Source organism: Protopterus annectens, chromosome 15.part0 (assembly GCF_019279795.1).
Source record: "Protopterus annectens isolate FY-2018-M chromosome 15.part0, PAN1.0, whole genome shotgun sequence".
In the NCBI taxonomy this organism is placed as follows: domain Eukaryota; kingdom Metazoa; phylum Chordata; order Ceratodontiformes; family Protopteridae; genus Protopterus; species Protopterus annectens.
The window spans coordinates 819,996,806-820,068,894 of record NC_056749.1 but is presented as its reverse complement, the minus strand read 5'-3'; positions in this window follow the sequence as shown (position 1 = coordinate 820,068,894).

Below are 72,089 nucleotides of genomic sequence, written 5' to 3'. Positions count from 1 at the left end.
AGTACGCTCCTGCTGGTCCTGGCTGGTTCGTGAGAACATGAGATGGTAGTGCTGAATCATACTGCTAGTAATGATAATATCTTCAGCACTATTATAACTCGGGTTCCTGCGATGGGCCATGATCCCTGAAAGACATAAATACAAAAATATGTCTGAGCAAGTCATATGCCACATTTAACATTATACAGTACAGATATCACTGACCTGCCATATATAGCAACCTATAAGCTAACCGAGAGTGAAACACTGTAACTGCCACATATCATTGCTCACCCCACAACTGGTTGAAAGTGCCTTGCTCACTCTCTATCTAATGAACCATGTTCATGCTCAGCGACAAAATAAAATCACTATATAAGACTATACAAGAGTACCTGGCACACTGTATGGAACACGATGCACCACCTAGCCACAGCAAATATACATCAAGCTGATGTGTAAAGAAATATATCATCCATCACAATCAGTGTAAGGTCCAGTAAATGTATTACTATTATACCACACAACTTGTTAATGCCAAACCCGTGGCCCTAAATATGTGCACAATTGGGAATATAGGTCACATACTGCTGTAGTACACTATGCATGTTGCTAGATACGCAGTTATATGTTTTACCACACATATGTCAAAGGACATGTTACAGACATACCCACACACACATCAGACATAATTACAGGACACAAAGGTATGACAACCCAGATAAGCTTTCAGTGTGTACTATACAGTACTGTGTGTCAGTATTTACACAACCTTAATCTTGAGAAATGTAATCTGTGATTAATACAGGGACCACGCAAAACAGTGGATGCAAGCAATGAGGACATACACCATACTTTGCTGTACAGGCCCAGAGCTTCAAGTAGTACTACAGTACACAGGATTTGCATTCAACATCGGTACCAATCAATAATCATAGATGTAGTGCTTTAGCCTCCAATGACACACCCTAGTTAAAACCAAGGGACTTAATCACACTGTATGCAATAGCACTTTTTCTACCTAGCAACAGAATACACAGCTTTTGTTAGGATCAAAGCAAGGACCCATAATACCATAACATAAACAGTTTCCCACTAAGCTATCCCACAGATACATATCTCTGATGTATTCACAAACATACTGACCATCACAGTCAGTCAACAGTACAGAGAATCTATTGCAACAAGTAGATGTAGGTGTGTATGAGTATATATAAATACACACCTACATCTATATATATATATATATATATATGTAGGCACATATACATTTCACCTTTTATAGTGGGAATATCAATTATACAAAGGATGTAAGGTGTACAGTAATGTAATAAAATCGCACAGTCTTGGGATAAATGCATTGAAGGTGTTCACAGCCCAGGTAGCTTTAGCAGGCCTTACTGGCTTCAACATTGCAAACTGAACAAACCACCCACAGTGTTTAACCACCACATGTCATATACCAGCACTGTATGCTGTCTTGTTTGTCACACACTAAAACCTACATACTAATATGCACATACTAACCTTCACCAACATATATATCTCCCCTCTTCACAAACAGTTACAATATGTCCCCTGCTCTATGCACATATACAGATGTGAATATATATGACACATATATATTTCTCCATATGTGTGTGGCATACACACACAAGGTCCACACTGTTGTAAGTCCCTGGACCTCACAGCTGAACTGTTGGGCCTTGCTGCAACACAAACATGTGTCACATATGAACACACACTAACATTAGGGGGGTATATATGGCAACAGATGCTAGATAAGCATACTAGACTGCTACAGCAGTTGCCAATACTAAGCTACACTGTAATATGACTATCATGCATGTGTTGTTCTGTCACACCCATGTTTATATAATGTTAGCAATAATCCCCCCAACAGCCATTGGCCACACTACTGTACAGAACACAGATAACATGGATCAGATCTTTGACATTTAATGCTGAGCTACACATTTCACAGGTATGTCCCACTGCCCACAGGTACACACAGTATTGTCCATAGCAGTAGTTAAGCTGAACATCTGTGCATAAAGAAGTACTGCTGCCACATATGAATGGTTCACATTATGTAGACTATTCTTCAATAACATCTACTACATGCCAGTAAATACATATGTGTCACATACCTTTCCTTTGTATGATTTGGTAATATTTCTTTTTACTTTTCTCTGTCTCTGTCTCTCTCTCTCTCTCTCTCTCTCTCTGTCAGTCTCTGCAATAGAGTGATTGAGATTGTTGGCAGAGATTGCAGCCTGCTTTTGTAGGAATTTGTACATGAGCATGTGATGGCCTCTGCACCAATTAGTGGCCACCGTTTGCTAATTGCATGCAGCCTGCTGTGTAGTAATTGCAGTAATCACTGTCATAGCAACTCAGTACTATAAATTGCTGACTCATGTAAGTGTGGCCCTTTCAGCTTTCCGAGATGGAGATCATCCTTGTTTGCTGTGGACATCATTGTTTAAGACAGAAGGTTGGTATAGTTCTTATATCAGAAGCCAGGGGTGTAGCCAGAGATTTACATTTTGTGCTCAGACCTAATGTTGCTGCTTCCAGTACCCACTTGTCAGTGTAGAAGTGTACTCACCCCTCAAAATGCTACCCCAGGATACATGGAAAGATGTACTTTCTTTTCAACTGTTACAATTAACTGCCATACAAAGCTAGTTGTAGAGATGTATTCCTTTGGCACAATAATTGTTTGTGAACTGCTATACTGTGAATATTCATTTACTCAGTTCTAAACAGTTTGTGCTTTTTTAGTGTTGACATTAGCACGAGCTGCTCAGAAAAACTGGACACATTTCAGTACTGTGAGTATGCTTACCTACATCCTTGGTAGACCCTGCACACATGGGTATATTCTACATTTGGGTAGGGGTGCAGAAGTACAGAGAGCGTAAGTAGTATTGTGTGGATTTTATCTTGCTGGACTTGCAGGGTTGCTGTGTACATGTTAGTTTATCAAGGCAAGTAGTCTGTCTGCATAACTCCCAACTGTGGACCTATCCACATGATAGCCAGAGAATACCCTGTTATTTTTTGTCTGTGCACCATACAGGTCTTTTCAGCAATAGAGCAATGGCATTCTTACAGTTGGTTGCTACCAGTACATGGCTACATCCATTTGTATTTCAGTGTTGTATCCCTATATAAGGGTATGCTTCCGAAACGCCTTCCAAAGCTATTTGCACAGTGTGTAACAGCAGAAAGGCTGATATGCCTCTGTGTTTCTGCCTCTGCCAGACCTCTCAACCAATCAGGTACATACTTGAACAGACTCAGGGAAAAGTCAAGAAAAAGTCAGGGACAATCAGGGACACCTTTAAAATATTAGTGCCATTAAGTTGAGACATTGAGAGAACCAGAGCATATGAATTAATACACCTTTTCCGAAGTAAAAGAAGTGTCTAACTCTTAATTATTGTCATTATTCATTAAGTGTAATTCACCACCTTTCTGGCCAAAGTCAGTAGTTTTAGAAGGGATTCAGAGGGATAGAGCTAAAATTTGTGTCAAAATCAGGGACATCCCTGAAAATTAGGGACAGTTGGGAGGTATGGCCTCTGCCCTAAACAGATATGACAGTGTTTGTCCTGTTGTGATACTGTGTGGGGTTGTAAAGTGATGGTGTAACATTATTTCTTGCTAGAATTACTGCTTTTCTTATCACAGTCATGTAATGTAATTCCACAACAACTGTTGGTCAACATCCACAGAACAAGTTGTGCGGTATGGTATTCCTAATTTTCCTTTACATTCCCTCATTCTGATGCATGATATAATTATTTAAGCACCAACTTGATGTATATGTACTGTGGCTTAATGGTACTTCATGCTGTGTAGTGTGTGCAAGGTCCAGGGTTCAAGACTTACACAGGTGTTTTATTTTGCTCCTGAGCAGAGCAAGGGCCCTCACATACAGAGTGAATAAGGCACTTTTAAGCAGTTGTAAACAGGTTTGCATGGGTTTGTGTATTGCTGTGCATTGCTTAGCTAAGCGCAAACAAGGGCAAACCCACACAAACCTGCTAACTACTGCTTAATAGTGCTTACTCTCGCTCTCCCCCGTGCTCATTTCTTTGAAAGAAAAAAAAATGGGGAGATAGGAAAGTGGTGAAAAAGGAGCACAAAGAGGGAAAGACAGTATGGAAAATAGCTCAGGATGTGCAGGATGAGTGTAGGGAATGTCCATAGCTGCCCATTTCTTCAACAGCAACAGCTGTGCATATGCAATAAATTTGGAGGTAGATATGAACCCTTCAACCCCTGAGAGAGGGGTGAGGACAACAAAGTATGTTTTAATGCCAATTAAATAACATTTAATGTGTCCAGTGGACATGTGTGCAAAATGGGCAGCTATGTATGGGGCATAATTTTTTTTGGGAGCAGATTGCCCTTTTTTTTTCAGGTGAGAGTGGAATGTGGGGTAGGGGAAGTAGGTATATTTGGGGAGGTAGGTTGGGGAGGTAAACAGACAAGACAAACAAGATGCATACAGGGGTGGTATATGACACATGTGGTGGGTGAACACTTTGACGGGGAGGGATGATTGGAAATTGCAAGCCCATGAGCCCCCAGATGAAAACAGTGGGACTGAGGTCCCCACAAATGGGCAGTCACCTCTGCACCTTCATGGCCCAGAGGGTGGTTGTGCTAGGGGCTGTGTAGGAGGGGCAGGCTGACCTGGGAGTTGCACCACTCAGGCCTCAAGCTGGCATAGAGGTTCTGCAACAGAACGTTCAATCTCTCTATACACCACAGCCCGGACCGTTCAAAGGATGATAGGTGCCCCTCCTCCACCCACGCTTTCACAGGGGAGGGCGAGCCCCATCCCCTGCAGCGCTTTCACCCGAAGGTGGCACAGGCCCAATGGAGGAGGAGGTCCCAGGCTGGGCACCAGATTGCTGGTGCCAGATGCAATGGCCAGCTGAGGTGGGACAGGTGGGTCTGCTGGGACCGGTCTTCCCGTACGAACTATGTTTTGGAGAGTTTAATAAAGATATGGGTTAGTAACAGTCAACAGCATTCCCAATTAGTTATAACAGCATGCAGAAGTATTCTCATTAACCCAACACACCAGATTTTCAACAGTTGAAAAGCAAGCATAACACATGCATATATAGAACAATAGTGGACATTACAACAGCATGCAGGTTGAATTGATGGCAACAGGCCACCAATATTGTGGTATTTTAACAGGGCACATGCATCGAAATTAATGCAAAAATTTATGAACCAATAGGACATATGTCCCAACAAATGTTTTGAGATTAGACATACCGATTGAGGTGTGGAATTGCATTTTTTATGCACATACAGTAGGGTGGGAAAATATAGCTCAATTAACAACTTATATATCCTTCTAGTTTTCACTACATTCCTATTAACTGCAGTTATATGTCCCTTACATGTATTATTACACTACCCAATGTCCTTATATTGTGCAAGTGGATTTTGCTAGATCATTATATACATGAGCTGTGTCTTACATACAAACTGTCCAAGATGCAGATGTTACTGCAACATATTTTGAGAGTTGCTCACACACACTACTGCTAAGATGGTACACTGACAGATCTACTTTCATATAATTATCTAGATATGTTCAGGTGAAAGTATCAGTTATATGTTAACAGCTCCCTACATTTCTGGCAGCACACTGACATTTCTGGGGAACACAGTACCAAGCTACTCATGTGCCAGATTAACCTGTACATGCTGGCCATGAACCAACAGTTGAGGGCTGTAAATATGCATAAAATCTACTGGCACTCCCTTCATCCATGTTATATGGGCCTACCTAAGTGTGGGTTTACACTGCTTAATACAACACTATTATTTGTAGAATGCAACAGTACAACAACATATTAAAGAAAATGACACAGACGTACTCCATGAATCATACATTTATTAAAGGATTATTACACCTTTATTTATTGGGTTAAAAGACTTTTTGAAGGCTCTCTCATTTATTTTATATATCAATAGTAATAAATACGAGTAGATACCACCACGATCATCCAATAAACTAAACTGTAGAATTCTACGACATTTATTTAGAGAACAAATAAAACAAGTAAAAAAGATGAGCGCTCTTTTACTTTTTACTTGTTTTATTTTACTTGTTTTTACTTTTTACTTGTTTTATTTGTTCTCTAAATAAATGTCGTAGAATTCTACAGTTTAGTTTATTGGATGATCATGGTGGTATCTACTCGTATTTATTACTATTGATATTAACACAGCTTGCTTGGTTTGAGTTTATGAGTGAACCTTTAGATTTTTAGCGGCACCTATTTTTCCCAGCATTTATTTTATATAACAATACATGCATAATAATTACTAACCTGCCTGATGATGCAGCCTTTGCAGCCTATCTTCATGGGCTTGCTGGTTCATAGCCCGGACACCTGCAACTGTGAAGTAAATGCAGTTATATTGAGACATACCTATCCATAGTATAGACAAGCATAGCAATTATTAACTACTTAATACAATGGCTATTTACTCAGTACTGGGGCATTAGACATTGTATGGGATTCCTGGACCACTGGTCCAGTTGATCCTCCCTATGTCACTTCAGGTCAGAATAATGGTGTCTGACCTGCTCACCAGTCCGAGGAACACCAGTGGCACTGGTGAGATCATGGGCAAGACTGTTCCAGGCCTCCGTTTTATATTGGGTACCCTGGTACTAGCCCTGCAGGAGTCTTTCCTTATGATTGTGGACAAGGAGCCAAACCATTACTTTGGACTCCTCGAAGCCCCAGCGTTGCGCTCTAAATCAAGTGCCTTCTCCAACACCGGCCATGCTGACTGCAGAAGGAAGCTACAACCAGTTATAGCAAGTATTCCCACCTGTGGAGCTTAAATATGCATCATTTCCGGCACTTATTTGTGATTGGCCAGTTTTGGAAAAACTCAGCTGTAGGCATGCCTGCTTAGCTGATGATGGTAATGTTTAAATTTCCTTTGATAGAAATGTGTCTGTTGAAAGTGCATGTTTATGAAATGCTGTCATGGCTTACTAGTTAAGTACTGTGTCTATAGTGCACAGTATCCTGAGTTCGAGCCCTGTCACTACTTTTTATTTTCCTACTGGGCAGACCTGACTGGTTAAGATACGGTAAAGGAGGTGTGGCCATGTTTAACTGACTTTACTCAACTTTGCCCGACTTTGCCCAACGTTGCTCAACATTGCTCAACGTTGCTCAACATTGCTCAATGTTGCCCGACGTTGCTCAATGTTGCTTGATGTTGCTCGACTTTGCTCAACGTTGCCCGATGTTGCTTGATGTTGCCTGAAATTGCGCTGGTTAGCGTGGTGCGCAGCTATACACAAATACACTGTGGTTGTGCTGGTTAGTGCGGAGCACAGCTTCGCTCAAAGACATTGCGCTGGTTAACGCGGTGTGCAGCTATGCACAATTGGATTCAAATATGCTCAATACTGGTAAAATGTGCTTAGCAGTGCTTTATATTGCTTAAAATAGGGTATTCATGCCTCAGAATGCATAACCATTTCACCTTCATATATATATATATATATATATATATAATTCATTCACTATTACATTTAACATTTCAATGCTTTTTACAAAACTTATACATAAAAAATGTCAGGAAATATTTTTGTATACAGATTTCCAACAGAAAATGGAATATGCAGTAGTGGGACTAGAACTGGGAATGCCTCCTCTTTGTGCGAAGGTTCTAACCACTATGCTATCTCTATTTTGCTTAATTTGCATATATTTTTCTTACTATCCTCTTCTGGTGTCTAAGCTGCTAACTGTAGCTAAGCAATGGGCAAACCAGCGCAAACACGTGCAAATACGGGCAGCTATATCGGATGAAAAAAAAAAAAAAAAAACTCTTTTTATTTTTAATTTTGTCATTTTTTTTTAACATATGGGAGAGTGTAGAGTTACGTTGTGCTCATATGAGCGGCCTCACTCATGTAACTCGAAATTGCGGCGTTTCTTCATTGCAGGGGCCTGGATTTTTGGACTACTCGGCAGTCTGACATGCCCCCTACACTTGTCCATGCTCCGTGTAAGCTTTAGAGTTGAGGCAGCATGCCCTCATTAATATGCATGGTGCGCTGCCCTCATACTCTTAGACTGGCACTTCCATGTAAGACTAATCTAGTCTTACATGGAAGATTAGTAAATCCGGGGGCTAGTGTATATAGTGTTTCTATATTTCTTGTGTTATTAGTTTTTTGAATGTTTCCTTTTTGCATGTACTGTTTGTTTTGTATATTTGATTGGATGTATCGCTGTTAATATCTGAAAATTCAAATAAAGAGATTTTAGGGGGAAAAAAAAGAGATAATACATTTTGACACTGCAGATGTTGCTCTGCAAAACTGATAAGCCACATTGCCAAAAATTGTTATATCCTTTGGATGGCAACCTGTTTTTGTTGAATGTCTGTCATTTTTATAGGTACATCGTGGATGTCTGTTGTTTTCTACCACTTTCACTTACAGTTTTCAGGACTGATTCACTGTATAAGAATAACAGAGGTCTATTACTTTGGATTCATCAGTTTTCTGATCCTCTGCCCTCTTTGTCTTTTTCTGACTTGCTACTTTGAGAGATATATACCCTAGATAATTAAACCACTGGCATTTAGTGACAAGGTTAGGGTTGTGAGCTGTAGTTCCTGTTGTAAAGGGTTTGATTCTCTTAACCCTCATTTGTCTTCACCGTAATATTGAGCGAGTCACTTAATTGGACATTGCTTTAAGGTCACCCCCTGAAAACAATCTGCCTGTCCAGTGGGCCTACATGGTTAACCAACAGGATTATTATCTGCATTTTGGCCAAAATATGCAAGCTTATTTAGAACCCTACTGCTATCTCTTACAGCAGGCTCACTTGCTCTCCGCACCAAATCACTTTGTAACCATACTCTCAACTCTCCAGATTTTTGCAGAATGTCCATATTTTTATCTCATATTTTGTCTGTTCCTCATAAAATCTGTGGTTTTCTGCCAACTCACTGGGACGCTCTCAGGATTAAAGTCACTAAATAATGACATACATTTGAGTTTAAGATTTATTATCTTTCAGAAAACGCATGCTATTGCAAATCCTGTTATTCTAGCAAATGTTTTAGTATATAGTAGCAACATTTAAATTTGTCCCTATTTTTGGGCCTTTGTCCCCTCACTATATCAGGCTTTGTCCAGTTCTCTTGTGCTAAAATGTTGAGAGGTATGTTTGTAACTAAAAAATGAGTAATATGTAGGATGACTTAACCCAGCTTCTTCTTGTACAAATGTCTATGTATGTTAGCCTTGCTTTGTTCAAAGTGCCACCTTTCTACTCTGCTATCTTAAATGTTAACTGGCTTACCTAAAGTTCAGCCAACTCTGGAATTTCTTCATAGTCATCCTCTCATGAGATAAAGGCTACTGTCTCTTTACTTATCAGTGGAGGCACTAAGTATCCTTATCTATCACTTCTCCTTGAAAAGGCAACTCACAATAGTATTCTTTAGTGTCAGTTGCTGTCTCTATTTTTGCTTTTTTTGCTCTATTTCATTATGTATTGGATATATTTTACATTGGTATAGTGTTCCTGTGTTTTGACCGAAATGGAATATCATTAGGGCTGTGTTCAATATTATTTTGTCTCTTATTATCTAGTATTTCTTGTCTTCTCTATGCTGCTGTCCTTCTGTCACTGAGAGAACAAATACCATCATTTCATTGTATGCTTCTTCTCTGAATTGCTTTCCATCTAAAAACAGTAACTTCAAATGCATTGAGTGTTCTCTTTTACTTTTTTCTTACTTATAAATATGTGCTGTCAACATGTTTTTTTTCTTTTGTTAAAAGAAGTGGGTTTTGTACTCTGACCAGAAGTTATTTTTCCCTCTTAAGTTAACTTTGTGAACTAATGTCTTACTATTATATGTCTCCTTCTTAAAACTTAATTAGTGCTTAGAAGTTTCAATTTCTGGGGCTTTCTGTTTTAGCTTGACAGAAAGTTTAGAATTTGGCTCAAGCTATGCATCTGCCATACTTTTTAACTTCACTCTTAGAACATGCCATCTAAATGGTTGATGTCTTCTATTTGGTTCTACTCATCACTTGCATTCCCTGCTTTGGAACATTTGCACTCTGTAGTAATGCGTTTGTTGTCTAATTTGTAATATTTTTATGCAGCAATGACACTTCAAATCTCTGCTTTGGCCTACTTTCATGCTATTAGGGTATATCTGTTTAAGCTGTGTTAAGTTCTTTTCTTTGTGCAGCTAGCCAAATGTATGTCCCATATAACTTGATCTTTATTGGAGTCATACATTCTATTGACTCTGTTGGGTGGTAGGCCCTCCCCCTTTTGTAAGATAGGCAGAGCTGCAGCTTTCTGGTTTCTCTCCCCCAACACTGAAGTGTATCAAAAGGGCTAGCTTCTTTTTATTGCTCCCACAGATTTTTTAATGGGGTAAATGTCTTTCATGTGTCAATGAGCTACATTCCAAACACCAGTTGTATCTCTGTCTGAGTAATGGATACTGTTTCTTATCTCCGTGATTGCATATTAGTTCCATTGCTTTGTTAGTAAGCATATCCTTTCAACACATATGCTGTCCCTTTAGAAGTATGTACTATCTGAGACTAACATTATTTCTAGCTCCCTGCCATCAAGAAATTGCATTTACTTATCAAAGAAGATATATCATCTTATGTTTCTAACTCTATATAATATAGAATTTCAATGTTATTTGCATAGACACCAATGTAAATAGTTATATAATGGTTTGAAGTTAGTAATGTTTTAGAATTGTAAATATGTTATTTATCTTTATTTCATGTAATGTTTAAGACATCTTATTTGAAATAATAAAAAAATATTTAGTGAAAAAAAGAAATTGCATTTACTAATTGTGCAGTATGACAGTAACTGAATGCAGCTTCAGCCTTCCTGATTGATACATTTATTTCATTCCAGTGGTATAACATCATGAATGACACGCTTTTTAGAGGTTCTAATTTTCACAAGTTTAACAATGTTGTTATCAGTAGTATACATTTAGCTCTGTGAAATTTTTACCATATATAAAGCAAGGTACGTCTACAGCTGTTACCATTTACTTTATATTTAATAATATCTGACACCAGATTTACTAATCTGGACTGATTCCTTCTTTGCATAATGTCATGCAATAGTGTTTCTGCTACAGCAGCACAACTTTCAGAGTCTTGAGGATCAGTTTGATACTCTTACATTCTTAAAGCAACATGTAAGGATAGTTTAAATTCATCACTTGTTATCATGCCTGTCATTTTATTATTATCATGTGATCCTCGGGATATAACCATAAAATAGTTATATCCTTTTAGTCATGTAATAGAGACCTTATATTTTCTTATAAGAAAATGTCCAGATATGAAACATTAGCACTTGTGTCTCTGATATAACACCTGCTCTCACAACAAAACCAATGTTGACTTTATTATAGTTCTTATCAATCACATTGCTGCCCATGTAGTATCTTATTGGTTCTCCAGTTAACAGGTCTTATAACACCCTAGACAGTCAGCCCAGTCCCGTCCCTCCTGAGGAACATAACTATCAAAGGTAGTAATATATACCTTGAGGTCCTCCTTCCAGGTAAGTTAGTTTATTGTTGTCCATCACTTTGACTGCAGATTCTATGGTCTGTAGTAACTGCTTTACTATTGTCATATTGGCACATGGGCCCAGCTAGAGATGCACTTAGAATGAAATTCTCTGCACATCACAAGACCTTTTCTCTTTATATTAATCTTTGGGGAATAAGAGTAGTAAGTGTATTCTTAAGATTTTCATATAAAATCTTGTGCCAAAATGCAAATCACAATCTCATACTTTGGAAGACTATAGTAGCTAAGTTCACCAGTTTTATAAAATAAAACAGTTTATTAAATGCAAAAATAAACTAAATACAGATTTATCAAGGAAACGCAAAGTCTTGTAGTTTAATCAAAGCCACAGCAAGCATCTTTAACTAAGTCTTATTCTCAGCCTTATATTGTTGGGAAAAACTTTCTTTTCGTAGGCCCCTTTACATTCCTTTGTCAGGAACAATTTCCATTTAGGCTTTTTCAGGTCTTTCATCAATGTGATTGATTCCTTCTCCTAGAGTTATTGCTCTGGGCACCAAGCACCTTTTTATACAGGGGCAAAAGCTCTTTGGTCAGGCATTTCTCACTTCACAAAATGACAGATATTCACTCTTTGGAATTCTTTCAACCTACGTTTTATATTACATTCATAATTCATTAAACAAATCTGCTCTCATTAATACAGTTATGTATCATCTCTTTTCAACAAAGCAAGTATGGCTTAACAGCAGCATTATACGTTTAAAGATACATCACCCTGCTACAATGAACAATCTCTATATTTGAAAACTCATAAAGATGAACCTAAATTGATCTATTTAAAAATAATGAAAGTCAAATTATAGAAAAAACAAAACAAAGTATTTTTTGTAGGGGCAATCCACCTCCTCCCCCACATCCCCTCCTGTTTATATATACCAATTCCAAGATAAAAAACAGCGGGTAAAGTACAAATTATCATCCCCAATGTACTGCAACCTCCCACTAAGTAATGGTAACACTCTGCCATCAGGATTTTGTCTTTCAGATGAGATGTTAAACCAAGGCGCTATCTGCCTGAACTGGTGGTAGCTCAAATGGATGTAAAATATCCTATGACACCTCTCAAAAAGAGTAGGGGGAGTTTTACCATTGCCATGGATAAATTTCCCATAGTAGTGTAAATACAACCTTGAGTCTCTCCTGAAAAGAGACTAACCTATAGGGCTTAGTGGGACCAGCCTGGACAACAAAGGATACATACATACATACATACATACATACATATATACATACGTACATACATACATTAATAAATAAATAACAAAAACTATTTGAATGCTTGTGCCTGGATTACAAATGCTTGATATTCCAAACTTTCAACCAAAGAGACGATTCACACAGATAGGTTAGATAGATACGCAGGACATATATCGATACTGCAGGGTATAGTAATGCAGCTAGAGAAGGAACAGAAAGGGGCAACCTACTTGTAGGAGGTTTTCAGTTATGCATAAGGTGGCGCCTGTGCAGCTAAAAACCCACAGAGCTTAAAGATCTGCAGGTCATTACTGCTGAGCAGTACAAATCCTGTGAATAGCCCAGTGGTGGACAACTGTTTTTGAGATGTATGAAGAAGGGGGAACTCATGACTGTCTTTTAGAAGCAATCTTAGCTGAGAATTATGAAGAGGCATAAAGTGCCAGGGGTAAGAGGCTTAGAGTGGAACCAAAGTCCACTGTGACTGCATATTGAACTGGAAAAGAACTCATCAATATGAGTTAGTCCAGACCTCAGTGATTAACAAAATTCAACTGTGAAAAAAAATGCTGAAGTGTGTTTAACCAGTACAGATAACTAACGCTGGAGTCACCTGTAAGCTCTTTGGATATTGCAGTCAGTAAACAGTTATTAGGACTGACTTAAATCTGTGTTCCAGGTATTCTGAATTCTAAAATTGCTTGATTTGTGAATGTTTTGGGCTGCAAGAGTTTGAAAAATGTATTCCTGAAATGTGAAAAAAAAGTAGTGAATTATTGTTAAAATGCACAGTCTGCTTAAGTTAAAGACCTAAGATAATGCACATGTTGAAGAATTTTGGAAAATTTGAATTTATAATACTAGCAATATCAGCACTGAGCTGCTACATTTTTGAAATTGGGAGAGATATAAAGGAAAGAGAAAGAGAGAGAGTGAAATTTTGCCCCAAGTTTTGCTGGACTTGCTATGTTTGTAATCAGCAGTAGTGATCATATTTGCCATTGGAAAGGCAATGTTTGTAGACCTAAAGAAAAGCAGTGTCATGTTATCTACCCCCACTGAAAAAAACATCTGATAATTGGTAACTTTTGGCAAGGAAAAGTGAATGTAAAAGTGATTGCACAGGCATTTGCAAAAGGATGTCTTAAGATATGTTGTAGCTGAACCATAACTAGGTCATGTGGTGCCATGTACATTCTCACAAGTGAGCACTCCCCTCAACTCAAATATGACTATAAAAAAACAAACAAACAAAAAGCCTTCTCTAGCTTTATCCATAACCACAAATCCAGTCTTGGTATTAATTTCTTAAACAGCAATATCCTTGCAACATTGGTACAGAAGTCCCACTTCTTTGGAATGGCAAATGGCGATTGCACCCCATAAGAGTTTTTTCACAGGAAAGCCATCACCCTCCCTTTCCTTCTCCTAGTTATGGCTTGATATCACAATAATATAAGCACTAAACTGTTGTAGGAGAAACAGATGCATTTTGACAGACTCAGGTGAACATTGCCAAATGGTCATGGAATTACTGAAGGATTGCCTGTTAGAGTTGTACCTACTGAAATTACTTACTGGGTTTGCTGAAATGCCTTCAAGGAAATAATACATAAAAAATGTTATTGTAACATAAGCTTTATGAACCCTTTTTTGTAAAAGTAACACAAGGAATTGTGAACATTAACAATATAAGAATGGTTAATAAAAGTTAAGTCAAAGCTGACAGCATCACATTGTGTTCTTTTTTTTTTCAAAACAGGTTTATTGTTTTAACATATAAGAGAAATATCATAACAATTTTATACAAGTAATTAAAAATAGGTATTATTATAATATTCAACAAAACAACTAAAGTATTTACAAAGACATCCACTACAATCAGATCAATTAATTAAACTAAAATACTGTGCTATTGAAATTAGAATTTTTTTAACAAATTTTGTAAATTATCCCATACAATATAATATGATGTTTTTCTAGTTGTTCTCATTCTAATTGTGCTTATTTCCATATGGCACATTATATTCATAACATTTTTAAATTCATTGAATGAAGGAGGTGTATCTGAAATCCAATTTCTAGTTATTATTTTCCTGGCCACTGCTAGGATAGACCATAACAAGGGAATCTTAATCTTTTTAACACATTGAGGTACAGGTGTGTTGAATAATATAAGAGACTTAGAAATAATGAAATTATCTGTAAAAAGAGCCTGCAAAAATTCATTAATTGACTTCCAGTATTCTTTCAACTTCATACAGTCATAAAACATATGAGCCCAGTCAGCATTAATTTCTACATTACATCTCTTACATAGATTATCTTTATTATTTATTTTATTCATCATCAAAGGTGTATAAAAAGATCTATGTAAAAATTTCCATGTATAAAGTCTCCAGACAATGGAAGATGTAGTTCTATAAGCAGATTCCAATATATATTGTTTATCTTGTTGAGTTGGTGGGTCCCCATTAATAGAGGTGAAATAATTCCAGTATGAATCTACACTGTAAAAAGTTTCTTGTCTGATAATTTTATGTATATATGAAAGTTTACCTTTATCAGAAACTTTATGCTGTAAATTTAATATCAAGTAATCAATCAGTTTTGGAATAGATTCTTTAACTGTTATAGACATTAGATCTATTCTATCAATGAGATGTTGTCTAAAGATCTGAACCTCTAACCAGCAAGTTTCTCTTAGATCAAATTCTTGTTTTAATAAATCTAGATTTTTAACTTTATTATCAGATATCAGCTGATACCAGTACTTTAGATCATTATCTATAGCTAAATGAGCTCCTTCAGAAGTAGATGACATAAGCATACCCTGAGTATACATTATAGGGAATACAATAAAATTCCATTCCCTATACTTAGGGTGCATGAATATAAAGTTACGATAACTAACAATAATATTTAATGGGTATCAAACCATATGTTTAGGTGTAATAGGTGAAGTACAAAATTCCTTTAGCAACCACAACATGGAGTTATTTACAATCATATTTTTATGTGTTAAGGAGATTTTCATGAAGTGCATACTAATTAGCTCCCAATAATCTTTCCATTTTGCGATATATGACTGATCTATTAATAAAGTAATAACTTTTATAATAGAAGAGATAATATATAAATTAAAGTCTGGAAAAGAAATACCCCTTGAGACCAGCTATTAGTATGTTTCTTTAATGCAATCCTAAGTCTATTAGGTGCCCATAAGAAATTTAACATTAGTGTATTCAGTTTCTTGATAATTATTTTTGTAGGTGAAAGTATTATTGATTGTATTAAGTATAAAATCTTGGGGAATATTATCATTTTAATAATTGTAAGTCTCTCCTCCATAGTAAAAAACATATTATTCCAGGTATTAAAAAGATTTTGTATATTAAGAAAACAGGTATTATAGTTATTATATATAATAGATTTAATATCTTTAGATAGTATTATACCTAAATAAGTTATCTGACCTGAATTGGGTACATATTTAGTAAAATCACTAATGAGAATATTTTTTCGTGTATATATAGGTAGCATTTTAGTTTTTTCTTCATTGAATATTAAACCAGAAATACTTTTAAAATTCATAATTTTATCAAATAAAGACTGCATAGAAGAATTAGATCCTGCTGATGTAATTAGAACATCATTGGCAAACAGTTGAATTTTTGATGTTGTATTTTCGTCTATTTCAAAACCCTCTATGTCAGTAGTGTTTCTAATCAAATTAGCCCAAGGCTCCATTACTAAAGTGAATAATAGTGGAGAAAGTGGACATCCTTGCTTTGTACCTTTAAGAATGGGTATTTTTTGTGAAACATGTGTTCCTACCTTAATATAAGCCAGCGTTCCTTTGTATAAATGCTCAATTAAATTTACAAATGCATCAGAGAAGTTTGTGCATTTCAGTAAGGTAAACAGATAGTCCCAACTTACTGAATCAAATGCTGAACCTATATCAAGACTAATAAGTATTAAATCTTTCTTTTTCCTATTTGCAAAATCAATTAATGTTAAAGTTCTTCTTATATTATCAAAAGTATTTCTATTTACAATGAAGCCCGTCTGATCTATATCTATAATGCCGGGGATGATTGTCTTCAATCTATCAGCAAAAATACTCATAAACATTTTATAATCAACATTAAGTAATGAGATGGGTCAATATGAAGAACATCTAGTTGGATCTTTATTAGGTTTTAAAATTGGTGAAATAAATGTATATTGCCAAGATGGGGGTTATTAACTCAGTTTGGGCCAAAATAAAACCTTATGTATTAATGAATATGTAGTTTTAGAAAGGATTTTATATATCTCTGGTATAATACCATCATTACCCGGTGCTTTGTTTGATTTAAGCTTATTTATTTGTGTAATAACTTCTGTATATGAAATACTCTTGTCCAATAGTTTAATCTGTTGTTTATTAAGCTTTTTATTCATGTTTGTGGTTATAAACTCCTTTATTTTATCTTTAGGTTCCATGTTAATGTTGTTATGGTTAATCTTGTGAAAGTGATTTCTAAATTCATCCAGTATTTCTGGTATACTAGAAACATTCTTCTTTTTCCTTAGAGAAAAGATTTCTTTGATATGGTTTTGTTTATTCAATCTTTTTGTTTTATTTTTAAGTCTATGTAAGTATTTGGGGCTTATTGAATAAGACAAAAACTTGTATTTCTCTAAAGTTATTTTAACTTTATGAGTTAAAATTTCTTTGTATTTCTCATTTAGTTTGTTTATTTCTTCAATAGCTTTCTTGTCCATAATATTTTCTTTATTATTATGTTTATAAGAGTCTAATTTACTCTGAATATCTAACAATTCCTTATCCCAAGATTTCCTTTTATTATTATACCATCTGATACTTTGTCCATATAGATATGATTTTAAGGCATCCCAAACATAGACAATGGAGACTTCAGGAGTATTATTTATGTCTAGAAAATGTTGTACTTCTGAAAGTATATATTCTTTATAGTCTTTTAGCTGAGTTAAGTATGCTGGTATCCTTTTGATCTGAACATTATGAGTATTTTTATCATGAATTCAAAAACAATTGAGTTATGATCAGATATAGGACATGAAATGATTTTGGAATTAATTAAATCTGTTACCATCTGGTTAGAAATAAAGACCCTATCTATTTTTGAATAAGTTTTGTATCTGTTAAAAAAAAGGTGTATGGTAATGATTTTGAATCTATCTGATTATTAATATCATTCAAATGATAAGAATTAGCAAAATCATTTAAATGTTTTGCATTAGATGTAATTCTTCTTTTCCTTATAGTGGTAGTATCACTTTCATGTAGTATACAATTAAAATCACCAGCTAAATTAATATCCCCTATAGAGAATGATATGATCTTATCAATATGATGTTTCACTGTATTAATACCAATTCCAGGTATCCAATATACATTAATTAAAGTGTAAGTCTTCCCATTAATTTGTATTGTAACCATACAAAACATTCCTTTGTCATCCTGAAAAGACTTAATGGTTTTAGGAATGGGCATACTTTTATTCCATAAAATAGCCACTCCTCTTTTTTTCTGAGTGTGCTCTGAACTAACCAATACTGTATACTTATTAGTGGCTAGTTTATCAATATCTTTTTTTCAAGAGATGGGTTTCTTGCAGGAAGACTAGATTGGCCTTGTGTAAATTAATGTATCTTATTAGGCTTGCCCTTTTACACGGATTATTCAATCCATTAATGTTTAAAGAAATTCCTTTTAAAGATGTCATTTGGCATTTTTAAAACTCAAGAATCTTATGATCGAAATAACAAATAACAAGATAAATAATGTTACATCTCCTCTTTTAGGTGTACCTTTAAATATAGCTGTATTTATTAAATCTCTTATGGGATTTTGTATAGGATTCAATTTTGTTTGTAGTGACAATGAGTGTACAAAATATATTGTGGATGTCAAAACTATATACATATAACAATGAACAAGTGAAAATAATGTAAGGATTAAACCTTGCATCCAGCCTGGAGTTGAAAACTCCAACTTAGAGTAGTATTTACTACTCAAGTTAACCCCCTACCCTAAGCAGCAGTACCTCAGCTACCACCTTATCAGTTTAATACTAGTTATATTTAACTGAGGTTAACAGTTTTCAATTCAATTATCTATCAAGACAAAACTACACATTTGGTAAAACAGCATCATATAAACTAAAATAAACTTTTTTTTTAAACTGTTCATACTACTATATAGATCTATGTAATATATAACACTTGTATTCAAATAGCATTCAAATAATCTTGATATTAGAAATCAAGAGGAGAGAAAATTAGGTTCTAGCATTCATTTAAATCAAAAACTTTGGCTAATATGATTCAGACATTACATATATTAAGATGCATCTATTTTCTGTCATGTGAATACTATTAACAGCTTCCAAAAAAAAATCTTGAATTGTTTGTATATGAGCATTTACTTAAAACTCATTATTGTCAATAGAGTAAAATATTGTATTCATAAAAATTATTATAAATCATATTGCATTGTTATGCAAATTCTCAGAAACACTTGCATTATTAAAAAAAAAAAAAACCATCACACACATACACACAGACACACACACACATACATACACACACACATACACATACACACACACACACACACACACATATATATATATATATATATATATATATATATATATATATATATATATATATGATCTCACTGAGTTATGTCCTTGTTGAGCACTATCCTACTTGCTGTCCCTAGAATAAATCTGTCTGCTTTATAGAAAATAATGCACAGCAAACACATTTTAGTAACCAGATTTTACAATCATGCTAACCTACTGCTTTAAAATATATCACATGACATTTCTTCCAGAATAGAATTATAAAATTGTTTATGCTTGTCAATCAGATGAAATAAATGAATTATAATAAAGTATATGTTTGGAACAGAAGTTTTTAACACAGATTATTATGCTGCTGTTAAGTAGATTTTCAAAAACATTTAAATAAATGTTTCATTTTCTATGCCTTCTAAAATAAGACATTTACTTACTACAAGAAACTACATACATCATTTAAACTCATTATAACTGACATTTTATGAATAGTGTATTTTTCCTGAATCTGTGGTGTGTCAGTATGATAACTAGGTCAGAGGTTATACTAACTGCTTTCAGTTTCTCTGTGAGAATTCTGTGAGTTGAAGCTTTTGAAGTAGTTCATGGACACTGTGCATGAGACAGCCCACATCCCAGATTGTCTCCGTTAACATTTTGGTGGGAAACTTATTAAAACTTGTGGCAAACATTCATTTTGTCAATAGAGTAAAATATTGTATTCATAGAAATTATTATAAATCATATTGGATAGTTATGCAGATTCTCAGAAACACTTGCATTATTATATAAAAAAAAAGCCATCACACTCACACACACACATACACATACATACACACACACACACACACACACACACACACACACACACACATATATATATATATATATATATATATATGATCTCACTGAGTTGTGTCTTTGTTGAGCACTATCCTACTTGCTGTCCCTAGAATAAATGTCTGCTTTATACAAAATAATGCACAGCAAACACATTTTAGTAACCAGATTTTACAATCATGCTAACCTACTACTTTAAAATATATCACATGACATTTCTTCCAGAATAGAGTTATAAGATTATTTATGCTTGTCAATCAGATGAATTAAATGAGTTATAATAAAGTATATGTTTGGAACACAAATTTTTAACACAGATTATTATGCTGCTGTTAAATAGATTTTCAAAAACATTTAAATAAATGTTTCATTTTCTATGCCTTCTAAAATAAGACATTTACTTACTACAAGAAACTACATCATTTAGACTCATTATAACTGGCATATTTTATGAATAGAGTATTTTTCCTGAATCTGTGGTGTGTCAGTGTGATATCTATGTCAAAGGTTATACTAACTGCTTTCAGTTTCTCTGTGAGAATTCTGTGAGTTGAAGCTTTTGAAGTAGTTCATGGACACTGTGCATGAGACAGCCCACATCTCAGATTGTCTCTCTTAACATTTTGGCGGAAACTTATTAAAAACTAGTGACAAACATTAATTTAGTAGTGTAAATGCATGTAAACATGACAAAACCTTCACAATGTATTCCACAGACCATTACAGCCTCTTACTTCTTTTCAGAAAGAGAAACAAATTGAATCACAGCTTGCCATTAAATCTTCAGATATTTTGACTGGTTATGAAACAAAACATTATAACTGACATATTTTATGAATAGAGTATTTTCCTGAATCTGTGGTGTGTCAGTGTGATAACTATGTCAAAGGTTATACTAACTGCTTTCAGTTTCTCTGTGAGAATTCTGTGAGCTGAAGCTTCTGAAGTAACTCATGAACACTGTGCATGAGACAGCCCACATCTCAGATTGTCTCTCTTAACATTTTGGCGGAAACGATTAAAACTAGTGACAAACATTCATTTAGCAGTGTAAATGCATCTAAACATGACAAAACCTTCACAATGTATTCCACAGATCATTACAGCCTCTATGTAAGTGAAATTAAGCCCAAAATTACCAACAAGCAATAAAACTCAACATTCTTCTCCCAACTCAATTTTCATACAAATCCTATTATTCACTGTGCCCACACAATCAAAAGCATTTCTATATATTAATAAAGAAAAGAAAAAGAGAGTAGAAAATAAAAGGGAGTGAGGCAGAAATAAAAATGTAAGAGAAAGCTGTAAGAAGTATATACAATGGAATGTTACTTACTGTTTATATTAATAGAGTTAAAAATAAAACATATTATTTACTCTTACTTAGTTCTGATTATTATTAGTTAAAGCATAACAGATTATTTACAAACAGGCATAAGCAGTATAATCAAGAAAGTATAATTAGAAATAGCATTTGAAGAACTTATAAAAACTTTTACAAGGAATAAATATGTTATTATTCTATTAATGATATTTTCATTACTGTTCTCTCCTGCCCTCCCCACCCTTTACCCATTACATAATCTAAATAGAATGTCATTGTTTAAACAAAGAAAATAATAAAAGGAGAAGGAAAAAAAAGGTAAAGATAAAAAATGTATCAAATTACTAACCTTACTTCTTTTCAGAAAGAGAAACAAATTGAATCACAGCTTGCCATTAAATCTTCAGGTATTTTGACTGGTTATGAAACAAAACATTTCTTTGCACATAGAGAATAACTTTGGTTAAATCTTTTCCAAAATATTTGTGGCTTTCTGGAAATGCAGGAACTATATTCAAAAAGATTAATAATGAACTAAAATGACGAGAGAGAAAACATATAAGAAATCATTTGTTTTTAGTCTCTTCTTCTTCTCTGAAGTCTTCCACGAAGCTTCAGTTGCCAATCTCTTTAATGAAGAACTAGCCCATTCCATTTCTTCTATTTTATCCAAAATCCTTTTTTCTTTGACAAACAGTAAAGCAGAGTCTAAATCATCGAAAACCTTAGGACCATCAGGAAGGAAAATTTTAAGCTTGGCAGGAAACACAAGGTATGTTTTAAACTGTGCTTTTTTAAGCTCCTTTATTAGTGGCAGAAAAACTTTTCTTTTAGCTATTACCATGGAAGAATAGTCATTGTCAAAACGCACAGTTGTCTCATTAATCTTAACAGGAGCTTTAGCCCAAGCAGATTTAAGAACCATCTCTTTATCAAAAGATGATAGAAATCTAACTATAACTGATCTAGGATATTTTTTGTTAGAGTTAGTATTAGCTATAGATCTATGTGCTCTTTCGATACCAAAAGAGAATGCTTCTGGTAAGTCTAAAGTTTTAGGGAGCCAAGTTGTTAAAAAGAAGTAATATTGTTACCTTCAATATTTTCTGGCAGTCCAAAAATCCTAATGTTATTGCGCCTAGATCTATTTTCCAGGTCATCCAGCTTTGTTTGTAAATGTGTATTTTGTTTCAGCAGAAACTTAATGTTGATTTCCTCTTCTTGGATTCTATTTTCCATGTCATTCACAGCTTCTTCTATGCCTGTCATCTGGTTCTTCTGTTGTTGCAGGTCTGTATGTAACAGGTATATTTGTTTTGTAGTTTTTTCTATGAAGGTGTCTATTTTAGTATCCATTTTATCCATTTTATCAGTAAGTTGCTGGATTATAATTATCAGAGACTGAAGTTCTTTCTTGATGCTGGAGTCTTGAGAATTTGTCTTACTGGAACTCATTTCAGACTGATAAACTGACAGGAAAATTTCCACAGTGATTTCTGACAGGAATATTGTTAAGATTTCCTTTCTTTTTTAGATATAGTTCAAGAACTATATAAAACAAACGTATTTAGAAAGAAAATTACTTCAAAAATCATTTTTTTTAAGTAATTAATTCCTGTCAGTGTAATGAAATTGGTGGAGCTGAAGAAATCTGCTGCTATCCTGTGTTCATCCTTGGCCACGCCCCCCCATCACATTGTGTTCTGAGATGAATGTTAACAAGGTGTTAGAAGTGTTAATGGCTGCAAATCAGATTATAGCTTGTAAAAATAGTTGAATGTATTACTTTACACAGTGAGCCAGTAACTTCTTTTGGCATTTGTGAGTTTAATTGTACTACAAGCAATAAATTGTTTAGTACTCAACAATTTTTGAGAAAATAAAAGCTGCACTGGTTGTAGAATACATGAGATAAAATAAACACTGTACTGGGATACTACTAATCAGTGTTACTTGAAAAGGTCTCCTCTGATGTTACAAGGCATCAGCTGGTATTTCTGCTACTTGTGAATTTTGTGAAAAGACCAGTAAACTAAATGATTCCCTTTCCGAATGATTCACAAAGTTCCTTTCAGTAATTACTTGAGCATAGAGCTGTAATATGAGCACATAGGAATGGTACGCTACAATGAATGCTGACACAATTTCAGTATGATGCAAGAAAATAATCTTGTGCTGGAAAACTGACTGTGTGCGTACTAAATATAAGTTTCTATAAAGCTTTACAACAACTGTGCGCAACAAGCAAAACAAATAAATAAGTAAAATATGTGTGAATTTTCAAAATTTCAAAACTGCTTGTGATGTCAGACTTGTGCATTGAAGGTCTGATGACATGTGTTATGTTCTTCACATTACAGTAATGTGGTACAATTGTGCAAAGTGAAGTTAAAACTTTCTTGAGGGTGGAGTCTGCAAGTATATGAGAGCCCAGTGCCCTGCTAGTTATTGGCTTTGTAACATTCAAGTCTTAAAATAGGCCATGCAGGACTCAAAAAGGAGTAACATGTACAGAAGGAAGGCAAAGCAGAGTGATCCTTAGAGTGAAAGGATTTGTTAACCTTTAAAGGAGAAACCAATTGGATCTTTGCCTGTCCAGGAGGAACCAAAAGATAAAGATGAAGGTACTTGAGGAGAACCTTGTCTCTGGGAAGTACAAGAAGAAGGTACTCTGGGTTACCCCTGACTATTTGATACTACTCAGATTATACTTCCCAGTGAAGAAGTATAAAGAGAAGCCTACTAGAGCCAAGCCCCATCTTGTGAGGGTTCTCTAAGCAATGCTCCTTTATTTTAACTGGTACTGTGCATTTACTTTAGTCTGTGCTGTCTGTCTATTTTAGCCAGCTATTTTGTAAGATCCCTGAGGGAAGGGATTCATGCATCTCATTGTAAAGAACTACTGCATATGTCTTGATTTGCAGGCAACCTTCAGAGAATGAGCATTTACCAGAGAATGAGTTTGACTGAGACTGTAAACTGAACTTTCTGTGAAAATTGCATTTTTTATTTTTTACTTTGTTATAAACAAGTAAGAAACTTCAGTCTAAAACACAAACACTGCAATAACTGACTTAATTGTTAGAAGTAAACACATTTTCTATTAACTCTATATATAAATAAATCTATAGGTGTATTTAGTTGTAGCTAATGCACATTTTATCTAAACACAACATATTGACAAGTCATTTTATTGCTAAATCTTTTTAGCAACACTTAATTTTATCTAACATGTTTAAGAAAGAGAAAAGGCAACAACTGTTTATGCAGGTGAGGGTCAATCCCTCTGCACCCTCAACAAACCCTTATGTAAATATATTAATTCCACAGTTGTTGGTCTAGGTATGTCTATGTGCAGCCAAGTTCTGAATCAGCCCTGATGTGACCACAGCAGGGGGTTTCTCAAAGAAGTTCTTTGCACACATCTATGCACACTTAGACAATTGCATAGAACTGGCAATCCTGACCTCATCCTGACCTGATCTAAATGAAGTGGAAAGTTTAAAAACAAGCAGCCCTGGTGGTCAACCAACATAAATAAACTCTAATATTTGTGTTCAGTAAATTTTAGAAATAGTATTAGAGTGATTAAGGAAAGTCTAGGGACCTTCATTTTGTCTGTGACCAACAGAATATGCTGGAGATACAGATATGTGTCCCAGAACTTGCTTCTCCTATGGTACTGTCAGTCTCCTATTTGGATACAGACATTATTCTTCTTTCAGGAAAATTTGGCTAGGCTTAGAAAGGTCACCAGGTCATTAGCCTAGTAACAACCTATGAATTTATGAATATATATTAAAAGACTGCAAAAACAATCTAAAATGCTCTAGAAAAAAAAAAAAAAAAAAAAAACTAAACAAAAGACAAATCAAAAGAAAAATGTACTTGTCTTACTAGACTTGGAAAAGTTGGCAAAAGAGTAACATGAATCAATGCTTAAATAGAAATGACAAAACAGAAGTCAATTTCAGACTCAAGCTGACATTGTGTATTTATAAATGGAAAATGAAGAATTATGATAGAAGTCACAAATGATTAGTGACACTCTACTTGAGCTAAAAGCAAAGGTCCCAGAATGAGCCAATTGAAAATGAGATACTGAACATACAACTTCAGAAATCGAGGATGAAGTTAAGAGCTATTGTTCACAACGATGAAAAGGATATTTCCCTAAAGCAAAAACAAGACTCTTCGGTAGAGGCAATGCAAGAATGGAAACAAGAAATTATCATGGAAAGAAACAGTTGTTACTATCCAGAGAATAATATAGGCTGTAGAAAATGAAGTACAGGAATATAATAAGAATGAATTAAGTGCACTTACCCAACAGATAAAAGCGTTCTGTAAGAAGATTCAATAGGTAGATCAATGGGTAATAAAGTTGGTAAAAAAAAAAATTGTATGGCTAGATCTAAATATTTCCAAATTAAGAAACATTTAAAACAGTATGGACAGCAGATAGATGAACTGTATCATAAAATGCGTAACCCAAGACTTAAAAAAAAAAGCCGGCTGAAGGAAAAGGTGACTTTAAAGATCAGGTCAAAATTTTCACTATATAACTAGTAAAGCAGACAGAGAAAATGGAATACCAGTAAAGACAAACGCTAAATGTTAGAGAGAAAGAGACTTAGCTGGTGCTGTCACAGATACAACATTTGCAGCTAAACATGAATAAAAACAGTAATCAAATCTGGAAAAACAGCAGACTAAGGAGGATCATAACATGCTGCAGTTGGAAAGAAATAGAAAAATGATACAGAAACAGTGGCCACAAAAAGGCCTGGGAAATAAAAAAACAAGGAACGGTAGTGATCTAAGAAAGATGTAAATGGGAAATGGAATGTCTGGGAAAGTATGATGAAAAAAAAAGTAATCTCCGTGGTATCCCCGAAGTCTCAAAACAACCCACTAAACAAGTGTAGTGGGTCCAAAAATGAAACAGTGTGAGAAACTTCTCTGTGTGGAAGATTTTCAGAAACAAGACTGCCTGCCTTGCTTGGCTTACTTTCGAATACTTAGTAATTCTGTACAATTATATATTTTTTATTATTTTTTTTTTACTTAAGATGAGTTTAAGTTCACTACTTCTACTATTTTTGTCTGATCCGATTAATATACAGTGATTAACTAGAGATATATGGACTGAAAATCTTCCACACAGGAAAGTAAGATGAAGAGACATCAGAAAACATTTATGGCTTACCTGGGTACAGAAAGTGGCCCCCACTATCACTAAGATGAAGGTTGTCCTTCTAAGAAAACTATGGTCAGAAAATGCAATAGCCAGAAGGACCACAATGACATCCACTGGAGAAATGGGCACTGAGTTTTGGTCACAACAGGAAAAAGTGAAGCAATGACTAGTGAAACAGGACCCTAGGAAATAAAGTATGGGGTGATGGGCATAGAGGTATATCATATCGAAAACTTTCCAAACTCTGGCTACTTTTTCTAGGCAATTCACTTTTTTTTAATTTCTTAAATCAGCCTCTGGTCATACTCTCTCTCTGGCTGAATTCAACTCCAACCTACCTACGGTTTTATCTGCATCTCTCACTCCTTCTAGTCCCCAAGCCTTGGATTCTTCCAGGATACTGATCTATGTCTCACAGTGGAAAGATGACATGGCAGTTGGCTTCACTATTACTATGTTGATTCCAGCTTCCTTTAAGGAAAAGAAGAGTGTCTTCTTCCAAACTCATGATCCTTATCAGTCACTTGATCCTTCATAATGAATTACAATTGTCACTTTATCAAATTACCCCTGGATGAAGGAAACATGGTGTTTGAGAACTTCTGTCCTGCTCATCCTCCACACACACACACACACACACACACACACACACACACACACACACACACACACACACACACACACACACATAGAAATGTGAGATGTGTTATAGTTAAGTACCCTATTCAATCACAGCCTAACCCCTGGCTTTGTTCTTATGGAGTGGAGAACAGCAACAGTTATTCCCCTCCACAATGGTAGCTTAGCAACAGATCCAAGGAATTACAGACCCATAAGTCTGACCAGTCTCATTTGTAAAGCCATGGAATGTATAATCATGGACTTCACAAATAAAGACATAGGCGACCTACAAACCCTGGATCCTATCCAGTTCAGCTTCATCAAGGGCAGATCCTGCCTGTTCAACCTGGCAAATTTCTTTGAAAATGTGACAAAGGCCATTGACAATGGTAAATCTGTGCATACACCATACCTCGACTTCGCAAAGGTCTTTGATACAATCCCACACTTAGGCATTACCTATAAACTTAATAAACTGAATGTAAATCCCTTTCTTGTAAGATGGGTTGCCAATTGGCTCACCAATTGGCTCACAAACTGGTCACATAATATCAAGGTGGGTAACTCCACATCCAGCAGCAGACCTGTCACCAGTGGGGTGCCAAAAGGGTCAGTGCTGGGCCCCCTATTGTTTGGTATATACTTCTCAGAGGTTCAGGCCAAAACTAAGAGGCTGTGGCTGACCAAGTTTGTGAATGACTGCAAACTGGGTGCAATTATTGAATCCCCAAATGATGTCACTATATTTCAGGAGGGTCTTATGCAGACCAGTGATTGGTAACTTAGTCATGGTGTCATACTGAATGCAAAGAAATGCATCATCATTCCCTTCACTAAAAGCAATATCTCTTCACACTATTAAATTAACAACAATACCCTATGTACCTACAAAGTGATAAGAGATCTGGGATCACAAGTAGACTGCAACCTTAACTTTGAGCACCATGTGTCTACTGCAATAAAAAAGGTTTTCTATGTAGCACATGTTATTAGCAAAGTCATCACCTCTAGAGCAAAGGAGGTTATAACCCCTGTATACGCCTCAGTAATCAGGCCCATAATTGAGTATAACACCCCTTTTGGCATGTACCGAACAAAGCACATGCAGAGCTGGAGAGACCTCAGATGTTTCTAATTAAGAAAATGAAAGGAGTCCAGAACACGCCTTACACAGACTGACTACAGTCCCTGTCACTACACTCAGTATCATATAGACCTTTTAGGGGAAAGGAGTCCAGAACATGCCTTACACAGACTGACTACAGTTCCTGTCACTACACTCAGTATCATATAGACCTTTTAGGGGAAAGGAGTCCAGCACACGCCTTACACAGACTGACTACAGTTCCTGTCACTATACTCAGTATCATATAGACTTTTTAGGGGAGACTTAGCCTGGCTTACAGAGCAATCTCTGACCCAAGCCTAATGAATTTGCTACACATCCATAAATCAAACGGCACTAGAGCTACCCATTCCAGAGACCTAAATATGCCCTGCAACTTGAACAGGACATGCTGGAGGGACAGGTTTGTCTCCCAGTGACTGCCACATGTTTGGAATAGGCTGCCAATTCATGTAAAGCAGAACATCTTTATGACACTGTACAAAAGGAACCTGGATGAGTGGATGGAGCACTATAAATGACCAAGAATAGTGCCCACAGCCCTGCTGGACATGAACAGTCATTAAATACAATCCTGGGTATTGACTAGACTATCTATGGTCTTACATTGGGATAAAACAGCTAGGCTTAAAATGTCCTCAGGGTCAATACCCTAGTAACCTCCTATGATCCTATGAATAGATGTGCATTATGCAGACAGCATGTGTACATTGATCTATTATGTCTGGTTAAATGTGATCTTCCTGCAATGTCCAAAGCTTGTCAGATGTGCTGACTGATATGTAGTGTATCCACTTCCTGACATTAGTTTGTTAACCTGACCAAACATCTCTGTAACTGAGAGAGTGAGAAAATAAAAGATAGTTACGTTAACTGAATGAAGCACTTTCACATCACTCTGCATGTTAGGTTTACAGCTCTTGATGTAAATCTAATTGTTTTGGGATATCAAGTTTTGCTATTTTTCATTTCTACTTTGTTTACTTTCACTCAGCACCCCCTGACAATGTGCTACACTTCTCTGCTGAATACATATTTGCTAACTACATCAAGGTTGGAAATGTGTTTTTTTACAAAGATAATTTGGTCTTCTTTAAAGCAACTAAAGAGAATCCTGTGAAATAGTTTTTGTTAATATTACTTTATTATCATTTTTATTATTAGAGTCTCCACCTGATATGGTATTCACTTAAGCTCTAGCTCTTTATACAGTATTAGCAATCAGAAGCAAGGAATATATCAACAATGTGTTGAAGAGGGAATTCACATAAGACTGCAGATGCTTAAAATGAAGCACATAGTTTTTAAAAAAATGGAAGTACCTGAAGTTAAAATGCTGTAAAAAAAATCATGGCAAATTTCGTAAAATAAAGAAGTCAGTGTTTTAGACACAGTGTTCAGTACAGGTTTTAGTTATAATCTATTGTGGTTCTACTTTTCAACATTAGCAATCTGGAGAATGTCAAAGCTTATGACAAGTGCTATTTACACCTTTCCCTTCATTCAGTTGCGGGAAGCCTGTTAAAGAGACAAACCAAGGCATAGAAAAACACTGGAATGACACTTGTTTTTCTATTAACACTTGTGTTCAGCTAATAACAAGACGGAGGAATGGAAAACATTTTCTTTCTTTGCACTTTATTTGATTGTACATTGCACTATAATTTTTCACTAGAATCTATATACATACCCCAGGATTCACTAATCCTCCGTGTAAGACTAGATTAGTCTTACATGGAAGCGCCAGTCTAAGAGTAAGACGGCAGCACACCATGCATATTAATGAGGGCCCACTGTCTCAACTGTAAGGCTAACACGGAGAGTGCACAAGTGCAGGGGGCGTGTCGGATTGCCGAGCAGTCCAAAAATCCACGCCTCTGCAAGTCTCTCAGTCAGGAAATGTCAACCTACATGAGCGAGTCCGCTCAAATGTGTACATACCCAACACTACACTCCCTCACATTCTAAACCCCTGTACAATTATAAAATGTAAAACTTGTATTTATTTTTTTTTATTATTTCCGATATAGCTGCCCGTATTTGCGCGTGTTTGCGCGGGTTTGCCCATTGCTTAGTTACAGTTAGCAGTTTAGACATCGAAGAGGATAATAAGAAACTTATATGCAAATTAAGCAAAATAGCAATAGCATAGTGGTAGAGCATTCACACAAAGAGGAGGCATTCCCGGTTCGAGTCCCACCACTCCCCTTTCTATTTTCTGTTGGAAATCTGTATATAAAAATAATTCCTGACATTTATCATTTAAATTTTAGTAAAAAGCATTGAAATGGCCTAAGTAATAGTGAGTAAGTGAAATGGTTATGCATACTGATGGATGCATAAGTAACGTATCTTAAGCAATGTGAAGCACTGCTAAGCAAAGTTTACCAGTATTAAGCATATTTAAATGTAATTGCTCATAGTTGAGCACTGCGTTAACTAGCGCAATGGCTTTGCACGTAGCTGCGCATCATGCAAACGAGCACAAACAGAAGATGTTTGCGCATAGCTGCGCACCGCACTAACCAGTGCAATGTCGGGCAATGCTGGGCAACGTAGAGCAATTTCGGGCAACATAGACCTACATTGGGCAAAGTTGAGCAAAGTCATTAAAACACAGCCACACCTCCTAGCCAGTCTGGCCAGTAGTAAAATAAAAAGCAATGACAGGCCTCGAACCCATGATACTGTGCACCATAATAACAGTACTGAACCACTAAGCCATGACAGCTTTTCGTAAGCATACACTTTCAACACACACATACATATCAATGGAAGTTTACCCATTGCTAAGCAAGTGTACCTTCAGCTGAGATTTTTCAAAAGTGGCCAATCACAAATAAGTGTGGGAAATGATGCATATTTAAGCTCCATAGGCGGGAATACTTGCCATAACTGGATGTAGCTCCCATCTTCAGGCAGCAATGGCCGGTGCTGGAGAGGGCTCTCATTTTCGAGTGCAACATTGGGGTATTGAGGAGTCAAAAGTAATGGTTTGGCTCCTTGTCCATAATCATGAGGATAGACTCCTGTGGGGCCAGTACCAGGGCACCAATTGCAAAGTGGAAGCCTGGGACCGTCTAACTCATGAACTCACCAGTGCCACAGGTGTCCCTCGGACTGGTGAGCAGGTCAGACACCACCACGCAGACCTGAAGAGAGGCAAGGTGGATCAACTGGACCAGTGGATCTAGGAAGCCCGTGAGATGGAAAATGCCCCACTACTGAGTAAGTAGCCATGGAATTAAGTATGTAAGAATTGCTATTCTAGTGTATACTATGGATAGGTATGTCTCAATATCACTTCATTTACTTCACTGCTGCAGGTGTCTGTGCTGGGAATCAGCAAGCCTATGCAGATAGGCTGCTAAGGCTGTGCCACCAGGCAGGTTAGTAATTATTCTGCTTGTACTGTTATGTCAAATAAATGAGAGAGCCTGAAAAAAGGGTTTTAACACAATAAATAAAGGTATAATAATTCTCTAATAATTATTCTGCATGGACTGTTATATAAAATAAATGAGAGAGCCTCTAGAAAAGTGTTTTAAGTCTTTAATAAAGGTATAATTCCTGGAGTGTGTCTGTGTCATTTTCTTTGATATGTTGTTGTACTCTTGCATTATATAAATAGTACTGTTGTATTAAGCATTGTTAGCACACAGTTGGGTAGGCCCACATAAAGTGGATGAAGGGAGTGCCAGTAGCTTTTATGCATATTTACAGCCCTCAAATGTTGGTTCATGTCCAGCATGTACAGGTTAATCTGGCACATGAGTAGCTTGGTATTGTGTTCCCCAGAAATGTCATTGTGCTGGCAGAAATGTAGGGAGCTGTTAACATATAACTGATAATTTCACCTAAACATATCTAGATAAGTATAGGAAAGTAGAGCTGTCAGTGTACCATCTCAGCAGTAGTGTGTCTGAGCAACTCACAAAATATGTAGCAGTGACATCTGCATCCCGGGCAGTTTGTATGTAAGATACAGCCCATGTATATAAAGATCTAGCAAAACCCATTTCACGATTTAAGGACAATTGGGTAGTGTATTAATACATGTAGGGGACATATAACTGCAGTTAATAGGAATGTAGTGTAAACTAGAAGTTTATATAAGTTGTTAATGGAGCTATCATTTTCCACCCTACCGTATGTGCATAAAAAATGCAATTCCACACCTCAATGGGTATGTCTAATCTCAAAACATTTGTTGGGACATATGTCCTATTGGTTTATAAATATCTGCATTTATTTCAATGCATGTGCCCTGTTCAAATACCACAATATTGGTGGCCTGTTGCCATGAATTAAACCTGCATGCTGTTGTAATGTCCACTGTTGTTCTATATATGCATGTGTCATGCTTGCTGTTCAACTGTTGGAACTCTGGTATGTTGGGTTAATGGGAATACTTCTGCATGCTGTTATAACTAACTGGGAATGTTGTTGACTGTTACTAACCCACATTTTCTAGAACATATGGGAAGGCTGGTCCCAGCGGACCCGCCTGCCCCACCTCATCTGGCGATGGCACCTGGCACCAGCAGGTCCGGTGCCCAGCCTGAGACCTCCTCCCCCACTGGCCCTCTGCCACCTTCGGGTAGAAGCACTGCAGGGGATGGGGCTCATCCCCCCGTGCAAGCATGGGCAGAGGAGTGCCATCTATCACCCTCCAAACGGTCCGGGCTGTGGTGTGTAGGGAGATTGAGCGTTCTCTTGCTGATCCTCTACGCCAGCTTGAGGCACGAGTTGCATGACTCACGGGTGAGCCTGCCCCTCCTACACAGCCCCCAGCCCAGCCACCCTTTGGGCTGTGAAGGTGCAGTGGTGACTGCCCATGGGTGGGGATCTCAGTTCCACTGTTGCCATCTGTGGGCTCATGGGCTTGCGATTTCCAAACATCCTTCCCCATCAATGGTGTTCACCCACCACATGTGTCATATTCCGCCCCTGTATGTGTCTTGTTTGTCTTGTCTGTTTACCTCCCCAACCTACCTCCCCAAATATACCTACTTCCCCTACCCCACATTCCACTCTCACCTGAAAAAAAGAAAAAAAGGGCAATCTGCTGCCCAAAACAATTATGCCCCATACATAGCTGCCTATTTTGCACACATTTTTGCTGGACAGATAAACTGATATTTAATTGGCAGTACAATATACTTTGTTGTCCTCACCACTCTCACAGGGGTTGAAGATTTCATATTTCCCTCCAAATTTATTGCATATGCACAGCTGTTGCTGTTAAAGAAATGTGCAGCTATGGATCTTCCCTACACCCATCCTGCACATCCCGAGCTGTTTACCCTACTGTCTTTCCCTCTTTGTGCCCCTTTTTCACCACTTTCTTATCTCCCCATTTTCTTTTCTTTCAAAGAAATGAGCACAGGGGTTAGCGGGAGTAAGCACTATTAAGCAGTATTTAGCAGGTTTGCATGAGTGTGCGCTTGTGTGCGCTTAGCTAAGCATTACTAAGCATTATGCAAACCCATGCAAACCCGCTTACAACTGCTTAAAAGTGCCTTAGTCACTCTGTATGTCAGGGCCCTTGTTCTGCTCAGCAGCAAAATAAAACACCTCTGTTAGTCTCGAACCCCGGACCTTGTACACACTAGACTGCATGAAGTACCACTAAGCCACGGTAGACATCTAACAAATTGGTGCTGAAATAACTATATCATGCATCAGAATGAGTGAATGTAAAGGAAAAATAGGAATGCCATAACACAAATCTTGTTCTGTGGATCTTTACCAGCAGTTGTTGTGGAATTACATTACATGGCTGTGAAAAGAGAACCAGCCATTCTAGCAGGAAATAATGTTACAGCAGCACTTTACAACCCCCACACAGTACCATAGCATGACAAACACTGGCATATCTGATTAGGTCCGAGGCCATACTTCCCAACTATGACTAATTTTCAGGGATGTCCCTGGTTTTGAAACAAATTCTAGCTGTGTCCCTCTTAATCCCTCTGAAAAGTACTGACATTAGGCAGAAAGGTGGGGAATTACACTTAATGAATAATGACAATAAGTAAGAGTTAGACACTGCTTGTACTTCAGAAAAGGTGTATTAATCCATATGCTCTGGTTCTCTCAAAGTCTCAACTTATTGTCTCTAATATTTTAAAGGTGTACCTCACTTTTACCTACTTTTCCCTGAGTCTGTTCAAATATGTACCTGAGTGTTTGAGAGGCCTGGCAGAGGCAGAAACACACAGGCATATCAGCTTTTCTGCTGTTACACACTGTGCAAATAGCTTTGGAAGGAGTTCCAAAAGCATACCCTTATGTAGGAGTACAACATTGAAATACCAAGGGATGTAGCCATGTACTGGTAGCAACCAACTGTGACAATGCCATTGTTCCAGTGCTGAAAAGACTGGTGTGGTGCACAGACAAAGAATAACAGGCTAACCTCTGGCTACCATCTGGATATGTCCACAGTTGGTAGCTACGCAGACAGACTACTTGCCTTGGTAAACTAACAGGTACACAGCAACCCTTTAAGTCCAGCAAGATAAAATTCACACAATAATACATAATGCTCTCTGTACTTCTGCACCCCTACCCAAATGTACAATATACCTGTGTGTTCAGGGTCTACCAAGGATGTAGGTAGGCATACTCAGTACTGAAATTTGTCCAGTTTTCTTGAGCAGCCTGTGCTAATGTCAACACTAAAAAAGTACAAACTGTTCAGAAGTGAGTAAATTAATATTCACAGTATAGCAGTTCACAAACAGTTCATGTGCCAGAAGAATACATCTCAATAACTACTTTTGTATGGCAGTTAATTGTATAATTAGAAAAGAAAGTACATACTCCCATGTATCTTGCATTAGCATTTGGTGGGGTGAGTACAATTCTACACTGACAAGTGTGTACTGGAAGCAGCAACATTCAAGTCTGAGTACAACATTCAAATCACTAGCTACACCCCTGGCTTCAGATATAAGAACTATACCAACCTTCTGACATAAACAACGATGTCCACAGCAAACAAGCATGATCCCCATTTTGGAAAGCTGAAAGGGCTACGCCTACCTGAGTTAGCAATCTATAGCATTGGGTTGCTATGACAGTGATTACTGCAATTACCACATATCAGGCTGCATGCGATTAGCAGATGGTGAACACCAACTGGTGCAGAGGCCATCACATGCACATGTACACATACCTATAAAAGCAGGCTGTAATTGCTGCCCACAAACTCAATCACTCTATTGCATAGACTGAGAGAGAGAGAGAGAGAGAGAGAGACAGAGAGAGAGAGAGAGAGACCGTGAAAAGCAAAAGGAAAACGGAAAATAAATAATACCAACTCATACAAGGCAAAGGTATGTAACATATATGTATATACTGGCATGTAGTAGATGTTTTTGAAGAGTACTCTACATCATGTGAACCATTCATATGTGGCAGCAGCAGGTATCTATGCACAGATGTCCTGCTTAACTGCTGCCATGGACAATTCGGTGTGTAGCTGTGTGCAGTGGGACATAACTGGGAAATATGTAGTTCAGCATTAAATGTCAAACATCTGATCCATGTTATCTGTGTTCTGTACAGTAGAGTGGACAATGGCTGTTTGGGGGATTAGCGCAAACATTCATATCAACATAGATGTGACAGAGTAACACATGCATGATAGTCATATTAAAGTTTAGCTTAGCATTGGCAACTGCTGTACCAGGTTAGTATGCTAATCTAGCATTTGTAGCTATTTACCCCCTCTAATGTTACAGTGTGTTCAAATGTGACACCTGTTCATGTTGCAGCAAGGCCCAACAGTTCAGCTGTGAGGTCCAGGGACTTACAACAGTGTGGACCTTGTGTGTGTATGGCACACACATATGGAGAGATATATATGTGTCATATATATTAACAGCTGTATATGTGCATAGAACAAGGGACATATTGCAACTGTTTGTGAAGGGTGGACATATACATGTTGGTGAAGGTTGTTATGTGCATATTTGTATGTAGGTTTTAGTGTGTGACAAACAAGACAGCATACAGTGCTGGTATATAACATGTGGTGGTTAATGTGTGTTTTGTTCAGTTTGCAATGTTGCAGCCAGTGATGCCTGCTAAGGCTACCTGGGCTGAGAACACTTTCAATGTATTTCTCACAAGTCTGTGCGATATTATTACATTACTGTATACCTCACGTCCTTTGTATAATTGATATTCCCACCATGAAAGGTGGATTGTATATGTGCCTATATGTATATGTATATGTATATGTATATGTATATGTACACCAATGGATGTGTATATGTATGTGTATATATATATATATATATATATATATATATATATATATATATATATATATATATATATATATATATATATAAGAGAGAGAGAGACAGTAATATATAGTCATACACACCCATATCTACTTGTTGTAATAGATTCTATGTAAAGTTGACTGAGTGTGATGGTCAATGTGTTGGTGAATGTGTCAAAGATGTGTATTTGTGGGATAGCTTAGTGGGAAACTATTTCTGTCATGGTATTATGTGTCCTTGCTTTGATCCCAGCAAAAGCTGTGTATGCTGTTGCTAGGCAGATAAAGCACTATGGCATATAGTCTGATGTAGTCCCTTGGTGTTAAGTGGGGTGTGTCATTTGAGGCTAAAGCACTACATGTATGCTTATTGATTGTTACTGATGTTGAATCCAAATCCTATATGAACTGTAGTACTACTTGAAGCTGTAGGCCTAAACAGCAAAGTATAGTGTATGTCCACATTGATTGGAACAACTGTTTTGTGTGGTCCCTGTAGTCCTCACAGACTACATTCCTCAGGCTTAAGGTTTCATAAGTACTGACACACAGTACTGTATGGTACACACGTAAAGCTTATCTGGGTTGCCATACCTTTGCGTCTTGTAATTATGTCTGATGTGTGTTTGGGTATGCCTGTAACATGTCCTCTGTCATATGTGTGTTACAAGATATAACTGCGTATCTAGCAACATTTATAGCTTACTACAGCAGTATGCCACCTATATCTACAATTGCAACAACAACAAAATACTCCCAATGCTGTGGTGAACTGTCTCAAAACCAAAAAGCAGAACAAAAACAAAGACAGTATGCTCACCAAAGGTAATGGCTCCATTTCTGTAAATAGATTTTTTCTTTATATATAAAATAATTATTCTCCATGTTCAGATCTAATAAGTCTCAAATAAGCCTGGTCTCAGCTATGGTTTTCCTAGTTGACAGCAACCGTCTAACATAATCTATCCCAGCATCATTTGGAATTGTAGTAAAAAGATTATTGACATCCAAAGTTGTTAACAATAGATCATCTTCATCGACTATGCCCTCCATAGACTTAGTTAATGTATTCAAGAAATCATCCGTGTCTCTTAGTACTGTGGTATACAGATTTAACACTTCTCTTAATTCTTTCTCCACATACAATGATAGATATTCTGTGGCCCATCCTTGGCCTGACACAAATGGACGTAATAGAGGAGCCTTGATATCTTTATGTATCTTCGGTAATCCATTAATGCATGGGATGGTGGGTTTAGGAACATCCAAAAAGTTAAATAAATCCATATCAATCTGTCTCTGTAACACCATATCATTTAAACAGGAATTGATGTTTTTCAAGGCTCTAGTTATTTCTAAGGACGAAACTTCAATATATGTTTTAGGATCTTGTAACATACTCTTCATCTTGTTGACATACCATGATATATCCATCATCACGATGGCACCACCTTTGTCAGCTGGCCTCAAGATAATATCATGATTCCGCTGTAGGTCAAAAATAGCCTTCTTTTCACTGAAGGTAATGTTCTTATAATGTTTAACCCTAGGATCCATTCTTAGCTTGGAAACGTCATTGGTGCAAAGTCTAGTAAAGAGCTCCATAGCAGGATGGCTAACTGGTACAAAGGTGCTGGGCTTCTTTGGTCTGTTACTCTGTTCTGATTTGGTACCAAAGATGTTTTTAATGTTACATTGCATCCATAGCATCTAAGATCAATTACAAATTCGTCCAAACCTGATCTAAAAGATGGAATAAATGTCAGCCCTTTTTGCAATATTGAAAGTTCAGCTGATGTAATAACATGCTGGGAAATATTGACTACCAATGATCTTTCTCCATATATGGTTTCTTCCTTTTTCTGTCCTGGCTCTGTGACCAGTGACCCCTGAATGGGTTCTGTTTCAAAAAAATTGGTAAAGAAGTGTTCTGGGGAAGATGTGTGCCATTCTTCTTGGGTATAGCTCCAATAGATACCGATCCTGGCATATTCCCTGTGTTGGCATCCAGAATAGTCTCTTGGTGGTCTTGTAACAGATTGTTAATACTTTGAACCTCATCTGTTACCACTAGTGGTGTAGAACCCACATCTGTGTTGGTGTGCCTTCTTTTACTAAGTGATCGCTGGGGTCTTAGTTCTTCTGAGTGGTCTTCTCTGGCCATTCAAAAATTCTGCCCTGTCTAAAATCCATAACATCCCTATTCAGTTTCTTAATCTTTTGTTCTTTCACCTTAGATTCATATATGTTCAAATTGAACTGTAATGTTCCCAACTTATTTATCTGATAGGTGGTTAGATTCACTTTTTCCAGCTCTAACTGTTTCTCTTTGATTACATGTGCAATTTTCTCCTCTTCAGGTTTGAAATACTTAGGAAGTAACTTGATATAATGGAAGCCAGTCTCTAAATTGATGGCTTGCCAACTTGCCAATAAGCTAGGGTGTTGATTGCCACAGCTGGGCATACACTTGATACGCATGCCCCTGGGTATGACCCGATAGTGTAGGCATGCTTCCAAGTGATATTTCTGCCAGGTCAACCTCTTTAGTTTGAAGGCTACTGATTCAACATCTTTAAATATCGCATCAAAATTGGCATTATCAAGCTCTTCTGGGGTGTTACTCTGTGCCCCTATCTCATTAATATCAAATTGGAAGTTCAGCAATTGATTCACTGTAGTCTCAGCATTGTCCGAGTTGGTTCCACAAATAAATTCCAAGCTAGCATGATTGCTTTTGTTCCTAATATTGTTATCATTAGCCAGGGGCAATGGGAGAACAAAAGTCAAGTCCAACAACAACAAAATACTCCCAACGCTGTAGTGAACTGTCTCAAAACCAAAAAGCAGAACAAAAACAAAGACAGTATGTTCACCAAAGGTAATGGCTCCAAATAAAACAGTCCACGAACGGTTAAAAACCAAAATGAGATTTCCTTTAATTACTAGTACCAAAAACAAAATAAAAGTCCCTAAAAATCAATACGATAAGCACTTTCGACAAGTGTCTTCCTCAGATTGTAATAGAAACAAAGGGACTAACACTGATCTTTAAAATGAGGGTCCTTGATTGTATTGGCCAATCCAAACACAAGTTGGAAATCTGTCAACCAATCCAAATAGGTAATTCACCACCTTATTTACATACAAAGGCAAATCACTTCCATTTCCCGCCTTTCTGAAGGCAAACCCTGATATACTAATCAGAATTCATAAATAACCAATCAAATTTAGGAAAAAGCTGATGTACCAATGATTGGTGAAAGATCACATTTCTTATTTAATCATGTTCATAAATTAGTGGCATGACTTTTCATGACATTACCTAAAAAAGCTAATGGTCCTTTAAGGCTGACTGTACACAAATAAAAACAATCAGCAAACAGTCGCTAGGTAAAATTCCAACAAAAAATGTAAAATCGAGCATTCCAGTATGTATGACATAACTATCTGCCAATAATTCATGAACTCGGCTTTGTTGACTAAGTTCACAGAGATTATTTCATGAAGCTTCCAGGATTGGCTATACAAACAACAGCTGGCAAATCATCTATTAGAAACCTCTGCCTGATCAAAACATCTTTGACCATTCTATAACATCCAAACCACTTCCGCGATCGCGGAAACTTGTAAAACTATGATCACTAGGATGCATTAATATTTCTCACTCTCTTGCATTGGTTTTAGATATTTTTCTACACCAAATTAAAACCTTCCCTACTAGTTAGTGGCAGTGGACACGAGGACTTGAGAAACATTCTTGTTCATTTGAAATGGTTAGCATGCATCCAGCACTTAGAAGGTCTTCTATATATGACAAAGCAATAACTTTAAAGTATAACCGAGGTGTTTCATTACACCCAGGCTCTCCAAAAAACTATATCTGCAACTATATAAAGGGACGAGGTTGATAATGAAGCCAATCACCTCTGGCCTGTAAAATTGATGTGCCCAGAGTTCTTCAACATATTCATGTTCTATCGAAAATTTTACAGTGATACAAATTCTATACCAAATTAAAAACTTCCCTACTAGTTAGTGGCAGTGGACACGAGGACTTGAGAAACATTCTTGTTCATTTGAAATGGTTAGCATGCATACAGCACTTAGAAGGTCTTCTACATATGACAAAGCAATAACTTTAAAGTATGACCGAGGTGTTTCGTTACACCCAGGCTCTCCAAAAAACTATATCTGCAACTATATAAAGGGAAGAGGTTGATAATGAAGCCAATCACCTCTGGCCTGTAAAATTGATGTGCCCAGAGTTCTTCAACATATTCATGTTCTATCAAAAATTTTATAGTGATACAAATTGGATATGACTTTAACTGAACCAAGACATTGCTGTTTCTCTTTTAAATCCCAAACAAGGATGATGGCACAGAATCTACTCTGTCCTCATTAATAGTTACCTTTTAAAGGGTTTTAGAAGCAATGCGTATCAGAAATTAATGACACGTATAACAAAAAACAAAGTAGTTACATAGAAAATCACATAAAAATCGGCTCCAATGCTTTAAAAAAAACCTTTTACATCTGTTAAAGTTGAACATGCAAATGGAGCCTTAGTTTAAAGGATGGGTGATATTCATGGCTGAGCAATGCCCCCATTAAATGAGAATCAAGATTCAGTTGATATAGAGGCCTAAAAATATCTACAATTGTGCACATATTTTGGCCACGTGTTTGCCATCAACAGGTTGTGTGCTATAATGGTAATACTGTAACTGGACTTTAAAACATTGCGATGGATGACATATTTCTTTATGCATTCACTTGATCTATACCTTCTGTGGCTAGGTGGTGCATTGTGTTGCATACAGTGTGCCATGTACTGTTGTATAGTCTTATATAGTGATTTTATTTTATTGCTGTGCAGAACATGGTTTATTATATAGAGCATGCCAGGCACTTTCAAGCAGTTGTGGGGTGTGCACTGATAAGTGGTATTGAAAGTGTTTAATCTCAGTCAGCTAATAGGTTGCTATATATGGCAGTCCAGTGATATCTGTACTGTATAATGTTAAGTGTGACATATGACTTGCTCAGACATATTTTTTCTTTGTCTTCCAGGGATCATGGCCCACCATCATAATCCCAGCTACAGTAGTGCTGAGGATGACATTATTACCAGCTGTCTGATTCAGCACTACAGCCTACTATTCTCGAGAACCAGCCAAGACCAGCATGAGCATACTACACTGTGGCAAGATGTTGTCCGGAGGGTAAATGTCATAGGCATGCATAACCGGACATATGAGTAGGTACACCATCACTGCAGTGATTTACTTAGATATGTCCGGCAGCATGCTTCTGATGTCCATAGACAACAGCTTGCAACAGGTGGTGGGGTTAACATCCACCCCCCCCTCACCAAAGTGAAGGAGCTGCTCCTGAGCCTGGTGGCACCTGCCCAACAACAACAACAGCAGACATTTACCTTGATGGAGTTTGGGGCCACCCAGCAAGAACACATGGAGCATGCAGGTAACATGGCATATCTGTAGACTACTGTTACCTCTATTGGTAGATCATGCATATGTGAGATGTGTACTGTGTAGTTAGAAGATGTGGAGCCTGTTGTTGTGCAATACGGATCATTTGGAACATAATCTACAGGTAGAGAATGTAAACTGTTGTACTACTGTAAGATTGCAAACCCACAGTAGCAATGCCACAGTTGTCGACACTGACAAACTGTCTCATATCTATGTTGATCCCTCTGGTGTGACAGCAAGGCAGCGGAAACATGCTGGTGAGTGTGTTCTACATTTATTATTGCAAATAAAAAGTGCATGTCATAGTTAAGGTGTAGGCCATGTACACATGTAACACACCTACGCATAATTCATGCTGTGCATGGCTGCTGTGAGACTACGCACATCTCAGTAATGTGATTATCTGCCTCAAACACATGCAATACACAGACCATCTCAAACAAATGTGGCTACACTGTAGTGACCATTGGATAGGCAGAGTCGATACACATGCACACAACTATGTCATACACAGAACATGTTAACATGCTACACATGAAGTAGTCACAAACCCTCTGTAAAGTCACACTCCAGTATCCCAAATGTCATCCACACAGCACACATAATATACCTGAGGGTTAGAGGCCTATCATGGGGCAGTGAAACACACTGCAACACACAACACATTCATGTTAGGCAATGTTCCTTATTGGCCTCCTTACAAACCCATGTAACAACTGGCTGTGAAATGGTGACTGTAGCCATGGTAGTGCAGTTCTGGTACAGCATGATAGGTGCTGGTTTGGGACACATTTGTAGCCTTGAGTGACCACATGATGCTTCATGATGATAGCTTATGGTACTACACCCCATCCAGTTATTGTAACCACAGTACTACACATAGCTTTCATTGCTATACACCTCAATGCTGTGTGTGTGCAAACATATGCACCTATAAACAATATGCATACCAATCGCCATGTGCACAACCGACACATATATGTCTTGTAATGCTATTGAGTGGCTAGGTCATATGACACACATTGGGTATGTGTGATGTTTAAATATGCATTTGTGTTTTAGCATGCCATGTCATGGATGACACTGTCATGTCCACAATATGATCTACACTCACCATAACTACTGTGCATTGGCTATGTGGACCAATGTTATTCCATCAGTTATACATGCACCACTGATCTTGTGTGTATACACATCATGCATGAGCTAAAACTGTGTCCACAATTATTTGCTAAAGACACAGAGGCTCTAATCAGAATTGGATATCTATGTGACACACAGATACACATCCAGCCATGGTATGTATACCTGTGAGTGATGGCGCACAGTACATTAAAGAGTTTTTAATACTTGCACAACAATGTTGTGTCCATGTATACATTGCGTTCCAGGGGGAGGCCATTCACCGAACAACAAAACACATGCATCAAAGCCATGTATACTGTTAGTAACAAGGACTGTCTACACTTGCACTGCATGCTGTTGAGCAACACATGTCCTGCATGCTGACATGTGTGATATGACTGTTTGGCGTATGATACTGTACCCCACAATCAACTGCTATTGAGTATGTTCTGAGATTGCTGGTGATGTGTGTGTGTGTGTGTGTGTGTGTGTGTGTGTGTGTGTGTGTGTGTGTGTGTGTCTGCTTTAGTGAGGAGTGTATTTGTGTGCATGTGTGCATGTGTTCATGTGTGCATGTGTGCATGTGTTCATGTGTTCATGTGTTCATGTGTGCATGTGTGCATGTGTGCATGTGTTCTGACATCATGTACAGGTCGTAAAGTGTGTTTCCTGTCTTCATCTCACAGGTGCTGAGTTTGGGCTGGTTCACTGCAGCAGGGAACCTGATGTCACTGACACAAATAGTGATAATGAGGATAGGTGTGTTGAGGCACAGGCATGTTTGCCAGGGGCTGTCATTGGGCCACCAATCGACAGCACACAAGTGTCCATCCCACCCATGCACACAGTCATACTGCCAATACATCCATCATCACCAATGCCCTTAGCAGAGGGACAGTGTACAGTCAGCAATGGCCAGGACAGTGTGGTATCTATGGCACATGCATCAGGACACAGCAGCCATAGCCAGATGTCTGGAACGGTACCACATAGGCAGATATCCAGGGGTTCTCGTCAGAGCACTGCTGGTCATCATGCTGCTGGCAGATGTGCCACAACTCTTACAACCACACGCATGTTCCAGGCTGTCATGGAGGCACAGGCACATATGGAGTTGTTCACCAGACAGGGACTAAGGGCACAGAGGGCTCATAACACCTCTTTAAATGACAGTATCCATGACCTAGCAGGTGCCATCCGTAATTACACTGAGGTCATTGATAGACGTTGGGGTGAGACATTAGATGTCCTCCACAATGTCATGTCCATGTGTCAGGACAGTATGGGATAGTTGAGATGTGGACGTGGACATATGCCAGCAACATCATCAGCTGGCAGACGCCGTGGACATCCATCAAGTCATAGCCGCTCCTGTAGTGCCAGTACCAGCCCCAACAATGTTGGGATGGGCTGTCCATAGACAGTCCTAGAAAACCACGTGCACGTGGCTCTGGCCAGTCCCAGCAGGGACCTGGATCCAGTGTACATATGTCAACCTCTGAGGATAGTACCCAGTCTGGATTAGTACCTGATACTGTCTGTAGCACCCCTGCCAGGCACAGGTCCCGTATCCGTGGCCAGAGATGGTGATCTGTAAAGCCTGCCAGGTACAGTCTGTAGCTGTCCCACAAATCCCCATATATGGCAGCCACATGGTGGAACTGTGTGCATGCAGACACACACAAATAAACCAGGCACCTAGGGCAAACACATACCCGCACACATTATATCCACATTGGCCCATAACAGTACTCTTGGCCCTCACACACACACACACACACACACACACACACACACACACACACACACACACACACACACACACACACGTCAATTGTATGGCTCAATGTAGGCCTCTGGCAAACCAACAACACACCCTGTGCATATGATGAAACCTGTGCCACCTCCTGTCATCTGTAACATTGATGCAGGAACAGGCTAACATGGTGCTGATGCACAGGGTGACTTTATAACAGAATAGCAATGTTAGCATGTTGTCAGCAATAAAATGTAATGATATCCTTGAAGGTGTAGCTGAGCAGGCATGATGCATTAAAGCTATAATTATCAATGTAGTATTGTTTACACCAGTGTTTATTCCAATTGTGTATTGTCTGCCCATGTGCCACTTGGCTGATGTGTGTAGTTTTGTCAGCATGTGTTAGAGAGTGGACAGTAAGTGTGGGATGTGTGCAGCACAGATTTGCAGGTGTACATTTGTGAACATGGTTGAGATGCACTGTCTGCATGTATGTGCATATTGGACACATGGGCAGGGTGACATGCCCTGTATTAGACAGTGTTAACACTCCATAGTTTCTATTGGTGGTCAGTAGGCATTGTACTACACACATTTTGGAACTTGAGTACACGTGTCTGTATGACACGGTTTGACACTGTGCTGTGGGTGATACTGTTACTATCTGTCATTGGTTTGCATTCTGGTAGTATACATAACCTCAACAGCCTGACCATAAACAATTGTTAGATGATGTCTTGACAACTGACACACAGATGTAGGACACACAGTAACATTTGCAGCTTTCAAGTACTATTCTATACCAGTAACCAGTGGTATTCACCTGCACTCAGTCCTGGGACCACTCCTGTTTGGCATATAGCTTTCTTAGGTACAAGCAAACACAGTAAGGATATGTCTGGCCACGTTTGGCAATGCATACTGTGGGCTATAATGCATTCTCCAGATGACACACACATCCTCCAAAAGGGTATCATACAGACAGATACCTGGTGTCAAACCCATGCTGTAAAGCTATAAGCCAAATAAAGCATAGTCATCCATTTTTACAAAACATAGTATCCCTAGAGTACCACATAGGTAGTAGCCCCCAAAATGTTGAACAGGTACTGATATATACATAGAGCCATGTGTTACGTGATCTCTCCTTTGATAATCACATTTCCAAAGGGTTTTGGAAATCCCTCTATGGATCACATAAGCAATAATGGGTCTGCATGCATATCCACAAAGGTTGCTGCACACCTATAAAAAATAGCCATCTTTGACAGACTTTGCTGCTTTTGAACAGGTTTCAAATATACCTCAGGCATAAACCCTCACTCATACTATTCAATAGAAACCATAATGCTCGTGAAACGGATGATATAGACCAGGGATCACTGCAGTGGCTAGGCTTGTCAAAAGCATACAGATGTGACCTAGGGTCTAGAAAGCAGCAGCACACTCTGGCAAAGATAACAGATGTTTTCATGGAGAAAGCAGGGTTCCCACCTATGAAATAATTGAGGTCACATGTATGTATATGTATTTGCCACACAGCTACCTGACATGTGTAATGCACATACTGTTGTCATTGTAATATGTCATACAGTACTAAAAGCCAAACCCACATCACATTGACCAACTGTGTCACACACATAGAGCACACACACACAGTCACCAAGTGTAGGATTCAAACCCCTGCCTCATTATTTTATGACACCAGAACAGTACGCATTAACATAATGTGCTATACACATTACTGGGAGTTTTCTTTTCCACAGGTATATTTGTAGGATGGTGACATAATCAAACTTGACAAAGATGAGTATACCACTTTTAAGGTGTTTCAGTAGTCTTCAAAAAGGTTGCTTCTCTCCAAGGAGACACACACACTCGGTAAGTGCAGGATTCAAACCCCTACTTAACAATACTAGAGTAGAGCACATTAAAAAATGCGCTACACATATTACTAGGAGTCCCCTTTTCTACAGGTATATTTGTAGGATGGTGACATCATCACACTTGACAAAGATGAGTATACCACTTTTAAGGTGTTTCAGTAGTCTTCAAAAAGGTTGCTCCTCTCCAAGGAGACACACACACTCTCATACAGTTGACAAGTGCAGGATTCAAAGCCCTACCTAATTACTATATGATACTAGAGCAGTACACATTAACACGACATGCTATATACATTACTGGGAGTTTTCCTTTCCACAGGTATATTTGTAGGATGGTGACATCAACAGACTTGACAAAGATAACTATACCACTTTTAGGGTGTTTTAGTAGTCTCCAAAAAGGTTGCTCCTCTCCAAAGGAGCAAACACTCTCATACAGTTGCTAAGTGCAGGATTCAAACCCCTACTTAAAGATATTAGGGAGTATGCATTAACATGACGCACTATACACATTACTGGGAGTTCTCCTTTCCACAGGTATATTTGTAGGATGGTGACATCGTCAGACTTGACAAAGATAACTATACCACTTTTAAGGTGTTTCAGTAGTTTTCAAGAAAGCTTCTTCTCTCCAAGGACACACATACACTCTCATACAGTTGGCAAGTGTAGGATTAAAGCCCCTACCTAACTACTTTATGACACTAGAGCAGTACGCATTAACAAAACGCGCTGTACACATTACTGGAAACTCTCTGTTCCACAGGTATATTTGTAGGATGGTGACATCATCAGACTGGGCAAAGATAAGTATACCACTTTTAAGGTGTTTTAGTAGTCTCCAAAAAGTTAGTGCCTCTCCAAGGAGACACACACACACACACACACACACACACACACACACACACACACACACACACACACACACACACACACACACACACACACACACTCTCATACAGTTATCAAGTGCAGCATTCAAGCCCCTATCTAGCTACTTTATGATACTAGAGGAGTACGCATTAACACGACACACTATACACATTACTGAGAATTCTCCTTTCCAGAGGTATATTTGTAGGATGGTGACATCATCAGACTAGACAAAGTGGGTTACAATAGGTGACATTAGGTGGGCTACATAGAAGGAATTTCTAAACACTTTGTCAATGTGATCATCAAAGGAGAGTTTACTAACTACCTGGGCCCCAGGACCATAATTACATTTTCCGTACATACTGGATTATCACCTATGTGGTAATCTGTGTGCACTTTGTTTTATCCAAAGGGGATGACTATGCATTTTTTGGCATTCTGCTTGAGGGCATTGTTTTGACACCAGGTATCTGTCTCTGTAAGACCCTTCTGGAGGATGTCTGTGTCAGCCGTAGAGTCGATTATGGACCACAGTTAGCAGTCATTTGCAAACTTGTTCAGCCATACTACTCCTGTGCTTGCCTGTACCTCTGAGCAGTATCTACTGAACAGGTGGGGTCCCAGGACCAAGACCTGTGGGATGCCAATTGTGACTGGTTTAGAGTCGGACATGGCACCCGCAACTCTGAACATGTGTGTTTGATCTGTGAGCCAGTTGGCCACCCATCCTGTGACATAGGTGTTAATATTCAAGCTGGTAAGCTTGTCCATGATGCCAGAGTGGGGAATGCGTCAAAGGCCTTAATGAGATCCAGGTGGGCTGTGTGGACTACTTTCACCTCCATCTGTGTCCTTGGTAACTGTTCCAAATAAGTCAACTAGGTTTAGGAGGCAGGATCTGCCTTTAACAAAGTCAAGTTGGGTAGAGTCCAGTGTCTGGAGGTTCCCAATGTCTCTGTTTATGGGTTCCATGATAATTTGCTCCATAGCTTTGCAGACCAGGCTGAGTAGGCCTATAGGGCAATAGTTTCCAGGTTCTGTTGTGGCACCACCTTTGTGGAGCTGGATGACTGTTGCTGTATGGCATTCTTTGGGTACATAGCCTGTGGTAAGGTTGAGTCTGGACATTGAATGTAGGTGAGGGTGTAGTTCCTTTTGGGGCTGCTGTAAGACACAGCCTGGGACACCATCCAGTCCCACTGATGCTGTGTTCTTAGCTTTGGAGAGGGCTGTTTTTACCTGCATGTCCATGAACTCTGGGGCTCTGCAGTCTTCTGGGATGGACACAGGCCCTTTTGGGGGTGATGGGGGGGGGGGTTTGCACTGAACTTGTCCACCAGGATGTGGGCAATGTCAGTTGGTTCAGTTCTTTTTGCCATTTTGCAGTAGCTGACAGCATATTTGAGAGTTGCCACCTAAATGTTTGGTATAGCTAACGAAGGCTTTGTGGTTGTTATTCTTACATTCCTTGTCAATTTGTCTTTAGAAACTGATGCCTTACCTTTTTTGAAGTTTGCTCTATCATGTGTTCATTTCCTCCTTCTGTTGTCTAGCTTATTTATGGGCGATGACCACCAGATTGGTTTATTATTTTTGGAGGAGTGCATCTTGGTTTTATTTGGGATGTCTTGATCCATGCATCCCTGTAGATGCTCATAGAATGCACTTGTAAATGATTCTGCAGATTGTATAGCATTATCCTATAGCAAGGGGGCTTTGGAGATTTCCACTTTGGTCTTGAGAAGTGTGCAGTTTGCTTTTGAAAATGTCTTCACAGTGGTTTCTTTGACTGGGGGGGGGGCAGGATGTGGATGTCCAGTGTGATTACTTTATGATCTGATATTACCAGTGAGGGGTTTATCTCTGTTGTGGAACACCGGTACCCATGTTGGTGATGATCAGGTCCAGTATGTTGTCACCTCTAGTGGGCGTGGTGACCAGCTGTTCCAGGGCGTTTGAGTTTTTAAACTCTACGAAGCATTGGGCAAAGGACGTTGTACATGAGTAATTATCCCAGTCAGTGTTTTGGTAGTTGTAATCTCCTCATATAATGGTGTTTGGTAGGACCTTTATATTTTCAACTGTTCTCAGGAATACTGAGTGAGGTTCCTGAGACAAGGTAGGTGATCTGTAGCAGGCTACAATCTGATAAGCAGCTTTGCCCAATGTTAGTTGCACTTGCATGGTCTCCAAGTCCTCATGCTGTGCCACTAACCTGAAGGTGTGGGTATCCATAAGGTAAATGTATAAACCCCTTCCTTTTGTATTTCACTCTGGTTTTTGGGGCCAAAGGTAAGAGGGATTGTGAGTGTTTTACTTGGAGCATGTCCAACAGCTCTGTGTTTGACATAGCTTTGTATGTTAGGCAAAGATCACCTCTGAGTTGGCGATATGCGAGAGAGTACAGCTGGAGCATTTTGAGACAGTCTGTGTATGGCATGTATTTCAGACCACTAATGCTATTTCTGAAGTATTTCTGCAGGCTTTCCAGTTGTTGTAGATGTCTTGTGAGGTACATAGCAAAAGGGGTGTTGTACTCTATTATGGATCTAGTGAGTGATGAGTAGAGGGGAACAATGTCCTCTTCTATTCTGCATGAGACACCTTTTGTGATGAGGTATGCCACGTAGAAGGATTTCCTGACTACTGCGGTGATGTGATTATCACAGGTGTGTCCACTGTCCACCTGTGACCCAAGGTCTCTTATTACACTTTCAGTGTTAAGTATACTACCGCCTATGTTGTAGTTCATGGCTACAGAGTTTTTACCAAAGGGGATGACAATGTACTTTTTGGCATTGAGCTTGAGGCCATGGCTTTGACACCAGGCATCTGTCTCAGTGATGCCCTTTTGTAGGATGTCCACATCTTTAGTAGTTTCAGTTATGGCTCCTAGTTTGCAGTCATCTGGAAACTTCATTAGCCACAGACCTTCCGTGTTAAGGTTTACTTCAGGGAAGTAGATACCAAACAGGACAGGACCCAGGACTGAACCCTGTGGTACTGCACTTGTCACTGGTCCAAAGTCGTACTTGGAGTCTTCTACTTTCACAGTGTGTGTTCTGTCAGTTAGCCAGTTGGCAACCCATCGTATGACATAGCGATTTATACCTAGTTTAGTGGGTTTATCTATAACTCCAGAGTGGGGGATGCTGTTGAAAGCCGTGGCAAGATCTACATAGGCTGTGTGAACCACCTTACTCTTGTCTATGGTTCTGGTGACTGCTTCAATGATGTTTATCAGGCTGAGGAGACATGATCTGCCTTTTACAAACCCAACATGGTTATGGTCCAGAGTTTGGAGATTACCAATGTCTTTTTTTGTAAGTTATATGATGATACATTCCATGGCCTTGCAGAGCAGGCTCATCAGGCTAATGGGGTACTAGTTCCTTGGGTCTGTGGTGGCTCCCCCCTTGTGTAGTGGGATAACCGTCACTGTGCACCATTCAGCAGGCACAAAGCCTGAGGTGTGGCTATGACTGAACATGGTACGTAGGTGTTGTGCCTGTTCATTCTGTAGTTTGTGTAGAACACAGCCTGGGATGTTATCTGGTCCCATGGATGCTGTGTTCCTGGCTTTGGAGAGTGTTTTTTACCTGTGCAGCCGTGATGACAGTAACTTTGCAGTCTTCCATTATAGAGATGTGCTCTTTCATTGGTGAGAGGGGGGTAAAGTTAGCACTGATCCTATCTGCCAGGATGTTGGCAATATCAATTGGGTCTGTATATTAGTGCCATTGTGCTGTAACTCAGAGCAGATCTGAGTGTTGCCATTGAGATTCTTGACATAGCTATAGAATGCTTTGTGGTTGTCTTTAGAATCAGTGTCGATTTTGTTTTCATAACTAGCTTTGGAGGATTTTATCAGGGATCACAGCTTCTTACTGATGTTGACCATGGAGCTCCTCCCCTCACGGGATTTTACCCTTTTTTGCAACAGTTTCTTCCTTCTGTTGTGCAGTTTGTTTATGGCAGAGGAACACCAGATTGGCTTCCTTTTCTTGGAGGATAGCATCTTGGTTCTGTTTGGGATAGCATGATGCATGCAGTCATGTAAGTGCTTATAAAGTGCAATTGTGAAGGATTTAGTAGTCATAACTGTATTGTCCATCTGCATGGGTGTCCTGCAGTTCAGCACGTCTGTCTTAAGAAGCATGAAGTTGGCTTTGGAGACATTTTTTAACATGGTTTCCTTAATGGGGGTGTGGGTCCAGAATGTGGATATGTAGGGTAATTCGCTTATGGTCAGATGGGACCAATGAGGCACTGACTTCAGGTGTGGAACACTGGTCACGGAGGACAAACCAAACCCTGTAACCAACACAAATAACCACAAAGTGAGCTAAATGCTACTCATTGCCAGAAGTCTCAGCCTCCAGATGCACACACTCGAGGCACTTCTCATTATGGAGAATATTAATATCTGTGCAGTAACAGAAACCTAGTTCAAGGCTCCAGACAGCACACCAGCACTACCAGGATACTACTCATTCCATACCTTCCAGCATCCAAACCTGAATCATAGCTCATAGGGTGAGGATGTATCCATACTCATTAAGGATACCTACACCTCTTTCTACATACAGGCCACAAAAAACCCTTGGCATTCATGCTCTATGAGCCTGACAAGTGTGTTCTGCAAGGCAATGGAGCCAATCATAATGGAAGTCAACAATACAGAGATTGGGAACCTTCACACAGTTGAGCACACCCAGTTTGGCTTTGTCAAATGCAGACTACGCCTCCTGAACTGGGAGGATTTCTTTGACAGTTACCCAGTCTACAGATGATTGAAATGAGCTCCACACAGCCTACCTATACCTCGCTAAGGCCTTTGACACCATTCCCTAGTCAGGTATCATAGATGAACTCACCAACCGGCCATGAATCCATACATCACAAGATGGATTGCACACTGGCTCACAGATAGATCCCACACATTAAGAGTTGCTGGCTACATATCAGACTCTACACCGGTAACGAATGGTGTCCCCCAGTGTTCAGTCTTGGGGTCCCTCCTGTTTGGTATAGACTTCTCAAATGTACATGCCAACACAGGAAGGTTGTGGTTGACTAAGTTTGCTGGGAACTGTAAAGTGTTTGCCATAATAGATTCCCCGGAAGACAGACATATTCTCCAGAAGGGACTCTATGAGACAGATGTGTAGTGTCAGAATCATGGCCTCAAGCTCACTGTGGAGGAATGCACAGTGATCCTCTTTGTTGAAAACAAAATACCCACAAATGACCACATAGGTGTTACCCCCTTAAAAATGACAAGGTGATAAGGGATCTGGGGACACAAGTAGATAGTCATCTTTCCTTTGACAACCATGTTGCCAAAGTGATTGGGAGATCCTATGTGGCCCACCTAATCAACAAAGGGTTTGCATCAGGATCTAAAGAGGTAGTGTTGGCACTCTACTCTTACATCATCAGACCCATCATTGAGTACAGTGCACCATTTTGGATGTACTCGACTTAGCATATCCAGCAGCTGTAGAGACCACATAGGTACCTCACCAAGAGGATTACTGGCCTCAAACAGTTGTGTTATGCAACACAACTGGTAAAACTAAATCTGTTCTTTGTTGCGTACTGCCTACTCAGAGGCTCACTCTGCCTAACATACAGAGCCATGTCCAACACATAACTGTTGAACATGCTCCATCTACGAATAACAAAATTGAGTCGCACTACACACTCCAGGGATATGAACCTCATCAGAATGATGAATACAACATGCTGGTGGGATAGAGTACCATCCCAGACACTTGCCTTACTGTGGAACAGAGTCCAAATGTACATCAGACAGAACCCCTCGCTGACACTCTTCAATTGGAACCTTGATGAGTGGATGGGAAACAGACAATTCATGCCAGGCATCTCATCAGCAGCCCCACTAGAAAGGGGCTTAGGGTACTAACTATTAGAACTAGGCCTTGGGAGACTACCCAATGGTGTGGTGAAAGCTGCACAGCTTGCGTAGGCTGATATATGCCTTCGTGGAGATAGTCTACTACATACCTATGAACCAATGTGACAGGTACATGTCTACAGATAGTAGATGTGTACTTCATTGTACAGTCATGTTGTACAGCAGGCACATGGACCACATACACTGTAATGCTTACAGATACTGGTGGCTGTTATGTACAGTGGGAGAGATGTGCACCTCATGTCTTTCATGCCATTGGGATGTGTGCTGGGTGGGATAGTCCATAGCTCCCTGTCATGGTCACCCTCTTACACACATCTCTGCCCATCCATCTTTGGCTTATTATACTGTGTTCCCCCTACAAATATATATCGGTACATAGGTAGGTAATAGGCTATCTGCCTGAAGGCATATATTAGTATGGCCAGAATGTGCAGCTATCACCACCCATGGAGTTAGTTCCCTAGGCCTCTGTGTAGTAGAGCTGATGAAGTGATCCATGGTGTGACAGTTCAGTTTCACATACACTCATCAAGGCTCCTCTGGAAGAGTGTCAGTGAGGGTCTCGGCTTAATGTTGGTTGGGAGCCTGTTCCAAAGCAAGGGAAGTCTGTGAGTTAGTAATGTATCCCTCCAACATGTTCTATTTAATGTTGTGATGATATCCCTAGAGAATGTGGTACAGTGAGCTTGGGTTTACTTCAGATAGCGCATGTACATCAGTTCTGCATTGGACATGGACCTGTCTGTTGAGCAGAGATTTCCTGAGTAGACAGTATGCAACAGAGTACAGACTGAGTTAAATTCAGTCTTGTTGCACGGGCCAACTGTTTGAGGCCAGTTATCCTCTTGTTGAGGTACTTCAGTGGTCTCTCCAGCTGCTGAAGGTGCCTAGTCAGATTAATCGCAAGTGTGTTGTGGTACTCTCTGACGGGTCTGATGACTGATGAGTAGAGGGAGCCTCCTTTGACCTACATGCAAAGACCTTGGCAGTTTGTGGGAACACATAGCATGATTTTATAACCACTTTGTGAATATGTTTCTGGAAGTAGAGATGACTATCCACATGTGTCCATAGATCCCTTATTATCACCTCCATATTTAGGGTGTTGGCACCTATGTGGTATTTGTATGACTGTAGCTCGAGGCCATAATTTTTACACCACATATGTCTGACTAAGACCCTTTTTAAGGATGTCTCTGTTGTCCCAAACATCGATTATGACAACTTTTTTGCAGTCATCCACAAACTTTGCTAAACATAGCCCTCATGTGTTTGACTGTATTTCTGAAAAGTATACACCAGACAGTAGGGGTCCCAGGACTGAGACATGGGGGACAGCAGTTGTTACCAGCTTGAACAGGAGACCACAATTCTTACCTTGTGGGATCTATCTGTGCCCAGTTGGCAATCCATCAGATGACATACATATTTATGCACTGGTTGTTGACTTTGTGGATACATGTGTCTGGGATGTTTGAAAAGGGCTTTTCAAGGTATATGTGTGATGTGTGTAGCTCATTTCATTGATGTATGTCCTGGGTGACTGCCTTGAAAACAGTCTAGCAGGTTTGGAAACCATGATCTGCCCCTGACCAAACCAAAATTGGTAGGGTTGGGTGTTTGTTGGCTCACAATAGCTCTGTTTATGAGTTCCATCATGATGGACTCCATGGCCTTGCAGATCAGACTTAATAGGCTTATAAGACAATAGATCCTATGGTCTGTTGTGCACAAACACTTGTGGAGTGTGCCAAATGTTGCTGTAACGCATTCAACAGTTTCATATCCTGTACAGAGGGTGAGTCTCAACAGACTGTTCAGGTGCAGTGTCTGTTTTAGAGTTCACATATGACACAGCTAGGGAAGCCATGTCATCCCACAGACGCCATGTTTTTAGGTTTGGAAAGTGCTGTTTAACCATTGTATATGTGATTTCTGGGTTTTCACAAACTCCAGGTATGATAATAGGCCATTTTGTCAGTGAGAGGGGGGTAAATATGTATGAACCTGTCTGACAAGATGTTGGCAATGTCAGTCATGTACATGTATTTATTTACAGTTTGCACTGACACAGAACATATATGAGTTTACATTGATATTTATGACATTGCGAAAGAAAGCTTCATGGCTCTCTATGGACTCTTTGACAATATTTTTGCCAGAACATGGATTGGATAATGTTAGGAATGCTCATTGTTTATTGATGATACTGATCGGAGATTTATTGATCTTCTTTGAATTTTCACTTTCTTTGAACAACTAAAGTACATAGTTTGATTATGACAGGAGTCCAATATATTATATTGGTCTGTTTTCATATAACTGTGTGCGCAAGGCAGGATTGGTAAATAGTGACAAGTTTCTGGGGTAAGAACTGCAACTGCCAGATATGTGTGGCCCACTGCTGTACTCAGACATGGCTTATGTGTGTGAGCATGCCCAGTATGACCTTTCAGTATGTTGTTGACTGACATTTGCTTTGTTTATTTAAGTGTGTGAGCATGCCCAGTATGGACATATATACTATATGTGTGTGAAAAATCAAGTTGGTTTTTACTTCAGGGCTCACCTTTGTGTTGTACATCAACAGGAAGCACGCTGTGCCTGCAGGGCTTCCATCAGTCACTTTGCATAGACTTTTCAACATTTCTGCATACGGGGGGTAGCTATTATTTGTACATTTCTACCCGGGGGGCACACCTGATTGTTACTGTGGGTGTACATATGATGTGGGGTTCACCTGACACTTATACACATTTGCTAGGCCTGCACTGCTATATCAGGTACTCCATTTCAGTCTGTATTGTTGCCTATCATACTGGCTTGAGGCATACTACTGTACTACAGAACTTAGCTTCCAATTTCACGTATATTAGTTTGTGACTTCATAGCCTATCCAACCCACATCACACTGCCTGGCCTGCTGTTATCTGTCTGCATAGGCCTGGGGGGAAGTTACTCATATTCCTCTTCAGAGGGCATGATACAGCATTTGTTTGTGTTTGCATTAGTCTACAATTGTCCTGCTGTGTCTGTGCCAGTGAAATGCTGTCATGGCTTAGTGGTTCAGTACTGTGACTATAGTGCACAGTATCCTGAGTTCGAGCCTTGTCACTGCTTTTTATTTTCCTGCTGGGCAGACCTGAGTGGTTAAAGAACAGTAAAGCAGGTGTGAGCGTGTTTACTCGACTTTGCTCAACTTTGCCTGACTTTGACCAACATTGCCCAACATTGCTTAACATTGCCCTACATTGCATAACGTTGCCCAACATTGCCCAACGTTGCCCAACATTGCTCAACTTTGCCCAACATTGCGCTAGTTTGAGCGGTGCACAGCTCCATGCAATTGTGCTTAAATATGCTAAATAGTGGTAAAATGTGCTTAGCACTATTTATATTGCTTAAAATAGGGCAATCATGCCTCAGGTGGTGCTGCAGGGCTGCCTATGTCGGATGCACATAGTACACTCCCTATACATGTTTGAAAACAGGTAGTGTCAAGTTAGGCATCCCTTTTATTGTATGTGCGAGTCAGAGAGAGGTGTCATTTCCAGGGTTCCTACTGAGCCAGTGTATGTGCTATGCGTTGCCTCTTTGCCAAGGCCAAGGCATACTGGGCACGCCTCCTTCTGCCTACTGGGGCAGGCTCAGGTTGTTCCTCCTCCGAGTCACGCTGTGCCTGTGCAGGCCTTGGCAATGGAGGGGGGTTGTTTGGCCCTGCCCCATGCTGTTCCTGCTGCAGCTGTTTTTGCAGGATCATATTGTGTAGCAGGGCACATACCATGACAATTTGGGTACATGTAGTTGGTGAGTACTGCGAGACTCCACCAGATGTGTCCAGGCACCGGAACCGTGACTTGAGCATCCCAAACACATGCTCAATAATGTTTCTTGTTTGTGCGTGTGCCTCATTATGGAGTTCTTGTTTGGGTGTATGTGCATTTTTGATGGGTGTCATCAGCCATGGCTCCAGTGCATATCCAGCATCCCCCACTAGGTGACCGTCAGGTATGTCCCCATTGGCAAATCTCTGGTACAGCTGTGTCAGATGCCAGATGTGGGAATCTTGATAGCTTCCAGGGCAGCCAGTACACACATTCATTATTATGCCCTGGGCATCGCACACAACCTGACAGTTGATGGAGGGGAAGCCCTTGCGGTTGATGTAGACCCTATCCCGCTCACCAGGTGGTGCTTTGATGTGTATGTGTGTGCAGTCTATTGCACCCACTACCTCAGGGTATTCTGCTATTTGGTGGAAAAGAAGCATATTGCTGGCAAATGCCTCATGGGAATTGGGGAAATATACGTGCTCACCGACATGTGCTGACATGGCATCCAGGTACTGGTGCAGTACCCTGGATGCTGATACCTGTGAAATCCCCATCATATCACCAGTTGGTCTCTGGAAGGTACCTGTAGCTAGTATTCTTACGCCAACACATACCTTGGTATCCACTGGGATGGGTTCCTTTCTGTTGGTTCTGTGTGTGAGGCGTGGCCAGCACAGATCAACAATTTGCTGCAGGAGGTCTCTGTCCACCCTATAGCGCTCCACTATCTCCAGCTCATGTAGCCCCTGGTAGGTTACCCTGGGTCTGTACACTCTTCTCCTTCTCCTCACTGTGGGTTGCTCAGCAGCATTCACAACATCACCACCCTCAGCACCTTGCACATGTTGGTTTTTGATAGCAAGAGCAGCCCCTAACATTTTGTCTGACTTTAAAGTTTTTAAGCTTTCCCTCTTTGTATACTGCAGTGTTGCAGAGTTCTTGGGAAAAAACAGGGAAGAATGCTGTTTGCAGAGTTTAAAGTGCTGGGTGGGCTAGTCTGCTGCCTGTGTAATTGGCTGTTTCTGATATATTTCACCTGGCAGCTCTGCTAGTTCACCTTGGTTAACTTCCTACTACTTCTTTTCCATCCTTTTCCATTTCTGTTTCCACCCGAGGCAGCACCGCGCAAACAAGCCCAAACACGTGCACACGCTCGCACATGGGCACGCACAGGCACACACGCTGTGTGCCTGTTTGCAAGAAATTTCAGATATTTTCACGGCATTCACCTTTGGTTTCTGGTTTTCAAAAAGGACAACTGTAGACACGTCTCTTGCAATCCTGAGCAACTCAGGGCAAACACAGGACACTGTGCTCCAATAAGCATAGAGCCTTTCTGACATACCCCCTCATGATGTCACCTGTCTTCTACTCTACTACTCACCTACTCCTACACTTACACTCTTGGGACATGGCTCACATGCTGGGGAAAATTGGGATTCACTATCCTTATCCTCATTTGCATAGGATTGCCTACTAATGCTTGGTTACATCTTTCACACTGAGCTTCACCCACTTAGCAACCACTACTCAGTGGCCATGTTGTCTTCAGCCTGCCATTCACCTGCATGGCAGGATAAGCTTTTTAGTGAAAATGCCTATTTTTGGCTATTTTGAAATTATTTTATTGCTTTTTTAAGCGCCGCACGTTTGCGAGGCGCTGTGCTATGCTTAAACATCATAGATCGGGGGGAAAAAATTAGATGTTATTCATTTTAAGCATTTAAAAATGGCAATGGCCTTATATTTGGCCATTGGCATGCTTCCTCAACTGGATGCATCCTTTATTTGGAGCTGTCATAGCTCCGTTTAGCACTTTGCAGAACGGTACTCAGTTACCAACGGAGTACATTTCTGCAAATAACACTACTCTTCCACGGACAGGTTAGTGTTTCCTGGATTGCAAATTTACCTCATTCGCATAGCTTTCAGCAGCAAATGTGGTAATTTGCATACCATGATGCTGTCCGTGCAAGAGTAGCTTTAGAAGCTCTCATGCACGCCCCTGCCAGTTGTTGCTGGATCGCTCGGCAGACATATTGGCTGTCTGACGTCTTACTCTACTCTACAACTCCGTGCAAGCTTTCGTAAATCTGGCCCAATATTTTTAGTTTGCTCATCATTGTTATTACATTCTAAAAAATCTTCTTCTTTAATACATTAGTTCTTAAAATCTTCTAGTTTCAGCACATGTTAGTATTCTGCTTATGATAACACAGTTTATTGTGTTAAAATGTAAAGATTAAAGCATGATCTGAAAAAGGACATAGGATTCCTGATTTTTTTTTTTACTTTAGCTTTTAGGTAATTTGAAATATATATTCTATCAATTCTTGTTTGTGTATCAAAGGAAAAAGAATAATGAGTATATCTGAAGGAATTTGATTCCTGCAAGCCACTCAAATCTTTCAAATTAATTGAGTTGACTCATCTTTTTAATATGTTCAACGCAGAAGTCTAGTAAATCTAGTAGCAGTAGTGTCTAATGGATGCAACATCAAATTTGAATTGTCACCTAAAATTAGACTACCTTTCATATTAGTAAGTAGAATATCAAGGTATTTCCTTGTCTATTTGTTTCCTATACAGATATCAAATACATATTTACTAAGGAAATTAATCTATTTTGATATATAATTGTCACCATAGCAAACACTCACTCTTTGATTAAAAAAAATATTTCAGGCATTAAAATATTCATTTTACATAGAATTGTGAATCCCCTGTGCTTACCCTTAAAATTAGCTGATGCAAATTTTTCATAGAGAGATGAGTTAAATGTGTCACCAGCCTCCTGCAATAAATGTGTCTCCTGAAGAAAAATATATCAGTTGTGATGACCATCCCCTGGCCCAGCAATCAAGGAGCCTCAATCCTCACCATTAACACCAGGGAGGTTGTCTCCTAGAAGAGGAAAGGATAACTAATACACACAGTAAAGTACAATGTCTCTTAATTGCACACAGAGATCACAGTCAGCCTGGGACTGGCTGCTCCCTTGCTCACCAGATCCCCAATAAGACTCCCCACTGGCACAGCTATAGGGTCCAGGTCTCAGCCTAACTGGGCAAGCTAGAACCTCCAGTATCCTCTTTGTCAAACCAGTGCTTCGTGTCCCTACCAATTAGCTGACACAACACACACACACTTTGCGATAGGTATTTATACAACTTCACAGACACTCCTGCGAAAGGCTGAAACAGATTCTCCAGCTGTGCCCCTTTACCCAGACTATATGGTAGTAATTACTGCCACCACCTAGTTAATAATATCGGCTACTAAAAGGCCATTAAATGGGAGTCCAATTATTACTGTGCAATATTAATATCCAATGGTAGTATGACTAACAGTCAAGGCTTACTTTAGAGTGGCCTAGTGCAATAACCTCTATAAATATGCCATGTATTCTAGAGCTTATTTCTACACAAACCAACCACAGATATAAAGTTTTAAAAATATTTATAATAAATAATTAAAACACAAGACAAAATTGCTACACCACAAAGCTATCTAAAAGTTCAGAGATCACACAGAAACTTAAAATAATACAGTAGGACAGGTCTGACTTCAAAGAAAAATACCTAATTAATCTTTACTAGCTTGTGTGTTGCTTAACTCAATGTTCCCTTAATTTGACCTGTTAATAACAGCCTGCATTTAAATTGGAACCTGTGTACTGAGAGACAGCTTTACAAGACTATCTGCAAATATATAGAGCTGAGTATATTTTCTGTATTATTCTGTATTATAGAGCTAAATTGTTGCTTAGATATCTGTTGTCTTACTGTTCTGCAAATATACAGAGATCAGTATATATTTTTTTGGTTTTAAAATTTGCACTGTGATTCCTCACATCTCTGTTGAAACTGTCTTCCCCACCCACCTCCCTGTTCTTGGTTGTAGATGTAGTTTAAATTTGGTGGCTTTTGCAGTGCCCGCCCTACTGTAGATTTGATCTAGGACACTCCTCCAGTCCCATCGCCCTACTGTAGATTTGATCTAGGACACTCCTCCAGTCCCATCTCTTTACCGCATTCTACATAATAAACCCTTTCTGCACTTGCTTTTAGTCCTTTTTAATTTAATTACATTTTTTCAAACTGTGTGTGGACTAGTATTGCTACATACTCAAGTGTGCCAGCTTGCACTGCATGTGAATTGTTTTTACTACTGTTTTTGCTACTTTCCTGAAAAAAAGAAAATTTGTAAGCCTGTTTCCTACCTTTCCTGTAATTAGTGTTCCAGATACAGATTTGCTGTATCCAGGACTGTTTGTAAGCTTCTGAGCCCCCCAAGCCTTTCTGTGTTGGAGGGAAGACTTCTAGCTTATCAGTGGGAGTGGTAAGCATTAGGTAAACTGTCTATCACATAGGGAGTGGTTCTGGCCCAGAATTTGTAGTTATTGGCCATTTGGGCGGTCTTCCATCTCTCTCAACTTTCTAATTTGAAGGCCTGCATTTGCACTTGTTTCTGTCCTGTAACTCCTGGGCCCATCTCATTTGCTCACTCAAAAAAAAAATGTATCTGCTTTTACTGTATTTGTGTTTCTTCCTACTTTATTTTGCTTTTGCGTCATCTTAAAAGTACTCAGTTGTATTTATTACTGCTTGGTGTAACTCATTCTAAGCCTTTTAGTTTAAAGCACTTGGGATTCAGACCAGTTGTTTTACATTAAGAAGGTTTGTGGTCTGCACTGTAGTGGCAGAACAGGTAGCTTACATACTTCTAAGTTGGGAACTGCTAATTGAGGGCTCAGTGTCTGTTATTCTAAAAGTGCATTAATTCTGGTTTAGGTACTTGGGCTTCAGGCCAGTTATTTTACATTAAGAGGGTCCGTGGTCTGCACTCTTGTGGGAGGAGAGGCTGGCCTCTGCCCTTCTGAGCTGGGAATTTCTGGTTAAAGGCTTATAGTGCCTGCATATTTGAACTGCTTCTTACTGAAATTGGTACACCTTGTTTGCTGTAGCATAGACTAGATCCAGGCCTGCTGAATCTAGCTTTGCTTGTATAACTTGAGCACTAATCCAGGCATTCTTTAAAGTATTCAATTGTATTTATTACTGCTTTGTAGTAACTTGATTAAAGTGTAGCTATCATTCTAAGTCTTTTGGATTAAGCACTTGGGCTTCAGACCAGTTGTTTTACAAGAGGAAGGTTTGTGGCCTGCACTGTGGTGGCATGACAGGTAGCTTACATCCTTCTAAGTTGGGAACTGCTGATTGAGGGCTCAGTGTCTGTTATTCTAAAAGTGTATTAGTTCTGGATTAAGCACTTGGGCTTCAAGCCAGTTATTTTACATTAAGAAGATTCATGGCCTGCACTCTTGTGGGAGGAGAGGCTGGACTCTGCCCTTCTGAGCTGGAAATTTCTGGTTAAAGGCTTATAGTGCCTGCATATTTGAACTGTTTCTTACTGAAATTGGTACACCTTGTTTGCTGTAGCATAGACTAGATCCAGGCCTGCTGAATCTAGCTTTGTTTGTATGCTTGTTGTTTGTTTGCTTGTTATTTCCCTGAAACGCTAATTCCACCTAAAACACGGCTTTTCAGTGCTTCTGTGGATCCCTAGTGATATCTGCATTGCTTACTGTCCTTTTTTCCTTATTTCATTTGAAAGAAAGTTACTGTTTGTCATTTTTGCATTTAAGTTACGTGTAACACATTGCATTTAAGTTACCTGGCACTTGCTCACTAAAGCAATTATATAAGTCAGCACTAAAAAATTAAAAGCACTACACCCTCACAAACTCCCCTTGAGTACCTTGTTCCCCAATGGCCCTTTTTTTCAATTATAAAGGAATTGTCAATACTATTCTAGCATGTCCAAAGGTCAGTTGTCAATCTCCTCTCTGGTCCAGCTGGTGAATCTGGGAATCTTGAGGCAATGTTACAACAGCTTCATGTACACAGACAACCCTCTCCTCCTCCCAACAAATTCCAACACATGTGAGAGATGCAACCATATAGCCAAACTGGAGGCTAAGCTCTCTCAACTCAGTACTGGCGTAACCAGTCAGGAGGAGAAGGAAACCACACTCACTCCAGTTCCAGTCTCACATAGACCTACCACGACAGCAAACCAAACACATAAACACACAAAAACATACTCGGAGGCTCTAAATAAAAATCTGCCTAAGCAGCAGAGACCTCCAAAGCAGACACCCAAGCAACCGCTACCCCAAAACAAAACACGTGCAACACATAGCTCACAAAGCCAGTGTGCTGAACAGTCACAACCCTAAAGGCTAAACAACACACCTGATACACTTGTAATAGGTGACTCTATCGTCAGGCACACTGACGTCCCGCTCACCAGGCTGAACAAGGAGAAGGTCATGGTGAGCTGCCTGTCGGGTGCTAGGATCCACCACATAACACAAGCACTCAGGTCACTCCAAGGTAAGTACAAATATGACTCAGTCATTGTCCATGCTGGTGTGAATGACCTGGGATATACCTCCCTGGACTACATGAAAAGAGACATAGAGGAGCTCTCTGAGCATGTAGCCCAGGCCGGTATGACCCTGACCTTGAGTAGCATCTTACCCGCACCAAGAATGATGCCACAATATGAAGACAAGATGATCAATTTCAACAATTGGCTTAAGTATTGGTGTCATTCAAAGGGGATCCAATGCCTGTCAGCCTGGGATGACATGCTCGACAAGCTACAATGCTTCGCTAGGGATGGCTTGCACCTGTCACCCCTGGGCTTTCTGATATTGGCAAATGCTCTTGCTACCCCCATAGTGCCTTTTTTAGGCAAGGCTCAAAAGACAAACCCACCTCTATAGGTATCACAAGGGATAAGAAACTAAGAGTAATGCTACTCAACGCTAGAGGTCTAAACCTCAAGATGCACACACTCAAAACTCTTCTTAGCATGGAGAACATCGATATCTGTGCAGTAACATAAACCTAGTTCAAGGATCCCGATAGCACCCCATCACTACCAGGTTATACCTCATACCATGCTTTTCGGCCCCAAAACTTGGACCAAACCAGAAAAGGAGGGGGAGTATCAATATTCGTCAAAGATACCCACACCTCCTGGTTGGTGGCACAGCACGAAGCATCAGAGACTATCCATGTGCAACTAACAGTGGGTAAAACTGCCTTCCAGTTTATAGCCTGCTACAGACCACCCTCCCAAACCCAGGAACCCCACTCGGCCTTCCTGAGAACACTGAAAATATGAAGGTCTCTCCAACTTCAACTACCCAAACATAGACTGGGATCATTACTCTAGCTCCAACACCCTAGCCCAAAGGTTCCTAGAATTTATAAACTCAAATGCTATGGAATAACTTGTTACCACTCCCACAAGAGGGGAAAAGATACTGGACCTGATCATCACCAACATGGGGACTATATGCTCTAGACCAGAAGTGTATCCCTCACTGGTAAGATCAGACCATAAACTAATCTCACTGGATATTCACATCCCGACCTCACCCCCTGCCCAGAAAACCACAGTGAAAAACTTCTCTAAAGCAAATATCACACTCCTCAAAACCGAGGTAGAATCCTTCAAAGCCCCCAGGCCTGAGGAAAATATGGCCCAGACCGCAGAATCCTTTATAAACGCATTCTATGAACACCTTCAGGAATGCATGGATCATGCAATCCCAAATAAAACCAAGACCCAGTCCTCCAGAGGCAGACGTCCTGTCTGGTGGACCCCAGCCATAAACAAACTATACAATAGAAGGAGGAAGCTACTACATGATAGAGCAAAATCCCAAAAAGGGAAGGCATCTCTGATCAGTATTAGCAAAAAACTACGGGCACTCATAAAATCGTCTAAAACCAGCTTCGAGAGAAAAATTGCACAGGACACTAAGGATAATCACAAGGCTTTCTTTAGTTATGTTAGGAACCTGGGTGGGAATTCCCAGATATGCTCAGAATTAGTCCAAAATGACAAAAAATACACCAAACCCACAGACATTGCCAACATCCTAGCTGACAGATTCAGTGCAAACCCCCCCCCCCAAGAAAAGGTCAAATATCTATCCCAGCAGAGTGTTGCCCCCCTGACATCTCAGATGCTCAGGTAAGAGCTGCCCTCTCCAAAGCAAAAAACACAACATCAATGGGACCAGACGGTGTCCTGGGCTGCGTCCTACATGAACTCCAAGAAGAGCTAAACCCAAATATAAAACTACTGTTCAATCTCAGCCTTACTACAGGATATGTACCCAAAGAGTGGCGTACAGCAACAGTGGTGCCTCTCCCCAAAGGTGGTGCCTCAACGGATCCTGGAAACTATTGCCCCATAAGCCTGACTAGCTTGGTCTACAAAGCTATGGAAAAGATCATCATGGACCTCATAAATAAAGATACTGGGGACCTACAGACACTGGATCCTACCCAGTTCGGCTTTGTTAAGGGCAGATCCTGCCTCTTAAACCTGGTCAATTTCTTTGAAACAGTCACCAAGGCCATTGACGATGGGAAGGTGGTCCACACAGCCTACCTGGACCTTGCAAAAGCCTTCGATACAATACCCCACTCGGGCATTATAGATAAGCTCACCAGCTTAAATATAAACCCCTATGTCACTAGATGGGTTGCAAATTGGCTCAAGGTCAGAACCCACATGGTTAGAATTGCTGGAGCCATGTCAGACTCCAAACCAGTTACAAGTGGTGTCCCACAAGGCTCAGTCCTGGGACCTCTCTTGTTCGGTATATATTTCTCAGATGTACAGGCCAACACGGAAGGACTGTGGCTGACCAAGTTCACAGATGACTGCAAACTGGGCACCATAATCGACTCTCCAGCCGACACAAGCATCCTCCAAAAGGGCTTCATAGAAACAGACAACTGGTGCCAGAGACATGGCCTCAAGCTAAACGCCAAAAAGTGTATAGTCATCCCCTTTGGCAAAAACAAAGTGCCCACAAATTACCAAATAGGTGGTAATCCATTAAGTACAGAAGAAGTAATTAGGGACCTGGGGACCCAAGTTTATAGCAATCTCTCATTTGACAACCACGTGGCCAAAGTGGTTAGAAAAACATTTTATATAGCCCACCTAATCATGAAGGGATTCACATCTAGATCAGGGGAGGTCATCGTGCCTCTTTACTCATCCCTCATCAGGCCCATAATTGAGTACAATGCCCCTTTTGGGATGTACCTTACCAGACACCTGCAGCAACTGGAAAGACCCCAAAAATACCTCACCAAGAGGATCAAAGGGCTCAAACAGATGCCATATGCTGCCTGGTTAAAGAAACTCCAGCTCTACTCAGTGGCATACCACCTGCTCAGAGGCGTTCTGTGCCTGACGTATAAAGCCATGTCCATCCCAGAATTAATGGACATGCTGCACCTCAGAAAATCCAAATCCCATCGAGCTACGCGCTCGAGAGACTTGAACCTCAACACTGAAATAAATAGGACATGCTGGAGGGACAGATTCATAACCCAGAGGCTCCCTTCACTCTGGAATAAAATCCCAGTCCAGGTTAGGCAGAGTCCCTCATTGACTCTCTTTAAGAGGAATCTTGATGAGTGGATGGGAGATCGTAGGTTTACCCCGGGTATCACTTCTGTGTCACTGTTAGACAGAAGCACAGTATACTAACCTCGAAAAAGGGCATAACAAAATTAATTTAAAATGGGTGGCGAAAGTCAAACACACACTGGCTAGGCTTATAAATGCCCTAGGGCAGATAGCCTAGTATGAACCTATGAACCTATGAACTATTCCTACAAGAAATCACAGTGCTAAAAACTTACATGTGAGCATAAGCAGAGTGCTGGTAAGTTGGATAACAAGATCAAAATGCTCTCCCAGTCTCTCTCTGAGACACAGTTTATAAAACATCACTAGCAAGCATGTCTCTGGTTCCTCCCCAGATTACATCATGTTGACATTTAAGTTTTCCCAGTATTCATATTGCATCATCTTGACACCTGCTCTGAGTTTCCAGGCTAATAAAAACTGCATTATTTAGCAAGCTAACACCTGCACAGGAGAATACAACACTAAAAGGCATTTCACATATACACTCTAGCAATTAATCCTTAGCTAACACAATAGACCGGAACCAACTTTAAAGATCAAAGAATGTCATAAAATCATTTCAATTTCAAAAGACACATTTGAAAGGCTTGACTTAGTTTTTCTTTACAGCAAGGGGGCAATGTTGTAACAATCTTGAATTTCACATTTTACAGTATTTTTCATTCATTTAAAAATACACACCTGTATTTTACATTTATTTATACAAATTATAGAATTATGTATTAAACTCTATTTGACTTGATGTCTCACACCATGGCCTGCCCTGCCACGACCATATACAGACACATCCTGCCCTGGTTGCTCCACAGAGGAGATGGCTAGGTGTATGACACTTTCTTGAGATGAAGGAGAATGACTACAAAGAGAAGGCCTTTTGACTAGTGGAACCTCAGCAGATGTGCCAGCAGTTGTCATCTGTGCAGGTTAGATCACAGACAAGGATTCTCGATGGGTAAAGGTAGCTCTGCAAACAGGTGCCCAGCCTCTCACAGGTTGCAATCTGCTGTACCCTGTCATGAAACACAAAATCCTGCTTGTAGTATGACACTGCTGCAGTACAGTAGAGGCCAGGGTTTCCACTGACTGGGCAACAGTTAGCAGACTCATTCTGAGTTGCCGATGCAGCCATACTCTCACTGTGTTTGTGCACTTATTCTTCGTATGTGACATGCAGTTGGTGCACCACATGATCTGTGACATGGGCAAGTGCACAGACATCTGAACAATGCTATAGCTGTGACCATTCATTTGCCTGCAGCAGGAGACAGACACCATCTGACACTTGGCCATGTACAATATATGCTCATCTCTGTGTATGGTAATGCCCTGTGTCTGGTTGTTATGTGGATCCACCAGCAGCCATGGTCCAGATGTGGTGTGTTGACTAATGGCCTCATCCTGTTCAACATCCACTGTGTCAACTTTTCTGCATGTGTCGACAAGTGGACCTCCACATCTGAGGATACATCTAGTGCAACATCAGTGTCAACCTCATGGATGGACTTTCCAAATAACTCAAGGTCCTCTGTGCTAGAGGACATCCTACCATGTTGAAACACATCATGAATAACATCATGATCACTTGATGGGCTGCTGTTTGATAAAGACAGTTGATGTGCTACAAGACATAAAGAAACAGATCAGGACAATGTCCCTACAGCACATGATGAATATAAACGACAATTGGTATGTATACTTTACTGCAATGTTACATATACTACTGACTTCACTTTCAGTCTACTGGATGTCTGTTTCACGGAATGCACATAACATAACTATACAATCTATTAATATCCATCACACATGACACATGTGATGTATAAAAACATAACAACACATCCAGCAAACAATCATGGGATATTGCTACTGTTACATTGTGCTAAACTTCAACTAGTGTGGGGAAAAAGAGACATTATGGATCACATCATTCACATTTATCAGGTAAATAACAGTTAAATCATACAGAATGCATGACATACATATACCACTCATATGTGCACTTGAGGACTCCTGCTGTGTAGAGGTTATGGTTTGCACTATGGATCCTGCAGTGAGGAGTAAAGAAAAAGACAGCACAGTCATGTAGCTATCTAAACTAACACTGACAACATCACATATACAAAACTGTAATATGGGCTGCAAATACTCAGATGATGGACAGTGCAACTGCATATCAGATGGGCCTGTATTGACAAAGACAGACAAAGATGTCAGTCATCATGTGTGCTAAACATAGATAAAAGCTCTGACAATGTCATTGTAACATACCTGGTCTTTCTGCATTTGATAATGCATGACTGCCCCTCCATTGAATATTCCTGTACTGTTCAATGTTACTTAAACAGCAATATAACAGTAAACAGCAGTGCCATTAAATTAGGTGTGAGCCCTAACACGGTATTGTGCACACAGAAGTATAGAGACACTCGCCTGCTGCTGCCTGGTGTAGGCCCAAAGTAGGTGAACCTGTTAATGCAACAAACATCACAACTGTCATCTGCACTGCTCTGTCTGTAAGTCAGTCATACCAATACATCTAATTATACTTACATGCATCATCCTCACCCTGAGTGGAAGTTTGTTTGTGGCTCAACTCTGCTACTGTAAATCAAATACAGGAATACATGAATATGCATGCTGAAGCAAAATGCAGTGAGTGTTAAAATACTCATCCCTGTACTGAATATGGATACATACATGTCCGTTCTGGATCCCCAGCTTCAATCCCACCACCATGGATTCACCAGTCTCCCCTTGCTGTATGCAGTGATGACAAAAACATTGTGATGTCATCAGGGTGACCAGTGGTGTTCCACTACCGGTGGTATCTTTCCACCTCTCACAATATGTTACTCTTTTGGCTGCACAAAGAATCATGTCTGACCAGTGACATCTACAGGCCTCATAGGAAGTTTGTGGCCTTCAACTGCATTGATCATGTTGGTGAGGTCCATCCAGATTTCATTTCTCCAAACAGTATCCCCTGAATGGCCTAGGGGTCTCCTTCCATGTTGTCGCAGAGCATCTGTTATGATGTAATTTTCCTGGGAGGAAAAGTTGTCACACGTAGTATGGTTGATCATCTGGAAAACATTGATATGCACATAATAATATTCATGAATACATATGATTCTCTGAACAGCATGTGTAAAAAAACCACTATGAATTCATGTGCAATGCAAACATCGTATAACACTGTAAGAAATACTACGTTAAAAGAATGAACAATGGCTTTATTCAATATCTGTGAAATCAACATAACCTGTAATATATGTACAATCTATGATGGAATTAGAACCCCCTGACATTATATATATGTTGAAGGGAGGTACAAAGACAACATCATGCCAGCATAGTCTGCTTATATTTCACATTAAAATACTGCATCACTTAACAATTAAACAATTTAAGTAAAGTGTTGGAATACCCTAGGATCTACAGGTAATAAGTACAGATACATAGTAAATTGAGACAGCAGTGATAACACCTTTGACAAGAAGCATCATTCAAGAAATAGCCATAACAGTAGCAGAACATGTTATAACACTATTTTGAGAAACATGATTTCAGAAATATCTGTAATATCAACATCAAATGCTAGACATGGATACTACAGTAATTCATAGGCTTCTGTAGTTAGACCACACAGTACAAGGAATTGACAGTACTAATTGTGGATGATCTGTAAATCCTCCTCCATACACTGTCATTATTTGCAGTGAAAGTCTAACTATACAACTGCATATGGGACTGAACAAAAATATTTAGAAGAACACCACTTGTATGCATACATTTCCAGAAAATATGACTCCAGGAGTCTGGAGTACAGACTTGGGAATTTAAACTGAAAGAATGCTAGAGGCTGCTGCACATCTGCTACTTTTGTATGTGTTAGATGCTGAAGTCAATGCTGCTGCTGCTAACAATAAGCCTAGACAAAGAAGGAGAAGAGTGTTTAGGCCCAGAGTAAGCTTCCAGAGGCCACATGGGCTGGAGATTGTAGAGCACTACAGGGTGGACAGGGACACATTAAAAGAACTCTGTGAGCTCTGCTGCCCTTAATTGAGAGCCAGAACTAACAGAGAACTCATCTCAGTGGAAACTAAGGTATGTGTAGCCCTTAGCATAATAGCCACAGGTACCTTCCAAACACCAACTGCGGACATGATGGGGGTCTCACAGACATCAGCATCCAGGGTATTGCACCAGTTCCTAGATGCCATGCTACCACATGCCAGTGAGCACATTTATTTTTCCTACACCCCTGTGGTGAGGGCCAGCAATATGCAACTCTTCTACCATGTAGCTTACTACCCGGACATACTGGGTGCCACAGATTGCACTCATGTACACATCAAGGCACCAAATGGCGAGGCAGGTAGAATTTATGTCAACCGCAAGGGGTACCACTCCATCAATTGCCAGGTCATGTGCAATGCCAAGGGCATTATCATGAATGTGTGTGCTGGCAGCCTTGGCAGCTGTCATGACTCCCACATCTGGCATGCCTCACAGCTGTACCAGATGTTTTCCAGGGGGGGACATCCCATATGGCCATCTACTGGGGGATGCTGGTTACGCACTGTAACCATGGATGATGACACTCATCAGAAATGCACACACACCTACTGAAGAACACCATAATGAGGCACACACATAAACTAGGAACATCATAAAGCATGTGTTTGGGCTGCTTAAGTCATAGTTCCACTGCCTTGATATATGTGGTG